The sequence below is a fragment of the Salmo salar genome, chromosome 24, assembly GCF_965601325.2.
Source record: "Salmo salar chromosome 24, fSalSal1, whole genome shotgun sequence".
In the NCBI taxonomy this organism is placed as follows: domain Eukaryota; kingdom Metazoa; phylum Chordata; class Actinopteri; order Salmoniformes; family Salmonidae; genus Salmo; species Salmo salar.
Genome location: NC_138314.1, coordinates 6745703 through 6814259, shown reverse-complemented (window position 1 = coordinate 6814259; position 68557 = coordinate 6745703). Strand labels below are relative to the sequence as shown.

The window sequence follows — 68557 nt, the reverse complement described above, 5'->3', positions numbered from 1 at the left end:
TTGATCACCTTGACGGCCCAGCAGGGCAATGCAAACCATGGGAGAAACTCGCCAAAGACAAATGTATCTGCAAAATGCCTTATGAGTGCACGTATGTTTTACCAACCTTTGTCTATATGCAACTTTAACTACTCAAACTACTTGCAGATATACAGGAAGTAAGCTCCCTTTAACCTCTATGGGCTAGGTGGGACGCAAGCGTCCCACCCGTGGTGCACTCCATCAACAGCAGGTGCATTTCAAGAGCGGCAAATTTGAATCCAAATAAATGTCAAAATTCAAATTTTTCAAACATACAACTATTTTACACCCTTTGAAAGATAAACATCTCCTTAATCTAACCACGTTTTACGATTTCAAAAAGGTTTTACAGCGAAAGCATAAATTTAGAGTATGTTAGGACAGTACATTTACAAGAGTTGTGTGTAATGTTTTGTCAATTCAAAGACAGGGTCACCAAAACCATAAAACCAACTAAAATGATGCACTGACCTTTTACAATCTCCATCAGATGACACTCCTAGGACATTATGTTAGACAATGCATGCATTTTTAGTTCTATCAAGTTCATATTTATATCCAAAAACAGCGTTTTACTATGGCGTTGATGTTGAGGAAATCGTTTCCCTCCAATAACCGGCAGTCAAGTCAGTACCACAAATTAAATAATTAAAATTAGAAAACATTGGTAAAATATTATATTGTCATTTAAAGAATTATAGATTTACATCTCTTGAACGCAATCAACTTGCCAGATTTAAAAATAACCTTACTGGGAAATCACACTTTGCAATAATCTGAGCACTGCGCCCAGAAAAATACGCGTTGCGATACAGACTAGACGTCATGTTGGGGAGATCTAAAATCGAAAATACTATGTAAATAATCCATTACCTTTGATTCTCTTCATCAGATGTCACTTCCAGGTATCACAGGTCCATAACGAATGTAGTTTTGTTCAAAAAAGCTCATCATTTATGTCCAAAAATCTCCGTCTTGTTAGCACATGATCTAAGCCAGCCGGACTTCTCGTCATGAACGAGGGGAAAAAATATATTTACGTTCGTTCAAACATGTCAAACGTTGTATAGCATAAATCATTAGGGCCTTTTTTAACCAGAACATGAATAATATTCAAGGTGGACGAATGCATTCTCTTTTATACCGTATTGGAACGAGGGTACCCAACATGAACTCGCGCGCCAGGTGTCTAATGGGCCATCATCGTTCCATGGCTCTTGTTCGGTCAGATCTCCCTCCAGAAGACTCAAAACACTTTGTAAAGGCTGGTGACATCTAGTGGAAGCAATAGGAAGTGCCAAAATATTCCTCAGCCCCTGTGTTTTTCAATGGCATAGGTTTAAAGGTAATACAACACATCAGGTATCCACTTCCTGTCAGAAAATGTCTCAGGGTTTTGCCTGCCAAATGAGTTCTGTTATACTCACAGACACCATTCAAACAGTTTTAGAAACTTTAGAGTGTTTTCTATCCATATATAATAAGTATATGCATATTCTAGTTACTGGGTAGGATTAGTAACCAGATTAAATCGGGTAAAAAAAAAATATCCAGCCGTGCAAATACTGCCCCCTAGCCCTAACAGGTTAATAAATGTGAGAAGTGGCTCCTTTTGGCTGCATATTCTGCATACTCTAAATATGCTCTATGCTTTCTCAAATTTCACCATAGGCACAGATCTAAAATCTTGACCATTAGGAGAGGAAACACAAAACTGGCCCCACATCAGCAGTTTCAGAGTTTCACCCCAAGCTAACTATGTTGCTCTTTTGTTCAGGTCTTCTCTACAGGTGTGTGCCAACAATCTTGAGAATGGTCGGACAAATAGACTGAGCGTGTGCAAGATGCACACCTTAAATTGTCTGGGAAGGAGCTACAACCTGACAGAGGACAGCGCCTGCGAGTGGCCAACCAACACAACTTCACCCTGCACCGACTGCCAGTTCTGGGAGACTTGTGACGGTACGACTCTGGTTTAGCTCGAATTTAAATTGTATTCAACATTTTTGTTACACAGACAAGTAAAGGCTGTAATATGAATGTCTATGCTCTTGCGCTGTGTGTGTGTGTGCGTGTGTGTGTGTGTGAGCATGTGTGTGTGTGTGTGTGTGTGTGTGTGTGTGTGTGTGTGTGTGTGTGTGTGTGTGTGTGTGTGTGTGTGTGTGTGTGTGTGTGTGTGTGTGTGTGTGTGTGTGTGTGCATGCGTGTTCCCATGAGTGTGTGCACACTGCACCAGTTCTCAAGGCCATTCTCCTTGTCTCCTTCTAACAGGACAAACAAACCAGTGTCGCTGTAAGGACGGGGCTGAGTGCTCAGATCCAGGGTTGAGTGTCTGTGTCCGTATGGGGGATGATGCTAACAGTGTCACCCAGACACTGAGCGAGTGTGAGACAGGACTGAGGAGGTGTAAAGGAGAAAAGGTGTCAGTCGTCAGCATACTACCATGTAGCGCTTAAGAATCGTGTCCTCTCCTCCGACTCGCCATGTCTGTGATAATGACAGAAAATACCCTCCTTCAGTTGTTTTATCTTATCTCTGTTTTTTTATATCACTCTTCAAAAGCATTGCTTTGAAGAAATTAAAGCCATTGAAGTATATTAACCACCCATTAGACTTGTTCTTTTTGTATGCTTTTTTAATCGATTGATAATGCTTATTTTTGTGCCAATACACAAAAACAAGTCACAACAGTATAGTAAGAGCTAATTATACTCGACCCATGTGTCACATTTTTTATATATGCATTTCTTGCCTTATCCAATGTAGAGTTCCATACAATACATAAATAGTTTGCCTGAACCATTCAAAAGATTGACAAGTTACAGCAGGCAGAAATGTATCTTAGGTAAACATAGCATTACATCATAGAAGAGCACCACATTCTGCCCACATCTCTCTACATGCTGTTGGTTTAGTAGGGGATGTTCTGTACATGTTGTTCTGTTCCAAATTACCCAGACACCTCTTAATCTGCCAAGAATACCACTGTGACTGACACTCCATCCCTGTTCTTGACTCGCTGCCTGTTAGCTCTGTGAAAGGCAGGCCAGGCGTGTGTGTGTGTGTGTGTGTGTGTGTGTGTGTGTGTGTGTGTGTGTGTGTGTGGTGTGTGTGTGTGTGTGTGTGTGTGTGTGTGTGTGTGTGTGTGTGTGTGTGTGTGTGTGTGGGTGTGTGTGTGGTGTGTGTGTGTGTGTGTGTGTGTGTGTGTGTGTGTGTGTGTGTGTGTGTGTGCGAATGCTTGTGTGCACACAAGCTGCAGTACACACTACCATTACACTCAAACCTCCATTACTGTCTGCAAAACAACTTCTCCTTAAATTCAGCAGCACACAGATGTATCAGAGATTGACTGCAGCCACACACACACTTGGGATGATTTACAAAGTAAATATCCAACTATTAGGTTATTATCAAAGAGATTAAAGCTAGAATTACAATCAAACCCACAATTTTTAAACAGTGTGTTATCAAAACACTGTCTGTACACACGCACACACGCCTGCATGCATGCACACACAAAATTCTTATTGGGCCCGATTCCGAATTAGGAAATTACGCATTTGTTATAAATGCCTTTCCTATGCACTTCTCAGTAGTGGGTATTCAGATTTACCTTATGAAGGTGCGTAGCGGGCTCTGCAGGTGTGGTCCCCTTGCGCGCGCTGAATAAATGTAATTCAACCGCTGAAAACTCTTCCAATTGTTGGCCAACAGATTCTCTCTTGGAGTTTTCATTCCATAGGCTTTTCAGTACATTTATCTTAAGCCATGCCTTTAAATACGGTGTACTGTACCTTTTAGTTTGAATTTTGTCTACAGACTCACTAGGATATATCGAGTGAACGGATTCAGAATATTAGGGATCAATGAAAGAAAACCATCTAAATATGTGCACATTGTTCCAGGGAATTATATTCCGTTTATGCGTGCTTAACTCGGGTTGGAATCAGGCCCAACCTAAATACTGGGACCATCTACTTGTGAGGGGAGTGGACCTTGTAGCACACAGAGTGGTGCAGGTGACCGTGGGGGTGGTGGGGGGCTGACTGATTCTTACTAATACACAGACACACAGTGACCTCCAGTGGTATGTTCAGTTCTGTGCACTGTGCAGAAAGCAGCTGGAGACTCATATACAGTACACCCATTTCCCGGCTGCGTCATGAAAAGTTGCACGTACAATTCCAAATCAGAAAGCGGTCACTTGACAATAGTATTTTTACTTATGTTGTAGCTAAATGAGGGTATCCCCAATAGGCTAGCCAATGTATTAATTGGGAACAATGGATGTCTCATATTTCTTCCAAAATACTGTATATTTTTGTCCTGTAATTCACCAAGCCAGCTGGACCTTCTCAGTGGGCTTGGCTGTGCTGACCTCAGGCAGACTTGTGTCTGTGTGTAGGGGAGTGGAGGGGGTGTGTGTGTGTGTGTGTGTGTGTGTGTGTGTGTGTGTGTGTGTGTGTGTGTGTGGTGTGTGTGTGTGTGTGTGTGTGTGTGTGTGTGTGTGTGTGTGTGTGTGTGTGTGTGTGTGTGTGTGTGTGTGTGTGTGTGTGGTGTGCGTGTGTGCGCGTGCGTGTGTACGTATGTGTGTGTGCGGCTTGCATCATCTGTCCAACCCATGTGGGAGAGTGATACCAAACATTTTTGTTTCAAGCGAGCAATGACCCAGAGCACAAACCCTTGTCCTGAGACGCCCTTGTGGGATTTTTCCCAGACAAATTGTCTTCTCATTACTTCTTGTATCGTTGAGGGAAGGCAATACATTGGTTCTGATCATTTGGATTAGCCCAGTATCAATCTAAACTTGACACATGATTCTGAGGTTTTCTCATAACATCCATTGAATTTGTATTCAAATTGATAATCGCTAGATGTTAACATGACATTACATTGTATCTTCACATCTGTTGGCTAAATCTAAACTGAGCTAAATCTAAACTATGACTTTTGAATATGGATGAGCTGTCTCCACCCAGCGGATAGAACACTCCTTTACAGGAATCTGGGCTTCTGGACCATTTGGGAATTGGTGCATGGGACAGTGCACACTGTCATTGGGACAATGATGTAGGCAACAGGGAAACAACACAAAGATCTTAAAGCATGCCACTGAGACATGGAACTAGACCGCAACTTGGCTCAAACGTGCCCGACATCTTCTAGAAAATAAGTAGTACGTTCAATTGATTGAGCCAGTTGATCATTGTAATATCATTTGAAAATACTACTAATACTTCCCGAGGAACGCTGTCTATGAAAATATAGTTTCAGAAATGTGTGGTGCTTCATTGTTTCTTCTTATAAGGCCCGATTCAGACTTAGGATAAGTAAATTAGCATGTGCCACTTAACATGTGCTACTTTAAAAGAAATGTCACTTAACATGGACACTTAAAGACCCTTTAGAACCCATAGCGGCCTTCAACGGCCATCCTTTAAATTACTATAGCGAGCGGCCTTGTTTTTCTAACAATAATATCTTTGTCAATATTTAAAAATTCACAACCTGTTGTCTTATTCGCGTGGCTGTTGTCATCAATCAGAAACAGAAAACAGGGTATGCTGTCATATGGCTCTTTTTTTTTTAAATCACTTCATTACTCAAAATGACAGCACTGAAGCGGCAACGACTTTTCACTGTGCAAGAAGCTGTATCTATGTTGGTTGGTGATGAAAGCGATGATGATGTCGAGGTGAGTGAAGTAAGTAAACAGCAGATATATGTTTGGTGTTGTTGATGTTTGATGCTGTGAAATTTGGGGAATAGCTCACAGATTATTAAATCCTGCCATCATCAACAGGTTGATACACGTGGGCACATCAGCGGTGGAGCAGTGTTTAGCTGTAGGCCCTATATAGTCAGTTAACTAGTTGGTCTTGTTTCTACCGAAGTAATTAAAATGGAAATGACCCAAGCTTCTTGCTATAGCTGGCTAGCTAGCTAGCTAACTGTCAGGTTTGTCTGTCAGGCTACGCTAGCTAGAAAAGTTGTGGCTGTAAATGTGTGCTTTGCTCGTGAAGCGTCAAGCTGTCACTTCCACTACCTAACGTTAGCCATACAGACAACCAGCTAATTAGAAACAAAATAGAGATTAGAGTAATTGGTGTTTATCTGTTGGACTTAGGTTTCGTTTGTCATGTTTGCTAGTTACAGATATTCATATTTCTCATTATTTGACAGCTTGCTTAACTGTCGTGTTATGGAAGAAGCCCGCACAGTGGAACTTATTTGTGTGTACTCTACCCTGTCTGATTATCCATCCGTCTGAAAAAACATATACGCACACAATGAACAGAGAAACAATCTTCACCACTAAGGGCTTTATAAAATTATTTTGATTGAATGCAAGTGCTGTATAGCTTCATGATGCCTCTGTATGTACAGTGGATATAAAAAGTCTACACACCCCTGTTAAAATGCCAGGTTTTTGTGATGTAAAAGAATGAGACAAGGATAAATCATGTCAGAACTTTCCCCACCTTTAATGTGACCTACAACGTGAAGAATTAAATTGAAAAACAAACTGAAATCTTTGAGGGGGAAAAATAAAAAAACTCACAATAACCTGGTTGCATAAGTGTGCACACCCTTAAACTAATACTTTGTTGAAGCACCTTTTGATTTTATTACAGCACTCAGTCTTTTTGGGTAGGAGTCTATTAGCATGGCACATCTTGATGTGGCAATATTTGCCCACTCTTCTTTGCAAAAGCGCTCCAAATCTGTCAGATTGCGAGGACATCTCCTGTGCACAGCCCTCTTCAGATCACCCCAGAGATGTTCAATTGGATTCAGGTCTGGGCTCTGGCTGGGCCATTCCAAAACATTCATCTTCTTCTGGTGAAGCCATGCTTTTGTGGATTTGGATGTGTGCTTTGGGTTGTTGTCGTGCTGAAAGGTGAACTTCCTCTTCAGCTCTCTAACGGACGCCTGAAGGTTTTGTGCCAAAATTGCCTGGTATTTGAAACTGTTCATAATTCCCTCCACCCTGACTAAGGCCCCAGTTCCAGCTGAAGAAAAACAGCCCCAAAGCATGATGCTGCCACCACCATGCTTCACTGTGGGTATGGTGTTCTTTGGGTGATGTGCAGTGTTGTTTTTGCGCCAAACATACCTTTTGGAATTATGGCCAAAAAGTTCAACCTTGGTTTCATCAGACCATAACACATTTTCCCACGTGCTTTTGGGGGACTTGTTTGTTTTTGCAAACTTCAGTCGGGCTTGGATGTTTTTCATTGTAAGAAAAGGCTTCCGTCTTGCCACCCTACCCCATAGCCCATTCATATGAAGAATACGGGAGATTGTTGTCACATGTAGCACACAGCCAGTACTTGCCAGAAATTCCTGCAGTTCCTTTAATGTTGCTGTAGGCCTCTTGGAAGCCTCCCTGACCAGTTTTCTTCTCGTCTTTTCATTCATTTTGGAGGGACGTCCAGTTCTTGGTAATGTCTCTGTGGTGCCATATTTTCTCCACTTGATGATGACTGTCTTCACTGTGTTCCATGGTATATGTAATGCTTTGGAAATTCTTTTGTACCCTTCTCCTGACTGATATCTTTCAACAATGAGATCCCTCTGATGCTTTGGAAGCTCTCTGCGGACCATGGCTTTTGCTCTGAGATGCAACTAAGAAAATGTCAGGAAAATCCTACTAGAACAGCTGAAATTTATTTGTGATTAATCAGAGTCACTTTAAATGATGGCAGGTGTGTAATGACTTCTATTTAACATGAGTTTGAATGTGATTGGTTAATTCTGAACACAGCCACATCCCCAGTTATAAGAGGATGTGCACACTTATGCAACCAGGTTATTGTAAGGTTTTTATTTTTCATTTTTCCCCCTCGAAGATTTCAGTTTGTTTTTCAATTGAATTGTTCACATTATAGGTCACATTAACAGTAGAAAAAGTTCTGACATGATTTATCTTTGTCTCATTCTTTTCCATCACAAAAACCTGACATTTTAACAGGGGTGTGTAGACTTTTTATATCCACGGTATGTGTGTGTGTGTTTGTGTGTTGTGGGATTTCATTGGTTGAATGAAAGTGCTGTATAGCATTATGATTTAGTTTAGTATGACACTTGCAGTATATATGGATATATAGGATCACCATTAGCTATTGCACATGCAGCGTATGTGTATGGCTGAAAGAAAGAACGAGTGGAAGGGAGAGAGAGAGATTGTGTGTGAGTGAAAGAGAGACAGAGAGAGAGAAATAAAGAGAGAGATTATGATCCTGACCACAATTGTATAATATTTGTTCCTCTCTCCCTCTCCCAATGTTCCTCTTCCTGCTAGGTTAGTGAAAGCAAGGGAAGTGATGTGGAGAGTCAGGGCTCAGCAGCAGAAGGCAAGGAGGAAGAGAAGTTAGAGATGATTGGAGGGACAGAGATGTGGAGCAAGGAGGAAGAGGAGGAGGGAGTGGCGCTAGAGGAAAGTGGAGGGAGAGAGGAAGAGGAGAGTGAAGAGGAGAATCAATCAATCAATCAAATGTTTTTATAAAGCCCTTCTTCCATCAGCTGATGTCACAAAGTGCTGTACAGAAACCCAGCCTAAAAACCCAAACAGCAAGCAATGCAAATGTAGAAGCACGTTGGCTAGGAAAAACTCCCTAGAAAGGCCGGAACCTAGGAAGAAACCTAGAGAAGAACCAGGCTATGAGGGGTGGCCAGTCCTCTTCTGGCTGTGCCAGGTGGAGATTATAACAGAACATGGCCAAGATGTTCAAATGTTCATAGATGACCAGCAGGGTCAAATGGAGGGAGAGACGAAGAGGAGAGTGAAGAGGAGAGTGTAGAGTGAGAGGAAGAGGAGAGTGAGGAGGAGAATGGAGGGAGAGAGGAAGAGGAGAGTAAAGAGGGTAATGGAGGGAGAGAGGAAGAGGAGAGTGAAGAAGACAGTGAAGAGGAGGGAGAGGAGAGTGAAGAGGAGAGGAACATGGAGAGGAAGAGGAACATGGAGAGGGAGAAGAGGAGGAGGAGGAGGAAGAGGAGAAGGAAGAGGGAGAGCACACCAGAGATGGGAGCCTACATGTCAATGGAGTGCATCTTCCCGAAGTCCAACCATTCACCCTTGTACCACACAGCTTACTTCATGCAATGTGTCCGTCTCATTTGTTGAATTTGGATCCGAAAAGTGCATGTACCTACATAGCTGCTTAAAGCGGTTGTGTGGCATTTTGCTAGTTATGTATGGTACCCCCACGACGGTGTCAGACGATCAGTGTGGGGACCATGCAAATGCCCCTTCCCAGAAATGCACAAAGTCAATGCAGCTTGTGCATTCACTTTGTGATGGATACAGTGGTCGGAAGTCGGGAGCCAAGAGTGTGTCACCAGGGAGTGTGGACTGAGTTGTACTCATAATTTGAAAGCAGGCCACTCCCTGGTGAAGTTTGAAGGGCTCAAGAGAGAGTGTGTGGTGTGCATCTGGAGTGGACGCAGGGTAAAGAGTGGGAGATGTGTATAAACGTCCTTTGGGTACTCTAGGTGTTCTGTGCCACTTTGCAGGATGGGGCCGTGCTTCCAGAAGTTTCATGACATGATGTAGGCAAAATGCAAACACTAATGTGACAGTGTGAAATACTGTATGAATTTGTCCTCCAAATGTTATAGGGAAATTGTGTTTTGTATATTTTCTTTGTATCTGTGTCTATCTTTGTATATTTTGAGTTTTTCTCTGAATATTTCTCTATTTAATACTTAATACTGAATTGTATGTGTACTAAATGTTATTTTGAGAGGTTATCTACATTTTTAAATAGTCTCTGAATAGTTGTTTGCATTTTTACATTGTCACAGAAGTTTGAAGCTTTGTCAAATAGCCTACTTTGTGCGGGTGCGTTTCAATTTTTTTGTCTGAATCTTTATCTATCCAATACTTGTTGTATTTAATGAATTGTTGTCAAAGTACTATTTTGACATTTTGTGCCACTTTGTAGGATGAGTCCGTTCTTCAATAAGTTTCATGGCATGTTGGAGGCTGAATGCAAACACTCAAGTGGCAGTGTGACATGATCTGTCCTACAAATCGTATAGGTAATGGTCTAGAAACAGTTGTGTATGGTATTTTCTCTCCTCATCTGTCTCTATCTAATATTTGTTGCATTCATTGAATTGTTGTCAAAGTAGGCTACTATTTCAACATTTTGTGTCAGGCCTGGTCTGTACCAAATCTTATTGAGAAAATAGTCTCTGAATAGTTGTTAGCATTTTTACATTGTTACAGAAGTAAGAATCATTGTCAATCAAGTAGCCTACTTTGTGTGGGTTTTGAAATACTTTCTGAATATTGCTGTCTGGTCACATTTTTGATTAAAAAAAAATATTTATAAGTATAATATATTACAATTTGTATACTTTACTATATTTTTTGTTGTTGTGGTGAGTGTTAATAGTTTTTGATAGTGTGTCTTTACATAGATGACAAAGTCAATGTTATTCCGATTGTTGTCATATTAAAACCGCTTGAGGATTTTTTTTGTTACTTACAACCTCATGCTAATCACATTAGCCTACGTTAGCTCAACTGACGCGCGGGGGTTACACCGATCCTGTAGAGGTTAAAGAAGAGGTTGGGTTCTTTAAAACTAAGTTAACTTGTAATTGTAATTTGTTCTTTGTTTTTGAGCTATGTCTGTTTGTTTGAAATGTGTGACAAAATTAACTTTATCTTGAAAATTCTCAGTAATCGACAGCAGCATTCTAGAATTCTATTGGGGTCTAAAACGGTTAAAGTGATGCTCCAGAGCGTTTGTATAATTTCAGCCAGTAGTTTTGAATGTAGTGCTCAAGAGCCAAATAAGGTCTCAGAAAATTGTGCTCAATTGTGTACTACTTTATCCATTTTGTATGATATGTTACGAATTCCAATCTGTACAATATGTTACGAAGTGCTTAAGGTCTTAAGATCCTGGACTGCATCTTTAAGTAAAGGTCAACTTATCTCAAGTCTGAATAGGGCCTATAGAGAATTAAAAGAGACTAAAAAACAGATCAGTCAGTTTAAATAAAAAAGTTTATTAACAATGTAAAATAACATATAGCTTTTTATTTCAGCTTTGACTACAGTACTGTACCTTTTCCATGCCCTACACATTTAGCACTATTATTAATAAGCAAGACCCATGCTGAGTCCCCACTGCCCGCACTGACTGTGCCTTTCAGAGGGAGACGCCACCTGCTTATGCCAACCAAGACTTCACCACACTATCCCAACTTGGAAAATAATTCAGAGCGCATCGCTTAGAGAGTATGTATATACACAATTCTAAGGTCTCAATTTAAAGATAGATATTGCATGTGCAAAGAAGTTGATCTTTTTTGGAGTATTGTATAGTGTATTCCTCCTTGAAGATGGAAAGTAAAAGTTGGGTACAGGTTTTTTGTTCAAGGAAGACTTAATAAAGGTCAGGACAGGAAGTACAGGGATGGCAAGAAATGGAAAACAGAGAGCGAAACACAACAGACTTTCTGTGCTCTGGTCTGCTCAATACCTTCTACCTAGCAGTGTGTCCATATATACTGCAAGTGTCGTACTTGGTAACATTGTTTTTGACACAAATTTGCAGATCATATTGTGTCCCACACACCATTCACTCATCAATTCAGCTTTATGGAAGAAAATAATGTTGACAGTAGCTATGTTTCCATTAACTTGTCAATTCGTTTCCATTTAACTATCTTGTGTCGATAAAAACAGCTGGGCGTAATGACATCACACCTAAAAAATATATATTTTTAGTTAAAACCTAAAGTGTCGAATAAAATGTAGTGGTTGAAGTGTTTCCATTACCCATTTAGGCAAATTACACATTAATAAATTGGCGACAGCCTGTATGCCAGCTATTTGTTTCATGTCTCAGGTAGCCCGCAAAAGACAGCATGAAAAGAATGCAATCATTTACTAATATTTGCCATATTTGAATAATTTGCATGGTGAAACTTTCACTCCTGGAGATCTGAAATAATTGGATGGTGAAACTTTCCTGCCAACCAGAAAAGCAAGGCGAAGCAATTCAGGTATTCTTGAAAGTCAGGACAATATCTGCCATTTCCATTACACATGTCGCAATATTTTCTTTTGCGACTTTGCCTTTGTCGAATAAACCTGGGTCAATGGAAACCTGCCTGCTGTTTCAAATGGTCTCGCTCTCCCGAAAACCTCTGACAAACAAAAAAAACTCTGACAAAAGGAAAATCAGTTGTAATACATTTAAAATATATGTTTATGACTATTCGTTTCATTACATTGCAATTACAATTCATCTTTGTATTACAAAATTAAATTATAAAATGGGGTAGGTAGCCTTTTTAACAAAAGAGAGAAATGTATTGTATATTGGAAATGGCAGTAATAGATCAGTGGGAGACACAAGTGGTGAAGGATTGTGGTAAATGGTGTCTTTGTTGCCATAGTAATGCTTTACTTGATGTGTTGTTCATGACATACATAACAGTGTCATAATTGCATCGTAAAGTGTCATAACACATTCCAAAACATGACATACTATGCTATTTCCGTTATGGGGCACTGTTATGACAACTGTCAATATCTTATGACACTATGTCAAAAGCAAATAAATATATTCGTCATGACAGGCAAATATAAGTAATTCTAGTTAACATAAGCTTTTATAAAAATGTTGTCACATATTGGCATGTCTCATGACACTACGATTTTCTTTGGACACTGTTATGGTTGTGCCATGAACAACACTGCAAGTAAAGTGTCACCGTTGCGCCTTCAACCCAGGAAGGCCGGGCCCTTAGCTGGTTACCAGGCAACAGAGCCCAAAGAACCGCCTCTTCCTCTGTCCGACCAGTGGGTAAGGAGTCAGGTTCAGCAAGCTGCTGTCATCTGGGTACAAACACAGACAAGACAATTACAAGTTCAAACTTATGTCAAAGTCATTTCAACGGTGTATTTAACGCACATAAGACCCAAGCATATAGGAGGCTCCAGTTGAGGCCCTACCTTGGTTCTTCAGTGGTAAAGGCATCGTCTCCCTGAGTTTACTGAGAAGGTTCTTCATTTCTCTCATGTCCCTGTGAAATCATATTTACATAGTGCTCATATGTGTCTTGCTAATGTATTCAGAATTATGGTAATAACACGCACGCACGCACACACACACACACAATAGGCCCACCTCTCAGTATTGTCTATGTCTGTGGCGACTAGCCGGCAGAGCTGATGACAATCCATTGGGGAGGAGGAGGTGTCTTCTAGAATGGGTATGTCTGAGCTCTCATCTACCTTACTGTCAATCCTGGAAGGCCCACAGGAATCTTTCCCTTTCCCTGGAATACACACACACACACACACACACACACACACACACACACACACACACACACACACACACACACACACACACACACACACACACACACACACACACACACACACACACACACAATTAGTAATAATAGTAATTACATGTTTTACACAGTAAACAGTAGGGGTGTAGGTATAATAGTTCACCAAACCCAAGGTTCGGTACATATTGCGGTTTTGGGGTCACGGTTTGGTTACGGTTGCGATACAGGGAAAAAATGAAATTCAACAGTTACTGTAGTTCATTTTTGTTTCTTTGGCAAAATACATTAAATTAAAAAGCACCCTAGGTGTGGCCCAAGTCCAGTCTATGTGACATCATTCACAATGTTCCTGGCATTGTCTATTGTGACAGGGACTGTTATTTTGGGCCTCAAGTAGAGGTCTAAAAAGTTGGACCCGTTCTGAAATGGAAATGTGGCTTTCCCACCCGGACAAATATGCATAAATACATTTTTCAATATAGACGTTGTCGGATACGAGTGAGGGAAGCAGCAGAAAAGGCCATTTGTAAGCTATTTTATTAACTAGACCTGATACAGCGCAAGGAAGAGCAGGCTAATTGAGTCTGCATGGGCCTTCTTCCTGTCCTACAGTTACAAATAACTACACCTCCATTCAGATTAAATAGCAGCCTACCTGTTGGCTCTTGTTCGTTATAGCATATACTTCTCATTTAACTTTTAATTCCTTTTTATTATGTGCACATAGACTGTAGTTGTTTTAACGGATTCAGCTCAGATTTACTTACGTGGTAATGGCATACAACACAGCGTAGGCAAAGCCTATAGGCGTAGTGTTTTTATTTTTTGTAAACAAAATAAATGATGTATTGATTCAGGTTCACAGTGTGGACCGAACGTATCGGTACAAATATGTATAGCATTACAGCCCTAGTAAACAGTGAATTGTAGCTGAAATTGGATTGGATTTGAATCTGTGTAAAGATATCAAGTGTTCTATAGCTGTCCTGTGCAGCTTCAAGGATCCCATCAGACAAGCAGACCTACGTAGGCTTCACGTCTCTGGCTATGATAGTGCTACATAGGCTCTACGTCAGGTTATAATTTCATGTTGTTTTATGTGAGGCATTCCCTACCTTTCCTGTGGAGCTGCAGGGACCCCAGCAGACAGACAGACTTGAGCATCTCCGTGATGTACATCTCCAGACAGCACTGCAGCTGGATGAAGAGCCTGCAGATCTCTGGGTGGATCTCTCCGTCCTCAGGCCTGTGGCGCCAACACACAAATGCCAATCAATATCGAGATTACCCATGAGATGAGATAATACTTTACTGTCTGCTTGCACATAACTTCGCCTTGCATCTACAATGTTCCTTTACCACAAGGATGTACAGAAAAGGTCAATAAAGTAAAAAATGATACACATAAAATGATACACAATAAACCACACCAATACAACAATAAATTAGACATTACACATCAACACTGCACATATGCCCTATCAATGTTGAGCGGCAAGATTCAGATAAGGTAACAGCACAACAACAACGTCTGGGAAGATATGAGTTACTAAGGTTCAACCAAAACGACAGAGCTGATGGAACAGACAACGAGAAAGAGTATTTCCACATGAAGATTTAAAATCACTTGGATTAAGCTTGGGCAATGTGGGGACATGGTTATTTATTGTGGAAGCCTTATGTTCCACATAGGAATTAAGAAATACATGTCCTCAAAGATGGAAGGCATGCGGAAAGAGGCGAGATCAGGTGGGACCATTCTAGCCAGTGTGGCAGGCCAGGAGGTTTGATCTAGACATTTACACAGATCAGTGTCAAGGGTGTTAATTTAAAACAATAAATCGCCTTCTGGGCTCCGGGGAATGCTGTCTCCTCTGGGGTAAAACACCGAACCCCTCGGTTCAGTTTTACTTGAATTAATTTACAGACATTTAAGTACTATTTTTATGCACTATCAAAGATCGTCTATTATATTGACAAGAAATTCAAGAATGGAAATTCATGTCCTCAAAGATGGAAGGCTGGTGGGAGGAGAATGGTCACCCCCCCCCCCCCCCCTTTTGGGGAGGGGGCAGTCGTCAGTGTGATGTACGTCTCACTTCTCGATAGGGCATCCGCATTCTAATGCTTCGCCCCTGACCTGTGCACAACAGAAAAAGAAAAGTGTTGAAAGGACAAGAACCACCTGGTGACACGATTGTTTGTGTCCAGACCAGGGGAGCATGGTCTGTGACTAGGTGAAGAGGGTACCCAAAAGGTAATACTTAAGAGTGTCTAGCACCCACTTCACCGCTAGACACTCTTTCTCGACAATCGAGTACTCGAGTACTTTTCTCCGGGTATCAACTTCCCGCTTATGTACATGATGGGGTGTTCCTCCCCATCCTGTACCTGGGACAGGACAGCCCCTAGTCCCGTGTCGCAGGCATCCGTCTGCACCAGCATCGGTACCTGGACATTTTCTTTGTCACATACACATGGTTAGCAGATGCTATTGTGAGTGTAGCGAAATGCTTGTGCTTCAGGTGCCTGAACGCCGCTTCGGCCTCATCCGACCACTTCACTGTTTTTGGGAGGCGGGTCCTGGTCAGATCTGTAAAGGGGAGTCTATAGCCGCAAAGTTGGGGATAAACCGGCAATAGTATCCCGCCAGCCCCAGGAAGGACTTGACCAGTGTCTTGGTGCGGGGAACAGGTAAGTCATGAACCGCCTGGACCTTCCTCTTCTGGGGCTTGATGTTCCCCCGTCTGATCAGATACCCCAGGTAGTCCACCTCCTCGAACACCAGCTTGCATTTCTTGGGGTTCGTTGTCAACCCAGGTTGCCTGAGCGTGTCCTGTGCTCTTCCCAACCTTGGCTGTGGATGATGATGTCCTCCAAATAGGCCGCTGTGTACTGTTGGTGGGGTCGGAGGACTCGGTCCATCAGGCACTGGAACGTGGGTGGGGCTCCATGGAGACCCTGTGTATTTATACCTGTGTTTTCTGTCTGTCTGTGCCAGTTTGCCTTGTTTGTCAAGCTTATCAGCGGTTGTCCTGTCAGCTCCTGTCTTTTCCCTGCCTCGCTTTTTCTCGTCCTCCTGGTTTTTGACCCGACCCTGTCCTGACCCGACCCTGTACCCGCCCACCTGACCACTCTGCCTGTCCCTGACCCTGAGCCTGCCTGCCTGCCTGTACCTTTGCTATACTTTTCGATTACTGAACTCTACCTGAGCCTGCCTGCCGTCCTGTAACTTTGCTCCTACTCTAGATTATCGACCCCTGCCTGCCTTGACCTGTCGTTTGCCTGCCCCTGTTGTTACAATAAACATTGTTACTCCACACAGTCTGCACTTGGGTCTTACCTTGATACCTGATAAATTCAACACTCATTGACCTCCATACATAAAGTTATTTTCGTGGACAGATTGTGAGCAGAGTAAAACCTCACCCCTTCGGTACTATGGTTTTTGATTTCTCTTACTTTGTAAACAACTTCAAGTTTGGGAAAATAAATCCCCTAATATTTGCACCCTATTCAGTTGTTTTTCATTACCTACTTGGTCATCCCTTACAACTTTGCACATTCTTAGAACACAAGTTTAGTATGTGCTTTTAGCTTTAGCACTTGGCACATACAAATAGGACCAGGCTATCAAAATAGCATATTAAGTATTTTACGTAGGAAAGGTACCCTTTGGATTTAAAAGGACCAGTGCAGTCAAAAATGTGATTTGCCTGTGCTTTATACATATTTCCACACTATGAAGTTGGAATAATACCGTGAAATTGTGAAAATGTTGATAATGACCTTTTAGTGTTTGAAAATGTAAGAATGTTTTGGAGGGATCTGAAAAGCTGGTCAATTACCTGTATGTAACAGATGTAGGATCTTCATTTGAGCCAGTTTTCTACAGCAGGAAAATAATCCTGCAGCAACAGGCCAGTTGAATTATTGTGTAGATTATAATTAACATTTTTTTGTAGGGGTTGATATATTTTCATTAGAGCAAATCAAGCCTGACATTTTAAATGGAAATTACAAACTTTAGAAGTGTCACAAAATCCTTCGTTGTGTTGCAGGGAAGACCAAAATGCAGCGGAGTTGTGGATACTCATATTTTAATTAACAAAAAAAGAGTAAAGCATCCACTTGACAAAACAATAAACGATAACCACAACACTAAACAGTTTTGCAGGCTCACCAACGCAGTGCAAAAACAACTACCCACAAAACCAAGTGACAAACATACTCCTACATATATGACTCCCAATCAGGAACAACGATCCCCAGCTGTTCCTGATCAGGAGTCACAAGACCAACACAGAACAATCACACACACACACAAGACTGCCACGTCCTGACCCCAAAACTACTACAACAGCTCCTTCTGCTGGTCAGGACGTGACAGTAAGCCTTTTTAAACCATGAATACACTTCAAGTTTGCATTTCCTTCTCTACAGAAAAATTATTCGTAACAAAAGAGTGATCAAACTAAGATCCTACATCTGTAACGAGTAATTCTGTAAGCAGCAGGGGCACAACGTAACAAAAAACAAAGTTACAGCTACAGTGCCTTCAGAAAGTATTCACACCCCTTGACTTTTCCCACATTTTGTTGTGCTTCAGCCTGCATTTAAAAGTGATTAAACTCAGATGTTAAGTCACTGGCCTACCCACAGTACCCCATAATGTCAAAGAGGAATTATTTTTTTTACAAATGTTTACAAATTAAGAAAAAATGAAATGTCTTACGTCAATAATTATTCAACCCTTTTGTTATGGCAAGCCTACATAGGAGTAAACATTTGCTTAACAAGTCACATAACAAGTTGCATGGACTCACTCTGTGTGCAATAATAGTGTTTACCATGATTTTCTAATGACTACCTCATCTCTGTACCCCACACATACAATTATCTGTAAGGTCCCTTAATCGAGCAGTGAATTTCAACTACAAAGAGCAGGGAGGGCACCAACACAACACATCACTGAGTACTACTCTTCATATTTTTCAGCATGGTGTTGGCTGCATCATGTTAGGCATCATGTTATGTGTACGACTCCAACACCATCATTAAGTTTGCAGACGACACAACAGTGGTAGGCCTGATCACCGAAAACGATGAGACAGCCTATAGGGAGGAGGTCAGAGACCTGGCCGGGTGGAGCCAGAATAACAACCTCTCTCTCAACGTAACCAAGACTAAGGAGATGATTGTGGACTACAGGAAAAGGAGGACCGAGCACACCCCCACTCTCATCGACGGGGCTGTAGTGGAGCAGGTTGAGAGCTTCAAGTTCCTTGGTGTCCACATCAACAACAAACTAGAATGGTCCAAACACACCAAGACAGTCGTGTAGAGGGCACAACAAATCCTACTCAGGAAACTAAAAAAATTTGGCATGGGTCCTCAGATCCTCAAAAGGTTCTACAGCTGCAACATCGAGAGCATCCTGACTGGTTGCATCACTGCCTGGTACGGCATTTGCTCGGCCTCTGACCGCAAGGCACTACAGAGGGTAGTGCATCCGGCCCAGTACATCACTGGGGCTAAGCGGCCTGCCATCCAGGACCTCTACACCAGGCTGTGTCAGAGGAAGGCCCTAAAAATTGTCAAAGACCCCAGCCACCCCAGTCATAGACTGTTCTCTCTACATGGCAAGTGATACCGGAATGCCAAGTCTAGGACAAAAAGGCTTCTCAACAATTTTTACCCCCAAGCCATAAGACTCCTGAACAGGTAATCAAATGGCTACCCGGACTATTTGCATTGTGTGCCCCCCCAACCCCCTCAACCCCTCTTTTTACACTGCTGCTACTCTCTGTTTATCATATATGCATAGTCACTTTAACTAACCATTCATGTACAAACTACCTCAATTGGGCCAACCAACCAGTGCTCCCGCACATTGGCTAACCGGGCTATCTTTTAAATAATCATTTGCAAATACTGTACAATCCAGGTGTGCAAAGCTCTTAGAGACTTACCCCAAAAGACTCACAGCTGTAATCACTGCCAAAGGTGATTCTAACATGTATTGACTCAGGGGGTTGAATACTCATGTAATTAAGATAAACTAGTCTTCATATTTTTTTATAATGTGGTTTAGAATTTTACTTCCACTTTGATGTTACAGATTATTTGGTGTAGATTGTTGACATAAAATGACAATTACATCCATTTTAATCCCTCCTTGTAAAACATCAAAATGTATAACAAGTCAAGGAGCGTGAATACTTTCTGAAGGCGCTGTATATCCGCCAAAAGAGGTAATACTGCTACTGCTTTCTCTCAAAAGGGTCCACAGACGAATCAACTGCAAAGTCAGTGGAACTCTTCTGCAATACTGTAGCAAACTCTCCACCAACTCCTTAGCAGCAGTATGGCAGGTCAATATCACACTCAGCAAAAAGGATAGCCCACTAAACTGTGGAAGCATAGCCACAGGAAGTAGGGGTGCTGAGGGTGCTGCAGCACTCCATGATGAATCACAATTGAAAAATAGTGAATATAAAAATGTATAAATCACTCCTGTATGAGCTGAGCCAAAAATGGTCCCGTATTCTGGCTACGGCGTCTCAAATTGGACAAACAGTACTATTGCCGCTTTATTCTCATTTTTCAAGCGAAAGTCTTTTAAGGGAGTACGCAAGCACACTCATTAATTTCGCCTAGCCGAACTTGGCAAGGTGCCAGCTGAACTAAAGCATGCTGACACCTTAAAGGAGACTTCAAGACTGCATGCTGTTTTTGATACAACAATTCTAAATTACCGAGAGGAAAAGCCAGGGTGCTCTATGACAGTGGTTCATAAACTTTTTATAGCCCCGAGGTTGTTTTCTGTTTAGTGTCTGTGCCTGACGGAACTGTGCGTTTCGCTTTTGTTATTTTGTTTGAGTGTGTTTATGAATAAAGTAATCATGAACGCTTACCACGCTGCGACTTGGTCCACTTCAACTACCACTTACGACAAGCGTTACAACCACAGGTTAATGAGAAGGGTGTGCTTGAAAGGATGCACATAACTCTGCAATGTTGGGTTGTATTGAAGAGAGTCCCAGTCTTAAATAATTATCCACACACAGTCTGTGCCTGTATTTAGTTTTCATGCTAGTGAGGGCTGAGAAACCACTCTCACATAGGTACATGGTTGCAATGGGCATCAGTGTCAGCGCGATTTACTAAGGCAAGAAACTCCAGAAATCTGGCAGTGGCTTCTGATTAAATTCAATTTTCACAGATCCGCTAGTTGCAATTTCGATGAGGCTCTCTTGTTCAGATATCGGTAAGTGGACTGGAGGCAGGGCATGAAAGGGATAACGAATCCAGTTGTTTGTGTAGTCCGTTTTGGGAAAGTACCTGCGTAATTGCGCATGTAGCTCACTCAGGTGCTTCGCTATATCACATTTGACATTGTACGTAAGCTTGAGTTCACTTGCGCACCAAAAATCAAACAACGATGAAAAGACCTGTGTTGTTCTTGTTAAATTCAGACAGAAAAGAGCTCCAACTTCTTAATCATAGCCTCAATTTTGTCCCGCACATTGAATATAGTTGCGGAGAGTCTCTGTAATCCTAGATTCAGATCATTCAGGCGAGAAGAAACATCACCCAGATAGGCCAGTCGTGTGATTAACACGTCATCATGCAAGCGGTCAGACAAGTGAAAATTATGGTCAGTAAAGAAAACGTTAAGCTCGTCTCTCAATTTAAAAAAAGTATCAATACTTTGCCCCTTGATAACCAGCGCACGCGTATTTTGTAAAAACGTTACATGGTTGCTGCCCATATCATTGCATAGTGCATAAAATACACAAGAGTTTAGGGGCCTTGCTTTAACAAAGTTAACCATTTTCACTGTAGTGTCCAAAACGTCTTACAAGCTCTCAGGCAATCCCTTGGCGGCAAGAGCCTCTCGGTGGATGCTGTGTTGCTTTTGCGCCATTAGTACAGATACCAACACATCTTGACCACCAAAGTCCATTTGATGTCACAAAGCTGTCCAGTACTTAAAAAATATTCTCTCCTGTTGTCCTGGTTTCCAGTGGTTTGCAGAAGAGGATGTCTTCCTTAATTGACCCCCATAAACGTAACGGACATATACCAGGAGCTGTGCCAGGCCCGCCATGTCTGATGACTCATCCATCTGTAATGCATATAATTCACTGGCTTGTATGCGAAACAGTAATTGTTTCAAAACCTCTCATGCTATGTCACTGATGCGTCGTGAAACAGTGTTGTTTGATGAAGTCATTGTCTGTATAGTTTTTGGGCCTTTTCCCCCAGCATTGTCCCAGCCATATCCGCTGCAGGAGGAAGAATTAAGTCCTCCACAATAGTATGGGGCTTGCCTGTCCTAGCCACTCAGTAGCTCACAATATAAAACGCTTCTAGCCCCTTCTTATTAATGGTATCTGTTGCTTTTATACGTCTTACTACTCGAAAGTCGTCTTTACTCTCGCTGTTTTGTTTCGAAATGTCTGCGCAAGAGTGAACATTTCCCGCGAGACAGTTAAGGTTAATGTGATTGTATGCTAATTATTTGACTAGGCTACCTGTATTTGACATTGTGTTGTTATTTCGCTGAACACAAGATGGTTTCATTTTATTTTTAGCAGTGAAACGAGGCTACTCAGGCAACAATAAAAACTCACCCAAATGTGTAGCCCCATTCAAAAATATGAATGTACTATTTGAAAATATATATTTTTTTAATCAATCACATTTTTATTTGGAGTACCTCCGACCGCCTTGCGCGTACCCCTGGGAATACCTGCTCTACGAGATTGGGCTCTTCTGCAATAGCTACTGAGGATACTACCTTGGGCCACTTTCCTGTATCAACACATCCCACCAACGAGAACCGGAGAACTACACCATCTAGAAGTAGGAGAAGAGGATCCCTCCAATGCATTCTCCATCTCCCCTCTCGTCCAGATCTGCGGCTCGCTAACCATTTTTCATCACTGAGCCCCCTGACTTCACCAGGGGCCTCCAACGAGTAACCTACTCCGTCCCCCAAGTCCTTCCCACTCAAATTCTGGTCCTGGGTTACTGAGCCAGCCATCCCCTGGAGCAACCCACAGACAACGTCCCCACAGGCTCGTTTATCCTGGCTATTTTCGCTGGACTCTTGGATGAAGTCGAAACTCTTCTCTCAAAAGATTGTTGGATATTATTGACAATTTCTACTTATTTTGGGAATGTCCTCAGTTCTTAAAAAGGGAGGGCTTTCACCCAAACAGGAGAGGAGCTAGGATGCTTAGTGCTAGTATCGAATAGGTACTACAAATTTGATGGGATATCAGTCCTTGCCCGCAACAAGTAAATCTTATTGACTCTTGTTTGAATCCACGTCCTTGTTCGAGGCACAGGCCTAATGGTTCAGTTCTAGGAAATCTTGTATCTATTCCAATTAAAGCCAACACCATGGTATTTTCTAATAGGGAGTTACCTGCTGAACCTGCTGAATGTGGCATGTTCGTATTAGAAACTCCTGCTGATCTGAAATCCTGCAGTTGCGGCCTTGGACTGATTCATGTAATTGCAAGAAGTTTGATTTCAAAAATGGATTTGATTGTAACTCCGGATTCTCAAACCAACGTGGACATTCTGGTTATAGCTGCATCTTGGCTAAAGAAGTCTATGCCGGACTCTGATGTGTCTCTGACTGGTTATAATGTTTTTAGATCTGACAGAGATGGCTGAGGGGGTGGTGTCGCTATATAGATAAAGAGCAATTTAAATGTTTCTGTATCCATTACCATCCCTGTACCTAAGCAATTTGAATATCTAGTCTTAAATGTGGGCATTGGTAATAATGCTCATCTGATGGTAGTGGGAATATATCGCCCTCCCTCGGCCTCCTTATGTGCTCTTTGCAAATTGTCTAATTATGCTAAATCCAAATTATTAATAGTGGGTGATCTTAATCTGGATTGGTTGTTGCTAGTATTTGATAGGCTGAAAGATATTTGTACTGAACTAAATCTAACTCAGTTGATAACTAAACCAACTCGCCTCAACTTTAAACACTCTGAAAAATCTACTCTCTTAGATATTATTCTAACAAATGCCCCTCATAAGTTTACAGCCAATGGGATATTTGCCAATGAGTTCAGTGACCATTGTAACATTACCTGCATAAGAGATGTTAAACTTGTCATGCCTGCTCCTGCTTCCCTCTCTGGCGCTCGATGGCACCAGGCTGCCCTTCATTACGCACAACTGTCACCATCATTACGCGCATCAGCGCTCACTGGACTCCTTTACTTTGTTGTTACGTTTTCCCCAGTCCAGACGCTATCCTTGTTTCTTTCTTGTCTACTATCCATTAAATGTTTACTCCCTGTACTTGCTTCTCGTCTCCCAGCGTCAGTCCTTACAGAATTCTGACACCACTATTTGAAGCTTCAGGGAGTTCTTGTTTATGGTTTTGGTGGTGATGTTGGGTCCGGGTGCTGCCGCCGATGGAACCGGGGGTGCCTCAGCTGGCTCGTCGCGCTTCCACGCCTTAGCTGGCTCGAGACGCTTCATTGCCTCGGTTGGTTCGGCAGGCTTCCATCCCACGTCATGCCTCAGCTGGCTCGTCAGGCTCCTACGCCTTAGCCAGCTCGTAAGGCTCCCACGCCTCAGCGGGATCGTCGGGCTTTCATGCCTCAGCCAGATCGTCGGGCTCCCACCCCTCAGCTGGCTAGTCAGGCTCCCACGCCTCAGCCGGCTCGTCGGGCTTCTACGCCTCAGCCTGCTAGTCTAGCGCCATGCCTCAGTACTGTCACACCTGCTCCCACTTCCCTTCTCTGGCGCTCAAGGGTGCCAGGCTGCCCTTCATTATGCACACCTGTCACTATCATTACACGCATAAGCACTCATTGGACTCACCTGGACTCTTTTACTTTGTTGATTGCCCCTTTATATCTGTCTGCTCCTCAGTTTGTTCCCTGTGTCAGCATTGATGTCGTTAGGTTTTCCCCTGTCCAGACGCTGTCCTTGTTTGTTTCTTGTCTAATATCCATTAAATGTTCACTCCCTGTACTTGCTTCTCGTCTCCCAGCGTCGGTCCTTACAAAACTACCTAAAATTGGCTCACGCATTATTAAAAAGAGAAATTATAGGAATTTTAACGAGCAAAATGTTTTTGTCTGACCTGAAGGTGAGTGACTGGTGTGTTGTGTCAACTATCACTGATTTGGACAGGCCCTTAATTGTTTTATTTCCCTGTTTAACTCTGTTGCAGATAAATATGCGCCGTAAAAAAAAAAACTTAGGATAAAAGACAAATCTGATCATTGATTCGTGCATGAATTGCCTGAGAAATTGCAGTAAAGAAATATAGCTTGGGCTAAGGCTAGACTGATGATTCTATGTCTGATTGGCAGTCCTTCAGACATTTGAGAAATAGATGTCTATCTCTGGTTAGAAAAGCTAAATCAACATATTTATTGAATTGTGTATTGGAGAGTGGTGGTAATCCAGTCAACTTCTGAAAAGTGGTCAAATCTTTTAAACAAAACCCCACCCTCTCGTTGCCACCGCAGGTTTTGACATACTAGTCCCATACTAGACAAGATGTTTATGTGTAGTGTATAACCATTTTGATTCAGCTGGCCACCTGTTTGAAAGGATAGTCTATAAAAATGTATGTCATTCCAAAACAGGCAGTCCTTTTGTCACCTCAGAACAGACTGTAAAGAATGATGCTCTAACAGACTCACATCATTTATTTTCATTTCAACCATTTGATGTCTATGATGTATTAAGTGCCTTGCTAAAGATCGATGTAAAACATCCACAGGGTTGATTCACCTGACCCCTTCTTACTACCGCTCTCTGCCACACTCATTGTTGAATCTTTAACCTGTATTTTTTTACTTAACAATTGCTACTGGTGTTATCCCTAAGATTTGGAAAGAGACACATGCCCTCCCCCTACATACAGTAAGGGCAAAAATCCTTCTGACTTAGATAATTACTGCCCAATCTCTAAGTTATCTTGACTAGACAAGGTATTAGAATCTGTGATCAACTCCCAGCTAAGAACTTTTTAACTTCTCACTTTATTTTAAATATGTACTAGATCTGTTTTTAGATCTGGACATATCACTGTTTCAGCCACTATGCTTGTTTAAGATGATATGTTAAATTACCTAGATCATATAAAACACTGTGCTGCCTTATTTATAGACCTTTCCAAGGCATTTGACACCGTTGACCCTTCCCTACTCATTCAAAAACTGGATAAGGAGTCTTGCAAATGGTTTAAGAACTATTTGACTAACAAGACACAATGTGTGCCTTCTGATGGTGTCAAGTCTAGACTCCTTGATATTATGAAAAGTGTTGATTTTGTTACCTGTTCTCGCTACTATTTACACAAATGACATTGGCCTATGTATTAAATCCTGTAATATTCATCTGTATGCAGACGATACGGTTATGTAGCCACCCGAATGTTGACCAAGCTTTGTTAGAGCTGCAATCTGATTTTGGCGGTCCTATTCTGTGAGCTTGTGTGGCCTATCACATTGCGGCTGAGCCATTGCTGCTCCTAGACGTTTCCACTTCACAATAACAGCACCGACAATTGAGCGGGGCAGCTCTAAGCAGGGCAGAAATTTGACGTACTGACTTGTTGGAAAGGTGGCATCTTATGATGAGGCCACGTCGAAAGTCACTGAGCTCTTCAGTAAGGACATTGTACTGCCAATGTTTGTCTACGGAGATTGCATGGCTGTGTGCACGATTTTATACACCTGTCAGCAACGGGTGTGGCTGAAATAGCAGAATCCACAGATTTAAAGGGGTGACCACATACTTTTGTATACATTTGAAAGTGGAAGTTTACATACACCTTAGCCAAATACATTTAAACTCAGTTTTTCACAATTCCTGACATTTAATCCTAGTAAAAATTCTCTGTTTTAGGTCAGTTAGGATCACCACTTTATTTTAAGAATGTGAAATGTCAGAATAATAGTAGAGAGAATTATTTATTTCAGCTTTTATTTCTTTCATCACATTCCCGGTGGGTAAGAAGTTTACATACACTCAACTAGTAATTGGTAGAATTGCCTTTAAATTGTTTAACTTGGGTCAAACGTTTCAGGTAGCCTTCCACAAGCTTCCCACAATAAGTTGGGTGAATTTTGGCCCATTCCTCCTGACAGAGCTGGTGTAACTGAATCAGGTTTGTAGGCCTCCTGGCTCGCACACGCTTTTTCAGTTCTGCCCACAAATGTTCTATAGGATTGAGGTCAGGGCTTTGTGATGGCAATTCCAATACCTTAACTTTGTTGTCCTTAAGCCATTTTGCCACATCTTTGGAAGTATACTTGGGGTCATTGTCCATTTGGAAGACCCATTTGCGACCAAGCTTTAACTTCCTGACTGATGTCTTGAGATGTTGCTTCAATATATCCACATCATTTTTCTTCATCATGATGCCATCTATTTTGTGAAGTGCACCAGTCCCTCCTGCAGCAAAGCACCCCCACAACAGGATGCTGCCACCCCCGTGCTTCATGTTTAGGATGGTGTTCTTCAGCTTGCAAGTCTCCCCCTTTTTCCTCCAAACATAACAATGGTCATTATGGCCAAACAGTTCTATTTTTGTTTCATCAGACCAGAGGACATTTCTCCAAAAAGTACAATCTTTGTCCCCATGTGCAGTTGCAAACCGTAGTCTGGCTTTTTTATGGGGGTTTTGGAGCAGTAGCTTCTTCCTTGCTGAGCGGCCTCTCAGGTTATGTCGATATAGGACTCGTTTTACTGTGGATAAAGATACTTTTGTACCTGTTTCCTCCAGAATCTTCACAAGATCCTTTGCTGTTGTTCTGGGATTGATTTGCACTTTTCACACCAAAGTACGTTCATCTCTAGGAGACAGAACGCGTCTTCCTGAGCGGTATGATGGCTGCGAGGTCCCATGGTGTTTATACTTGCGTACTATTGTTTGTACAGATGAACGTGGTACTTTCAGGCGTTTGGAATTTGCTCCCAAGGATGAACCAAACTTGTGGAGGTCTACAATTTTTTTTCTGAGGTCTTGGCTGATTTCTTTTGATTTTCCCATGATGTCAATCAAAGAGGCACTGAGTTTGAAGGTAGGCCTTGACATACATCCACAGGTACACCTCCAATTGACTCAAATTATGTCAATTAGCCTATCAGAGGCTTCTAAAGCCATGACATCATTTTGTGGAATTGTCCAAGCTGTTTAAATGCACATTCAACTTAGTACATGTAAACTTCTGACCCACTGGAATTGTGATACAGTGAATTGTAAGTGAAATAATCTGTCTGTAAACAATTGTTGAAAAAAATTACTTGTGTCATGCACAAAGTAGATGTCCTAACCGACTTGCCAAAAACTATAGTTTGTTAACAAGAAATTTGTGGTGTGGTTGAAAAACGAGTTTTAATTATTCCAACCTAAGTGTATGTAAACTTCCAACTTCAACTGTGTATAGTGTACCTCACTTCCCTGCTGAAATATAAAAATCTGAGATACCAAATCCATTGGGCAGGGTTGGTTAACTCTTGAGGTCCTGCTTGTCTCCACAAAGTTTGGTAAATCCTACCTTTTGTTTTAATGGACCATAGTTATGGAATACCTTACAAAACAAATTACAACTGGATTCCTGTGGTAGATAGGGTCATTTAAAACTCTGTTGGTAAATAAAGTTAATAAATAATAAAAACATGCATATCCATAGTGTGTTCTACGGTGCAATTACAAAAATGTACAGATCAGTCAGAACAAAAATCAAAGCTCACACAGGCCACTCTAAACACAAAGCAGAGTCTGAAACCGAAGTAACATTTCCAAGCTGAGGTTTTAATAGAAGGCTGTGACCCATGTCTGTGAGAGAGAACAATAGTTGTCTTTCAACAACAGGGACAGCGACAGCTACTTACCCCGAAATGACTGACAGGCTCTGGTGTGCAGCTCTTGCCATCTCACAGCCTTTAGTTCGCGTCTTGTGCATCTCGACCCGTATTGAGGGGCAGTCGCCGGAGATCTCGCCAATGGAGATGACCAGTTCACGATACAGGGCCACAAGTGTGTTAAACTCCTGGACGATCTGGGGGAAAAATTAAATAAACATGATTTAAGAATATTTGGACCTCGGATATAGGTTCCTCTGTCACGAGCCACAGCCAGACCTTGCAAAGTTCTTCCATGTGAAGTGCATTCGGAAAGTATTTAGACCTCTTGACTTTTTCAAACAAATTTTACGTTACAGCCTTATTCTAAAATGGATTAGCGCGATCAATCTACACACAATACCCCATAATGACAAAGCAAAAACTGTTTTTAGATTTTTGGGCCAATTTATAAAAAATAACAAACTGAAATATCACATTTACATAAGAATTCAGACCATTTACTTAGTACTTTGTTGAAGCGCCTTTGGCAGCGATTACAGCCTTAAGTCTTCTTGGGTATGATGCTACAAGCTTGGCACACCTGTATATGGGGAGTTTCTCCCATTTCTCCCATTTTTCTCAGATCCTCTCAAGCTCTGTCAGGTTGGATGGGGAGCGATGCTGCACAGCTATTTTCAGATCTCTCCAGAGATGTTCGATCAGGTTCATGTCCGGGCTCTTACTGGGCCACTTAAGGACACTCAGAGATTTGTCCCGAAGCCACTCCTGCGTTGTCTTGGCTGTGTGCTTAGGGTCGTTGTCCTGTTGGAAGGTTAACCTTCGCCCAGTCTAAGGTACTGAGCGCTCTGGAGCAGGTTTTCATCAAGGATCTCTCTGTACTTTGCTCCTTTCATCTTTCCTTCGATCCTGATTAGTCTCCCAGTCCCTGCCGCTGAAAAACCTCCCCACAGCATGATGCTGCCACCACCATACTTCACCTTAGGGATGGTGCCAGGTTTCCTCCAGATGTGACACTTGGCATTCAGGCCAAAGAGTTCAATCTTGGTTTCATCAGAACAGAGAATCTTGTTTCTCATGGTCTGAGAGTCCTTTATGTGCCTTATGGCAAACTCCAAGCGGGCTGTCATGTGCCTTTTACTGAGGAGTGGCTTCCGTCTGGCTACTCTACCATAAAGGCCTGATTGGTGGAGTGCTGCAGAGATGGTTGTCCTTCTGGAAGGTTCTACCATCTCCACAGAGGAATTCTGGAGTTCTGTCAGAGTGACCATTGGGTTCTTGGTCTCCTCCCTGACCAAGGCCCTTCTCCCCCATTTGTTCAGTTTGGCCGGACGGCCAGCTCTAGGAAGAGTCTTGGTGGTTCCAAACTTCTTCCATTTAAGAATGATGGAGGCCACTGTATTCTTGGGGACCTCCACTGCTGCAAAAAATGTTGGTACCCTTCCCCAGATCTGTTCCTCCACACAATCCTGTCTCGGAGCTCTATGGACAATTCCTTCGACCTGGTTTTTGCTCTGACATGCACTGTCAACTTTGGGACCTTATATAGACAGCTGCCTTTCCAAATCATGTCCAATCAATTGAATTTACCACAGGTGGACTCCAATCAAGTTGTAGAAACATCTCAAGGATGATCAATGGAAACAGGATGAACCTGTGCTCAATTTGGAGTCTCATAGCAAAGGGTCTGAATACTTATGTTAGTAAGGTATTTCTGTTATTTATTGGTAAAAACATTTTTTAACACATTTCTAAAAAACAGTTTTCGCTTCATCATTATGGGGTATTGTGTGTAGATTGATGAGGGAAACATTTTTTTAATCCATTTTAGAATAAGGCTGTAACATAACAAAATGTGGCAAAAGTTAAGGGATCTAAATACTTTACAAATGCACTTTAGGTTAGATAATGCAGGCTACTGTAAACATATCTGGCTTTCTCATGGGGAATTGTAAACATTTCACCAGCAGACACAGTTGCAATAGGCCTACTTGCTACATCAGTTGCCAGGACAACATATAAGTCAATATGCTGTCCTGTGAATATAGGATGACTATTGCTCTGATCTAACCTACAAGTCAGTAGGTTAGATCAGAGCAATAGTCATCCTATATTCACAGGTGGGCTGTCAATTGAGCAGCTTTAGGTTTTTACAGTTGGGACACAATGAAGACGTCCGCACTGCAGGTTCAATAACTACCTTAGCTATTCAGCACCATCCTATGGACAGCAACTCCACGCCTTTCAGTCCATTGTTCCTCTCTAAACCAGAGCATATCTTTGAATAAATTGACAGCTATTTCCAAAACAGCACTGATCCCTGGACAGGGGTATTATTCTAACCTCCACAATACAAAAGATAGGCTAATCGACATTGATGCCTAACAACATTAGGTTTATAGGACATGAAATTACAAAGTGAATGTACCTATGTAAAATTAATTAATTATTCATTGACGACAACACATTATGCTAAGTTCGGCTATGTGCATCGAACGAAGTAGAGCATTGAATCCTTTGAACGGGACAACGCTTTTCATTTCTACCAGCGCTCGAGACTCAGGAGCATTCTGCTGTTCTCTGGGCACTGAGACTCAATGACGTTCACTGATGCACAGTATGAGCGGGGAGAGAATACATATGGACGGTTCTGCCAGCACCTGTCAAATCAGTGGCCATCTGCGTCCATCAAACAGAGCCCGTTAGACAACTCTGTAATGCAGGCGATATTGAAGATCACCCCAAGTCATCGTCATCCGGGCATTCAACACTTGATGCTCCAAAATGCAAATCCCACCATCGCAATCAATGACAAAAAACGGGTAAAAAAAACATGAGCAGGTCAATTTGTCTTCTCTGCAACAACAGCAACGCAAATGGATTTCATTTTCACCAGACAATAGGCCTACACACAATGGAGGAGGTGGGTGCATTTGCAGTTTGTTGCAGTTTCAACAGCCAATATCAGTGCAAACGGATGAAATTACTTGAAGAAAGAAATAAAGAAAGGGTGGATGAATACACGACTTTAGCTGCAACATGCTAGAGGAAATAAGCATTGTGAGGTGAATGTCGCAAGCTCGATACCTACCATTCTACAGTCTGTCACCGCGCGCTGGGCTTTGCGTGTGCTCTCCGTGCTCTCCCTCCTCTCCGGGTCTCGGTAGGAAGCCTTGCCGATCTGGAAGATGTTCCCGGCGGATCTGGGGCGGTTCTTGCGCCCATTCGGTGCAGAACTCATGCATACACATCCAGTGATAAAACAGCTCTAATACAGAACGTTAAACCCCACCACCACCTATATTCGCCGATATCCTGTTCTCTCTTTCGTTTGTGGGCTAGGCTATTTTGGTGACGAGACAGTTATCTGTGGTTTATTATTGCTCTCTCTATCTCTCTCTCTCTCTCTCTCTCTACCTCTCTCTACTGTTTAAGAAAAAGCCGATATTTTTCTCTCTACCCCTCTCTAAGAAAAAGTCTAAGAAAGTCTAAGAAAAAGCAAAAATGTTTGCAGGCATTCCTCTGAGCGCAAGAAGTACCGGATGAGCGCTCGCGACTCCTCTCCGCATTGCCTCGACTGCAAAAGGGGCGCGAGTCACCTTCACTACAGCTGATAGTATACGGTAACCGAAGCCTATGTACACACCCGACCCGGGATCCAGCTAGCTGAAGTGTCCTTCCTAGCGCACCGCCGCCGTGTTGGTCGGTGGAAATCAATCGCCTTCACTGGCATTCACCAAATGCAACCATTTCTTATAATTGCGCGTTTCCATTAAACACTAATAAGACGGATTGCGTAGGGTCTTCAGCAATGTATGCAAATCATCTCTTTTGGAAACGCAAAAACGTCGCCAAACGTCTAAATAAAAAAGCAATGTCACTTAATGCAATTCTAACACCTGCTTCATCACTAACCCACTGGAAACCGACAGGAAATCTATTCCTGGTTGCCAATATGCCGATTTTGTTCCCAAGGTCTTTTTCTTCGAGTTTCTCCAGAGTGTATCTAACCTTGCCTTGGTGAGACAAGAGACGAGCGGAGCAGTTGCTACAGGCCTGACGTGGCTGGCAACACTGCACACCCATAGGGCAGGAATACTAACTAATAGGACCCAGCAAACCAGACTCACTGATATAGGCTAGCCTATAGGCTCGGGTGAAATGTGTATTCTCATTAGGCTCGAGTGAAATGTGTATTCTCTTTAAATAGCCTCGTCTAGGCCGAACATAGACATTGGTTATAATATGAAACAACTAACTGTAGGCCAATTTGAAAAAAGTAATTAAAGGTATGACTATTAGGCTAAGTCTGGTTCATCCCAGTTTATAGACTTAACCGAAATTCAAAGAAATGTACGTTTTGTGAGCTTAATTAATGAACGTTAGTTTGTGACATGGTCAAATATCAGTTAAAACAGGATATCGAGATGACGTCTGGACCTTTATGTGTCTACCTACAATAGATTAAATTCAGTGTCCAAAGTGCATTGCTACAACACCGCTTGCACCTGAAAGCTTACACGGAGCTGTCCAGGTGCTGAAATCCCACGCACAGTGTTTTGCGTAGGCTAATTAGTCTGTTTCTAATTTCTTATGTAACATAATTAAACTAATTAAAACAAGAGTTACAATAGACTAGATGTTTGTTATTTTGTGATATTTAATTACCTAGGCCTGCCGGTCTAAATTGTAGAAATGCGTTGGTTGTTCATTTACTCTCATGCGCTCCTCTTCAGGTCGCGTGACCATTTATCTCTAAGGAGACAAATTCAAGTTAACAACATACAGTTGGCTCTAGTCCGTCCTCTGCGCAAAAAGGATAAAGACAGGACAGCAAGTTCTGCAACAATCACCAGCAGAAGCCTAATACAAATGGATGACAATCTCTCAAGTTTGGAAACAGAGGTACCATGTAACAAACCGGAAGTACTTCTCACTATTTTACGCTTTAATGATGTGTACGAAATATAGAAGCAAGACCAGAATAACTGGTTGGCGGAGCCGCATGATAAAGGTTAGCTAGCTAACGTTTTGAAAATACACTTAGGCCTAACTAACTTTAACTTCCGTTGGCTGGATCAAGTCTGGTTGAAATTTCACTCTGTCTAGCGTTGGGCAATCTAGCTAGCCTTTGTAAACATTAGAATTTCACATAACTAAATGTTAGCTATGGTTTTCTCCCCAGGTTTGCCACTGCTCTAAAATTATTACAGTCGCTAAATCCGTTGATAGTTTTCAGTGGTGACTGACTGAGCCCTTCCTTGCTAAGCACAGTCACCAAGGGAAAGCATATGGTAGATGTTCTAAATAAATTAGGAGTCCACTGTGCCGTGTATGGTAAGTGCTTCTCTCCAACCATGCATTACTACTTAATTGTACACAAAAATAATCCTCAGAGGATCCCTTTCTCCAAATTCATTACACAGAGAGCTCTCTGTCTGTCTGTCTGTCTGTCTGTCTGTCTGTCTGTCTGTCTGTCTGTCTGTCTGTCTGTCTGTCTGTCTCTCTCACACACACACACACACACACACACACACACACACACACACACACACACACACACACACACACACACACACACGAGAGAGAGATCCCTCAAAACTAATAAGGAATCAATTCAATCCACATCGCGGGTAGTTCAGTTTTACAGGGTGATTGAATTTTAAAGGCAATGTTCCCGTTTTAGCGGAGACTGCATTCACAGTAAATTATGCATAATGTTGCCTCAATTGGAAATTACGTTTACATTTCTTTTACGGAATCTGTAACACTTCAGCTTTACAGATTGAAAAGAGCCCTTAATGTGGTTTCATTGTCTTCGTCTAAGGCAATCATGAATTTGACTTCGGCGTGGACCTCTTGGAAGAACATACTAAAATGATGCCCTTCCCATGGTTCCTTAGCAATGTGTATGACAGGTCAGTTTCACTGAGCAATACTAGGCTATATATGCCGGTGGGTTAATACACTTATGGGCACAATACTTCGCAAGTGTCAATAAATCTTCAGTTGTACCTAAAGGGCTATTGGTTGTTTTACATCCAGTGTTTCATTTGAATGTAAACAAACAACAATTGTTCACTCAAAGGTTCACTAGTGAAACGCTGGTCCATGGCGTGGTCAGCAGCATCCTGGAGTGGAACGGCCTGAAGATCGCTTTCATGGGCCTGGTAGAGGAGGACTGGCTGGATACCCTGGGCACTGTGGACAAGAACAACATCAAGTATATAGACTACGTGGAGACAGCAGATCGGCTGTCTGCTGAGCTGAGGGACAAAGGGGTAGACCTGGGCATCGCACTCACACACACGAGGTGGCATAATGACGTCAGGCTAGCATCCGAGTCTAACGGTGTGGATCTCATTCTGGGAGGACATGGCCATGAGTACGGGGTTCTGGAGGTCAATGGGATTCTGATTGTGAAGAGTGGCTCAGAGTTCAGGTACCTTTCCAAGAGTGATGGTGTGAAGGACCAGGATGGGACTTTCAAGTACAGCTGTGAAAAGATAGCCACAATGAAAGACCTTGAGGAAGATGCAGAAATCCAGCAGAGTGTGAAAGGATACACTGATAATATGCAGGTGAGTTTCAGTTGTTGCAGCTTAATTAGCTTACCGTAGTGTGTGTCTGTGTTACTAGCCTGCCCAGATGCCACTAAGCTGACGTTTTCTGAATTTATGTCACTCTGTCTCAGCACATGTTTGGAGAGGTCCTGTGCCACATAGAAGTGGCCATGGATGGACACTACGCTGCCGTGAGACGAGCAGAGTGCAGCCTGGGTAATCTGATCATCTATGCCATGCTGGAGGCCACTCGTGCTGAGGTTGCTTTTTTAAACTCGGGTTATTACAACTTCCATTTTCTTTATGTTTCAGTCACAGGCTTATATGAAATATTACCTCCATATTCTATTTTCCTTTTTTTTCTTCTTTTTTTTACAGAGCAGACTTGTTGAATGCAGAAAGAGTTTGTCACCCTGGTTAGAAACAAGCTATCAATCTACAGATGTAGGATCTTCATTTGATCACTCTTTTGTTACTGCACGGCAGGAAATCAGATCCTGTCAACTGTCGTTATCAACCACTTTGAGTCTGGCCAGATAGTCAGATGCACGAAGAGGCACAAGTCTGGTCACATGATGGGCCTTATCAAGGTGTCCAGCAGCCCCTCTGTGTCTGGTGAGCACAGCTGCTTCTTTCATTGATAACACTCATTTCCAAGGGCTGACTAATGTCCTATCTGTCCTGTTTTTCATTATTGTGCTGATCACATCTGGGATTGAGAGCTAACCTGGAGTGTGTATTGATGGTGTTTCTGCAGTCATTGAGAGATCCAAGAGGGAGAATCTGGAGGGAGAGGTGGGAGTGGCTGTGGTGCCCGGAGTGGAGGGCAGGATATTCCATGTCCACCCTGAGGGCCGTTCAGAAACAGAAAGCTAACGGTTGGCAGGGCTGTTCCTCGTCTGAGAATTCCACAGAGCAACTAAGCCAGGACTCCATAGTCACCGTGGGAGCCAGGGGACATTACATTACAAGTCTTTTGCATCTCTCATCCACTGCTTGCTTTTTTTATCAGCCTCATAAACAAGGCGGATTGTCAATAAACACTTGGACAGAAACATGAGATTAAAGTAATTAATTGTATTACCTCCAGGAACATTGTGCAATTCATTGACATTGCACTCAAAATTACTCAATAAATGTGAATATCGAAAACTAGTATATTACCAAAAATGTATTTATTTTGAATGATAAGCAGAGGGGTCTACATTTGTGACATAGACGGTGTTGGTGTATCAGTATTTGAATGGAGGAGATAAGCAGAAGGGTCTACATGTGTCCATGATAACATTACAGTAATAAAGTCAGTATACTGAACTCCATGTTTTTTTTTGCTGGGTTTTATTTGATTCAAAAGAGTGAAAAGACCCAAGTCACAGAGTCCCTAAATATAAAGAGTATGACCAAAACGTCACCAACCAGAATAGGCCATATAATAGTCCGAATGAACATCCATTTCAGCAGTGTTCTTTCAACAGTAGAAGCAGGCAATCACTGATTTTGCACCCAACACTATGTGTGATGTCGTCAAGATAATCTGCCATAAAGAACATTGGCCTTGCACATTGACTGAGACTCTCATTAAAAAGGAAAACATCCAGTCGGGTTGTTTCAACACAAAAACAAAGTGGTGCATTTCTTCAAGTCATTTCCTTTTCACTGTAAGGAATTGTACAAATCAATTGTACAATACTCGTGTTACCCAATACTCTAATAGCACAACTGCTGATTTCAAGAAATGGTATTGTGAATACTTTGAATTGCAAAGACTACATACACAAGGAGTGCTCTGATGCCAGAATGAAACAGAAATTACACAATGACCACGAGAGGCACTTAAAGCTGAAGAAAATGAATTGGATCTACAATTCACTTCAAAGACGCACTGCTGAGAAACCCATATTTTTAAATGAGCAGTAGAGGAAAAGCCAAAAAATGAAATGAAAATAAAATAATATTACCTGTATGTAACTGTTTTCTGTGTATATCAGTCAAATAAACCATTCAAAATGCTTGAGAAGAGTTATACTTCTGGCAAGAGTGAAGGTGGCTTACAAATTGCTATAAGACCTTGGGACCTTTGGACTAAGGTTCTATCTATCTGTGCAAAGCATAGTTCTGAGATATCACATTCGAGATCTCAGCAATGTTTTGTAGTGAATTTTTCTTTCAAATCCCATTAAGGTCCTCACTGTAAAGGTATCTAAAGTGCAGACTATCAAAATCCTAAGACATTTGTAAAAAAAAAAAAAAGTAGGGGGTTTGCAGATAGAACCTTATGGCTCTGAAATGTCAATCTGGGTTCAGCCAAAAGATTCTATATGGCACAGAATCCTAAAATGATTTAAATTTCAATAGAAAAGTACAGACATTTAAGGATTAAGGAAAGAAAATACCCTTCCTTCTTTCTAATGATATCATAAAAAATATAAATTCATGTTCACCACACATTTGTTAAAGCGATCGTTTCCTAAAATGGCAAATACACTATAGCCTATGGATAACCAGCAACATTGTTAAGATTAGCTCTGGATGAGTAAACTGATATAGTTTTCTGGTCTCTGACACCCAAAGTCATTAAAATACTTTTTAGTTACTAATAAAATGTTGTAAGTTTGTGATATTTGTGAAATACCCCTTCCATGGAGGTTTTCATATTGATATAGAACAAGACAAAAACAGCAATGCCTCTCCTAAGGGCCTTAAACATGCTCTAAGGCACCTGTATTTATTTGTTTTTGCCATAAAGAGCTTACGTTCTTCTGAAAAAGTGGTGAAACAAAATCTAAGTAATTTAAAAAGAGGACCAGAACCTATTATATGAATAATCAAGGACTTGGGACTATAAGGGTCTATCTACAAAATGTATCGTTTTGAGATCATTAGTACTTCTCAAGTCCCAGATCTCAGAACTGTTTTTTGATTTCTTCCTCTTTCATTACTCGATAAGTACATAATCTTAAATATAATTATTTTTGATTGACAACCCAGCATTGTGTGAGTGGATTGCAGATATAACCTTATAGTACCAAGTTAAAAGGTGTTTGCACAGACAGAACTTTCAGATTTTTTATTTCTTTCAACGTAAATTAACTTAAAACATTTCTTTATCGGACATACCTCAAATGTAAAGGACCCCCTAAAGAGTAACTCTACGTGGATAACAATTTTTTTTACCAAAATGTCTGATAGGTCCCAAGGTCACAAAATTGCCAAACATACTGAAGACTTAGAATCAATCCACCTTTTTGTGTTTTTGTGTTTCCATTAGACCTGAAACAGTGTCTTAGTGATATTATAGGTTGACTGTTTAGAGATCATGTACTTCTCCAATGCCTACCATATGGTACCCTGTTTCCTCAATTCAATAGGGATCAACTGGAACATTGTTGGCTGTATTCTACCAAGCATATCTCCAATTTGTCTGTAGCTTACTCTGCCTCCTCTCCTACATCCATCCATCCATCCATCCATCCATCCATCTACCCATCTATCTATCCATCCATCCATCCATTCATCCATCCATCCATCCATTCATCCATCCATCCATCCATCCATCCATCCATCCATCCATCCATCCATCCATCCATCCATTCATCCATCCATCCATCCATCCATCTACCCATCTATCTATCCATCCATCTACCCATCTATCTATCTATCCATCCATCCATCCATCCATCCATCCATCCATCCATCCATCCATCCATCCATCCATCCATCCATCCATCCATCCATCCATCCATCCATCCATCCATCCATCCGACTTTAGAAAGAAGGGAAAAAGAAGTAGCAGAGAAAGCAGAAGATGATGAAGCCGATGACCCAGTTGACAGAATAGATATAGATAATGACCATGTCGATGTCAAAGCGCCAGCCGCGAGAATTGTCCTCAAAGTCCATGGCGTCTAGACGGTACCCCCCGTGGGGAAACTGACGCCTGGCTATTGGACTAGCTTGCCTCTGGAAACCTGGAGAAGGGTTGGAATGACAGGGAAAAATCGGGTTATACCGACTTTCCTTCTACATCTACATTAATCTTGGACTAGAAAGTGTGCAGTAAGTAATAAATAATAATTCTGTAATCATAAAATAATGATAAAAAACGAATAAATACATGACCATTTAGTCAACTTATCTCTATACCAAGTTTAATTTCCGACTGCAAAAAAATATAACCAATAAGCCTGCTTAATCAAGTCTATACAGTAGAGTCAATAACCCTCACCTCCAAAAATACGGAAAAGTTTCCTGCAGCTTGGGAGCGGCCATTTTGCACAGGTTGCCTTCTGGAAAGTCTGTTTCCGGGAGAGGTATTCCTTTGGGAAGAACGTCCGTGCTGTGTGGTTCAACTCTACAACACAGACAAAGAAAAATGAAAGACCCTTCCTTGGTTTACTATCTCATTCTCTTAGTATCAAACACCATCACTGTTAATCTCTAACTCTTTTGGTAGATTCTGGTCGATTTTGTTATATTTTCTAATCGTTAAATGCTTTGTATTCATGTGTGAATCATACAGGAATCATCATTTTTGGAGATAAAATAAGTGTTTGATTTGAAGTCGTTCAAGGCACAACTACTGCTGTTCCAAGTTTGACCTTGGCTTGGATAATCATCAGAATAATCCCATTTAAAAACCACGCTGTCCAATCATCATCAAGCACCCTTAATGGGTATGAGGTTCTCACAAGTTACCCTTTGCACACAAATCAACCTGCATTCAATCACCTTGCACAATCTATCTGCAATTAGTGTGCAACAAGTTAATAGTGACCCATGTGAACGTAGCTAGGCTACCTAAGCTTTGCTGTGGCAGGTTTGATCCATTTTGAAACCTGTCCTTATTCAGTTTACAGCCCTCCATCGTATTCATGTGTTGAAATAGAAGGCTGATTCTGTTGTATTTTCTGGCCAGTGCTGAGCCCAAGGTATGTAACATTCCCTTGAGGAACTACAGGATCAAAAACACAGACAGTGACGCCTCAGTAATGCACCATGTCCAGATAAGTACGTTTGTCTTGATCTGTTCACGATCTATACAACATGAATCGTCATAAATGCAGTACAGCTGTTCAAATTTGAATTTCATGACAACCAGTCATTTCATTTTGTGGACGATGACAACTGTGGCTTGTGCTCAAGTAAAGTAGTATGTTCTAATTCTCTACAATGATTTCCTATCCTTATCTGTGTCCCTTTGTGACCATTGATACGTGGAAGTACTGGATGGTTCCTAGCCTTGGGACCAGTCTGTTTAGCTATTCCACTCCTTGTCCTCCCTGTCATATGGCTAAACAGACTAGTACCCAGGCTAGATGGTTCCACCATGGCTCTTCCTACTGCAGTCTTCTATAGAGCAGTGGTCATGAGAGAGACAAGGAGAAAATGATTTGGATACTGTGCTCACCCGTCTGGAAGAAGACGTGAGTGATGGTGGTCCTGCAGAGTGGGCAAGGGGTGTTGGTTGGGCTGTTCTTAGCCAGGGTACGGAGGCAGGGCTCACAGAAGATGTGGTTACAGGGGTGGCACATGTAGGGGCTGAAGTAAACATCCAGACACACAGCGCAGATGAAGCCCTCTCTGTCCCTGGCACTCACATCCTCCTCCTCACTGCTGCTCGATGGGTTCCCTGTCGAACTCTGCAGAGACACAGAACACGACAATGGAGTTGCTTAGTTATTTCAAAAGAACAGGACAAAAACAGACGGATCATTTGGGTTTCCTGTGGAACTCTAGGACAGCAAATGGCACAATGACACAACCCAGTCAACCCATTCAAGGCTGTACTATAACCCATATAACCTTTGAACTCTTTATGAATCTCAGATGAGGCTGGCAGTAGCCATTTGTGAGAATGTGTTATTTTCCCCCTGAGATTGCATTCCATAATGTGTTCTATTCCCCTAATATTCTATTCCATTAATCTATATTTGATGTGTGGGCAGGTGTACCGGTGAAGGCCTGATGAAGTGGGGTGAGTTGAGGGTTTGGTAGATATGAAATAAAATGTTGAAATCAGGTGACGTAAGCCACTGTTTGTAATGATGCTAGGCCTATAAAATCTTCCAATATATTATTCTGACAAATGTCAGTTAGTCAAGAATTTTGCCCCTACTGCATATCACAAGCGTACAGTATACAGTAGAATAGTGATGAATCAAAGCTTTTATAGAGAGCTGCTTTGCTCCAGTAACTAAAAGCGAAGACAGTCTGAGTCCAATAAGCGTGTTCCATTACTAACTTGGAGATGGGTTTGCATTAGCAGGTACTCTAAATCTGGGAAAAGTCTGACATCCCACTAAGCCATTTATAGGCCTGGCACCTAATTTAGGTTAGAACTGGGGCAGTAGAGACAACTATTTTGCTGGGGGGGAATGGCTACAGTGGTGCAACTGAGATGTTAGATATTTGGTTAAAAAAATAGGAAGCAGACAGCCCAGTTCTTCAGACACTCTAGGGCAGGGGTTCCAAAACCTTTTCACTCAGGCCCCCGTATTGTGGAACACCCCCCCCACCACCCCCCCTCCGCGCGCTCACACCACGTCTATTTCTGTGGGCAAAAGCACTGTTCATGACAAACTGTTCACACCTCTCTTGTTGGCGGAGAGAAAATGTTGCAGGTTAAAAGCTTATTTACTGAAATTCTACATTTGAAAAAAAACAAGCTAAAAAGGGCTAGTTGAGTTGATCTGGACATTTCTGACAAGTTATACATAGCCCTCTAAGGTATGCAATGACTGACATAACTAGAGGAAAATGAATGACTACACCTTGTGTATTCTACTATTACACCTTTCAAAAGAAAGTTGAAAAGTTGAAAGCAGGGCTGAGTCCCCCCCCCCCCAAAAAAAAAAATGCTCAAGGGGACCATCACAAGACACTGAAAAAAACGGATGAATACACACCTCATGCACATTGTATTTGTTTTTAAATGTATCTATTCTACCTTATTGTTATCAGAAAGTCGCTTTCTTTTTGAAAGACAGCGAGAGAGAGAGAGAGAGAGAGAGAGAGAGAGAGAAAGAAAGAAAGAAAGAAAGAAAGAAAGAAAGAAAGAAAGAAAGAAAGAAAGAAAGAAAGAAAGAAAGAAAGAAAGAAAGAAAGAAAGAAAGAAAGAAAGAAAGAGAAATAGAAAGAAAGATCCACAGTTGACTCACTCCCCTCTCATATCAGGGACTCTTCCATTCCTAACATTCATAGTTTGTTGGGGAAATGCAAAATACGGACTCTTGATCAGCGCCTGGGGGTATCTTCATCCTACTCCCCACCAGGGCTCCCATCCCTCCCTACTATTTGGTATCTGCATGTAGCCTACAGGAGCCTGGAACCCCCCCCCCCCCCCATTATTACCTCTTTCACGCCGTCAACTCCCAAGGTGTGTCATTACCACGGAACACAACACAGACCATGGAATAGTCGTGTAATCACGGCCACAGCTCTCCCCTGGCTGCAGACACACACACACACACACACACACACACACACACACACACACACACACACACACACACACACACACACACACACACACACACAGGGTGGAAAGTAGCTCTCCCAGAACTGAGTAAAAATATACAGTACAGCCAGCATTCCCAAAGACACAACTAGAATAATAACACATAGACATACAATGCTGAACTGGCAGTGTTAAAAGCTTAATCTTGTCACAGAACACAGCATAACACATACAAAATAACAAACAAAATGACTTCATGTGTACTGGGTCGTTCCATGAAATTGGTGCCTTTTGCGTATCTTTGATACACTATATGACCAAGAGTATGTGGACACCTGCTTGTCGAACATCTCATGCTGGGCGATTAGGCCTGGCTCGCAGTCGGCCTTCCAATTCATCCCAAAGGTATTCGATGGGGTTGAGGTCAGGGCTCTGTGCAGGCCAGTCAAGTTTTTCCACACCGATCTAGACAAACCATTTCTGTATGGACGCATCGGTCTAAGGCACTGCATCTCAGTGCAAGAGGCATCATTACAGTCCCTGGTTTGAATTCAGGGCGGGACACAATTGGCCCCCCGTCATCCGGGTTTGGCCGGAGTAGGCCGTCATTGTAAATAGGAATTTGTTCTTAACTGACTTGCCTAGTTAAATAAAGGTAAAACTAAAAATGTATTGTGCACGGGAGCATTGTCATGCTGAGACAGGAAAGGGCCTTCCCCAAACTGTTGCCACAAAGTTGGAAGCACAGAATCACCTAGAATGTCATAGTATGCTGTAGCGTATAGATTTCCCTTCACTGGAACGAGGGGTCATAGCCCGAACCATGAACAACAGCCCCAGACCATTATTCCTCCTCCACCAAACATTTTCACCTGGCACTATGCATTCAGGCAGGTAGTGTTTTCCTGGCATCCGCCAAAACCAGAATCGTCTGTCAGACTGCCAGATGGTGAAGCGTGATTCGCATTTCCACAGCTCCAGAGTCCAATGGCGGTGAGCTTTACACCACTCCAGCTGACGCTTGGCAATGCGCATGGTGATCTTAGGCTTGAGTGCGGCTGCTCAGCCATGGAAACCAATTTCATGAAGCTCCAGACTAACAGTTCTTGTGCTGACATGGCTTCCAGAGGCAGTTTGGAACACGTTAGTGAGTGTTGCAACCGAGGACAGACAATTTTTAACACGCTACGTGCTTCAGCACTCTGGCGGTCCCGTTCTGTGAGCTTGTGTGGCCTACCACTTTGTGGCTGAGCCGTTGTTGCTCCTAGTCATTTCCACTTCACAATAACAGCACTGACAGTTGACCGGGGCAGCTCTAGCAGGGCAGAAATTTGATGAACTGACTTGTTGGAAAGGTAGCACCCTATGACGGTGCCACGTTGAACGATGTTGCTGAAATAGCCGAATCCACTCATTTGAAGGGGTGTCCACATACTTTTGTATATATAGTGTATAACGATAGTAGCCACAACTACTGTGTGTTTTTAATTCAGTGTTCATAAATCCTGACCCTGTGAACCCACGGTGTATACAGGCTTTTGTTTTATCTCAGTACTCTATTTGCCTTGAAGTAATGTCCAACTCCTCAGTACAACAGTTTAAGTTCCACTCACAGCATTCAAACTGGCATCTTCAAGTAATGTAGTCATCTAGCCAACTCCATAACTCCATCCATAGCAAGTCACTCATAACAATGCACAAAACCAATCTCATAATCATATGGCCACAATTATATCAGCTAGGACAACATTGTATGTGTAATGTGTATGGCAGCTTCTACGTATGCTAATTGCCATCATGCCCACAGAGAATGATGTCAGAAACAAAACAACAGCCAGTCACAATCATTCCAGTCCAGCAACGTGACTGTGGATCTGCACCGGCCAATCCAACTGGAATCTGTTCTTTTGTTTGGGTGGTTTTGAAGGGCTCTCTGCCCAAGCGTCATCATGCAGCCAATTCAGATATAACCCCACTTTAACTGCACAGACAATGGCTATTGAGTCAAGCTGGCCGCTGATGGGGCTTGTTTAGAGTCAGCGGGACACCCACACTCACATACACGGGCGCACACACACACAGGCCACATGCACACGTACATGCACAGTGGAGGCTCCTGAGGGGAGGACGGCTCATAATAATGTCTGGAACGGAGCAAACGGAATGGCATCAAACACATTGAAACCATGTGTTTGATACCATTCCACCTATTCCACTCCAGCCGTTACCACGAGCCACCCCCCCCCCCCCCCAATTAAGGTGCCACCAACTTCCTGTGATGCACACACATGCACGCAGGCACACGCACACACATACACTGACATTGATGGGCCTCTCGAGAGTCAGTAATCAGCCCACACAGTTACTCAACATGTAATGCAGAGAGAGAGAGAGAGAGAGAGAGAGCGAGAGAGGTGAGGGAACAATTAACTTTGTTCCACAGCATAGTACACGGTTGCCTTGTTTTTGTCAATAAATGCCTCATACACTTTGGCTAAAATGAACTTCATGTGCCTACACCACCCGCTTTGTCTGCATACAACAAAGCTCCGTCCTTGCCGTGACTTGTTTGGCACAGGGACACGTTGGCTAAAGAAACAAAACCGGAACCTCGTCTATTGAGACACATTGGCCGTCTGCTACAGAGCTGAACCATTTACATATGATATACTCCAGTATGCAAACGCTACAGTGTGCAGAAACACACACGGGCACGCAAGTCGTCACACACACTGCACACAGCGCACTGCTTGGTATTTGTGTTAATGACACACTGTTGTAGTAGTGCTAAAAGCATGCATACAACAACCCAATGTCCTGAATTGTTCATGGGGTTCGTAGCTCTTTCTTTCAGTCAAATGACCTAGTGGTCCTCATGGGTGGAATATTACTAATATTTTCCATGGTTTCACAATTGATAAACGTTATTTCTCAAAACAATGCCGAAAATCTGGTGTTTCTGTGTCAAACAGTTTTGTTGTATTTCAGTCTTCTGTGATGTATATAAAGCGTAATATTGGGATGCGAACTGAAAATGTAATGCATTTCAACTCTATATCTGACATGGTACAGGTGTCTTCTGTTTTTATCACATAACCATCTGTGTGAGGTGTATACTTTTGTGTCAGAGTAGATTTGTTTAAGACTACCAAGAAACACTCTGTGTGAATCTGATTTAGACCACTGCAGTAAAAGGTTAACCGGATCAATAAAGTCATCTAAGCTTGTGTGAGAAGCGTTAATGGCCTTTTGTATTTAAATGAATCCGAAGTTTCACTTCCATACAGCTGGTCCTTTATCAGGAAGCAAGAAGTGATGGCTTCAAACTGTGGTCAGTCAAAGGAAAAAGACACACTGTCCATACCACGTCATGTCAACATGGAGAATTGGAAAATATTTGGTACATACGTTGATCACTGAGATTCCAACCTATTTTCCCCTTCTCAAAAAGTTTGCTGAATTCCCAATGCATCATCACTATGCTTTCAACCATCTAAAAGCACAAGCAAATTCCAATGGGAAATCCTGTCTGATTGTTGGTTGAGTTGTCACCTACAGTGAACCACTGCACTTTCAACCATTTCAAATCACAGCAAAGTTGAAATGGGAATACAACGTTAGCTATTTTGTTTATTTATACAGCAACGTAATGCGTTATCACTGCGCTCCGTCTAATAGCGTAACCAAATGACCTGGATTGCATTAAAGTACATGGTGCAAGGGATCGACGTCGTTTGAGATTCTGTGCAGATTCTCATAGCAAATTGTGAAGATTTCCACAGACCTGCGACCCCGAACATGCACCCTTTCTATGATTACATTAAGACGATTTATTGTTACAGTAACCTCAAAACGTGGCCATGGATGTGTTACTCGTTTTAAGGTTGAATAAATACTGTTACATTAGTTTGTAAGATAGCCTTAACATTAAGCAATTTACCGTCTTACAGAAGTAATATTCAATTGTATTTGGTTGACAACGCAACCAAATATCAACATTTAATGGAGATGTATCTACTGCTTGGATTGTTAGAGCTGAGCAGCTGGCTTAATCTTATTCTTTTATTTCTTTAACCTTTATTTTAGGTTGAGATGGAGACGTGAAACCAACATATCATTTGTTAACTTGTTGCAAGTTAATAGGCTATTTACCGTATTGCAAAAGTGATATTGAATTGCGTTATGGTTGTCATGCAACCAAATATCAACATTTGAAGGAGAAGTTTCTTCTGCTTGGACATCTGTGCTTTAATTCCAGTTTGCCTAAAAATGAATCATTTATATTTTGGATTCACGTCTACATTTCAAACACAAATCAAAGTTAAAGAATATCACTAAATCAAGTCAAATCAAACTTTAACTGCACTTTTAAATACAGTTTGACTTGATTGAATCATATTCTTTAACTTTGGTTTATGGTTGAGATGGAGACGTGAATCCAACATATGTATTATTAACTTGTAGATTACATTGGAAATCAACCAAAGCTTGAAACCCTAGGACTATATGTATTGTCTATTTACAGTTGAATCCTGGGCTGAATTACTTCTCAAATGCAATACAGGCCTAAATCACATCATTGATGATATATGAGTGATAAAGTATGGTTATGTTTCATTTGCTCTGTTGAACCTACCCTTTGGAATGACTTCGATAGCAACAGTGAATCTATTAAGTCGACATTTCTCAACAATCATTCTCATCATAGCACATTGGCAGTAGTCAGTGACAAATATCAAAGCTGAGCAGGGCTGGGCTATGTTAACACTCTGGATGAGAAACCAAAGGGAAAGCTGTAGATAGATCAACTCTCCAGTATGAGGTGCTGTAACGACTATAGTTTGTTTTCTTATAGTGGATATTGCGTTGAAGATCTGACATTGTTTCAAAGGTAGAGCTTCAACATATTTTATACAGGGTGTGTCTATGTTGAAAATGAGTTACTGTGATGACATAATCCTGTGGTTGAAATTGTACCCTCAAAACAACAGTCAATCCTTTTTTCAAATCCAATGTATTTGCCACCTTGATTCCACATCATAATACGTTGACAAATTAAGTTGAAACAACATTGGTAATAACCAGTTTGTGCCCAGTGGGAGTATACTGTTGAGCAGCAATAATCTTGTATTAAAGGTGAAGTTCAGTATTTTACAACTTAATGTTAGATGGTACTTCACCCTGAAAGTAGTCTATAGGTCAGGAGAAACTGTAATACATTGTTCAGTTTTATTTAAACAGCCACTACTAACTTTAGCCAACTCTAGTTAAAAAACAATTGCGGTCTCTCTCACCTGTCTATTCTCCAGCAGCTGGCTCTGTCTCCATCTCTCTCTCCTCCTCTGCCTCTTCCTCAGACTCTTCATCCTGTTCCTCTCTCTTTTAGTCATCCTCCTATCCATCGCTGCTGGAGCAGGGGACAAGGGCACAGCCGGAGTCAGCGTCTGAGTCACCACCCCCATCACACCACTACCCCCTGCCTCTCCTCCCTCCTCCTCTTCCTCTTCCTCTTCTTCTCCCTCTTCTTCCTCCTCCTCTTCCTCTTCCAGCTCTAAGCTGCTGTGGGAGAAGAGGCGTGTCCGAGTCCTTCTTCTCGGGGACAATCGGCCAATCCCAATCCCTGGCTCTACCCAGAATGCACCTGGCTCTCTAACCGTGTACATGCCACATCGCGTTTCTGTGATGTCCATCCTTTGCGACAGACTCCTTGGTGACAGAGTGGAGGTTCTGATTCGGATGGATGGGCGGAGTAGGGTGGGAGAGATGGAGCCGGAGGCTTGGCGTGGAGACCTGAGGGTGGTGCTAGATCGTTGGTAACTGGCATGGGGTTGTCCAGGTGAGGGTAGTCCTCTCTGCAGTCTCCCCTGACCCTCTGGAGCCTCCATGGTGTTAGTCTGAAGAGGGTTAGCGTTACTGTTTGTAAAGCTTTGTGTCCTGCCCCTCCGGTCCTCTCTGTCCCATGTTCTCTCCCTGTCCCTGTCCCTGTTTCTATCCCAGTCACTCGCTCTGTCTCTCTCTTGGTCTCTGGTCTCTCTTTCTCTGTTTCTCTGGCTGTCTCTTTCTCTGTCCCTATCCCTCTCGTGGTCTCTATTTCTCTCACCTGCACTCTCTTTATCTCTGTCCCTCTCTCTCTCTCTGGTTCTCTCTTCTGCAGTCCCTCGTTCTCTCTCCCTCTCCCTATCACAGTCTCTATTCCTCTCTCCTGCTCTCTCTCTGTCCATCTCTCTGTATTCCTCACTACGAGCAGTTCGATGTGCCTTTCTCCCAGACAGCATCAGCCTTGCTATCTGCTCCACCCCAGCTGAGCGAGCGTCGCTCTCTGGTCCACCTGGATCAACGTACCTTAACCGAGGCCTGACCTCTAGACACAGGGCTTCAGCCACACACCCCAGCTCACAATCACTGTCTTCTCCACTACCACCACCACCTACGTCACCATCAGCAGCAGCACCATAAAGACTGGTGGCTCCCACACGCGAGCACATGACCCAGCTCTCTCAGCCCTCACCAGTACACCTGGTATATGCCCACCCAACCTACCCTCTCTTCTAATCCAATCACTCCAGATGGCCACCTGTCTCTCTGGTCCTCTCTCCCTCTCTCTCTCTCCCTGTTCTGGTCGCTGGTGGTTCTGGATGCCCGGGCCTATAGCTCTCTCAGGGCTCAGAGGAGCGTTCGAGCACACCGTCGACCCCCAGATGTTCACAGATTTGAGCAGAGCAGAGTGGCCACCTGCCCTACCCTGGTGTCCCCCTGGGACATACTGCACTGTTGACAAAGCTATAGCCCCCCTGGTGAGCCCCAGCACAAAATGGGTGCATTCAGTCTCCCAATTGTCCTGCGGGGCCTATAGAAAACATGCAGCCACACAGCATAACAATGCAGTCATTGAACACAAAAACAGAAGGCAAAATAACCAGAGTTTTTGTTTTCAACAAACTTGGTCAGCTCTTTCACTTTCTGGTTAATCAGCAGGGTGAGTGTGTGTGTGTGTGTGTGTGTGTGTGTGTGTGTGTGTGTGTGTGTGTGTGTGTGCGTGTTGGCGTGCGTGCGTAAGTACATTTCAGTGGAATTTCAACAAGGCAGAAACGATAAATAGATGAGTACATTAACTTGTGTATTTTAATCGTAATGATTCATGTTGCATTACCATAAATACTTTAATTAATGAGTAACTGCTGATTTAATAACTTTTGAGGGGGGAATAATCTATTGATTTAAGAGACAACATTTCTTATAAAATAGCATTTAGTGGGTGATGTTAGTGGGTGGTGGGCAGTCAAGGTCTTTGTTTGGGAAACCGAAAATGGTCAATATTTTTATCATGAATTAGAAGGTGCGATTTGAAATGGTTAGATTTTTGTAGTACATGTAAAAGCAATGAGTGAGAGGCCCATTCAATCCGTGAGAGAATAGCCCAGCCAGTTTCTGTGCAGCAAATCCTCGACGATGTGAAATGCAAAGGCTACCAGCGTAGCCACATGCCACTACTAGTCCGTTGGTGGGAAACAGAATCAGAAATCGTTCATAGTGTAGCATACACAAAATCCGCGTGTTGGGCAGGACTTCATTTTACGGTATAGACATTATGTAGGCCTACTTAACTACACGGTGAAATGGTAATTACGTAATAATAATTCATGTAGGCCTATTATTACTTGTTTCTATGGGATTTACCACTTGACACTCAATACGATCCCATCTATGAGCAGCATGTAGGCATTTAGCCTATCGGCAACAGACAGTGAAGAGTACTCCCACAACAGAGAAATTACAGGATAGAGAACATTCAAAAGAAAAGCTTGCGTGTTCAGGTGTGAAATGTTCATCTAACCTCAGTATTTATGTTTAACCAGAAGACGGGTATGGAAATCATAAGTAATATAATAGGCTAATATAAAACAGTTGAAAAAAAAACAATGATGTTTGGAAACATGAAAACTCATAGGCGGGTGTTGGTTTGTTAAACGACCTTGGCTATAGAAAGCATGGGATTTTAAGAAAAGCGCGTGAGCGAGTTCTCTCTCACGTTCACTCTTTCCTCAATAGTGCTTTAGAAACCACAATGAGCTCTGGCGTAGTTCTCCTTCCTTGCAGCAGATGGCAGCAGATTTCTGCTCTGGACTCGTGCATGGAGCTGTCCATGGTCTTTGAAACACAACGCGGTCCACTCATTTTGAGGATGGGCCTTTTTTTTCAATCACATTAAGAATTACATATATTATGAATTAAGTACCATTTATACTTCAATTATTCTATATCACATTGTGAAATGTTCATGTTTTTTTCCCCAGATAAATCAGTCGTATTTTTCTTTTGTTGTCATCTGTTGAAGAGAATCACTCTCCCTCTATCCAATGTCCGATGAGATTAAACGCATTTTCAGTTTTGGATTCAATTTTTTTAAAAAAATATCAATGACACAAACCAAGTTACTTGTAATGCAGAAGTAGTTACTCGAAATGCAGAAAACGGCTTTAGTTATTGCATAATTTGATTAGGCTACAGAGGTAGATAAGAATCGATAGGCTATGAGAAAAGGTTAAAAAAGAAGATACAAAAGTCGAAAATGAAACAGAAGAGGAAGGAAACCAGGGGAGAAGCTCTGCTTTTTATCTGTCGTCTGCTACCACCGAAACGACACACTGCCAGGGAGAGCAGGGCAACAAAACTCCGCCGCGACCTCATGGCAGTCTGACGTACACCTACCGCCGCTGGTATAAATGAATTCACGGCGTCACCAGGCGCAGATGATTTGAAGGACCAGTGAGCGCCCCGGCCGTCAACACACACATGCAGACACACACACACACACACACACACTCACTCACTCACACACACACACACACAGCAATCTGCGTCATGCGTCGCCGGAACGAAGGAACAGGCACGGGAACTCCGATGGACCCCGTTAGTACCCACACCGGCTCCAGCACGAGGGACTGACCGAGCCTCCAGATTCCCCCCTTTGGCTCCCCTGTCCTATCCTTACAGGGTGCACCGTGTGTGTGTCTCGGACCCTGAAGAACTATGGATTTTATCAATAACGGCAGTGAAAGTAACAATACGAACACAGCCTTCCCCGACGTTGTGGATGTCATTCCAGAGTGGGGTGACAATGACAACGAAAAGGGGTCTAGAAGTGCTCCCGAGGTGGAGCTGAGTTACCAGGTGATCACCTCTCTGCTGCTCGGCGCGCTCATCCTCTGTTCCATATTCGGCAACGCGTGCGTTGTCGCGGCCATCGCGCTGGAGAGGTCGCTCCAGAACGTGGCCAACTATCTGATTGGCTCGTTAGCCGTCACGGACCTCATGGTATCCGTTCTGGTACTACCCATGGCGGCCCTCTACCAAGTCCTGAACAAATGGACCCTGGGACAGGAGATATGTGATATTTTCATCTCTCTGGACGTGTTGTGCTGCACGTCGTCCATTTTGCATCTGTGCGCAATTGCCCTGGACAGGTACTGGGCTATCACAGACCCCATAGACTATGTGAACAAACGGACACCCAGGCGAGCGGTGCTGCTGATCAGCGTGACTTGGCTGATTGGGTTCTCAATCTCCATCCCGCCCATGTTAGGCTGGAGGAAAGCCGAGGACAGGGCGAACCCGGACGCCTGCACCATCAGCCAGGACCCGGGCTACACCATCTACTCCACGTTCGGAGCTTTTTACATCCCGCTTATCCTCATGCTGGTCCTCTACGGGCGGATATTCAAGGCAGCCAGGTTCCAGGTTTGGAAAACTGTGAAGAAATCGGAAAAGGCAAAAGTGTCGGACAAATGCTTGGCCGTGTCGCCGGCTATTTTCCACAAGAAGATCAACGTAGAGGCGGGGGGCAAGAACTGGAAACACAGTGTGGAACCTACATCCAAGTCCTCGTGCGTAAACGGCGCGGTGAACCACGGGGAGAACTGCGAGTCGTTGGAGATCATAGAGGTTACCAACCAATCTAAAAACCACCTGCCTCTCCCCAACACTCCACAGTCTTCACACGAGGTTGAGAACAGGAACGAAAGGAACGCTGAAGCTAAGAGGAAAATAGCTCTGTCCAGGGAGCGGAAAACGGTCAAGACTCTCGGTATCATCATGGGGACTTTTATTTTCTGCTGGCTACCGTTTTTCATCGTGGCGCTGGTCTTGCCTTTCTGTGCGGATAGCTGTTACATGCCAGAGTGGCTGGGTGCCGTCATCAACTGGCTGGGCTATTCGAACTCTCTCTTAAACCCGATCATTTATGCCTACTTTAACAAAGACATCCAAAGTGCTTTCAAAAAAATTATCAAATGCAAATTCCATAGACAGTGAGCCGTTCATTAGTAAAGTGTTTACGTTTACTTCATTCCAATGATGGAGTGTATGAAACGCACAAAAGTAACGTGTTATTTTCAGGGATTGTCTCTAGCCTACGGTGTGAATTAGAAACAGAATAGCCTATGGGTCATATACAGTGAGACGTGGAGAGAGACGTGCAGTATATTCGTAGGCCTATTATGCTGTGTACGCTGCTCCTGTGTAGCATATTCGATGTTGTAGATATCTGCAAGGCATCGTTGTATTCCCATGCAAGACGTGTTATTCAAATACAATTCACAGAATTCATGCATTCCATTCACGTGACCTGGTCTCAGAGCATTTCGTATTATTCTGTACGTAAATCCGAGACACTATATTTAGTATGATATGTTACGTTTCGTATGGTATGTATCCACGAGACACGAAGGTTTCCGTCCTACATCATACCAGCTTTGTAGCACTGAAACAATAAAAAACTATCGAAATACTACAACTTCTGCGTGTAATGTCCACTCTTTAAGCACAAACATAGAGGGAAGCTTTCAATGGCAGTTGAAAAAGAAATCAAAGAAAGACAATTCATATTTGAGATTAAATTATTTGAATATAATCTGTTATTCTGGAATTCAGGTGATTTATTTTCAAGCACGGCCAATTACGCACAGACAGCCAATTAGGCAATAGGCAATTTTTTTTAGGCAATGTTGAATGAAGCTTAGCTCTAATAGGACACGGACAGTTAACGCATAAGTATATATGAGACAAATTTAAAAATATAGTTGACTGAATATGAAATTATTTTCAGAGGTGTGAGATATTGATGTTATTGGGTGAGAGACCTATGTATGGGTGTTGCATTGATCTGCAAAGTAAATGGGTATTGAGCTAAACAGTTGCAACAGTTACATCTTCCATCAACTCCATCTAATGCAAAAGGAGATGTACAATTTTCAAAAGTGGAAACAGCCATTACAGTTCAGATAAGGTTAAAAGGGTGGGATCTTTCTGTCGCACACACACACACACACACACACACACACACACACACACACACACACACACACACACACACACACACACACACACACACACACACACACACACACACACACACACACACACACACACACTTATTACAGAGGCAGGCAGGGGCATTGGAACGGGTTCAGAGCTAGCTATAAAGGCAACATTAACTTGAGACACCTTGAATTGCATTACAATAACGATTCTAACCACATACATAATGCAGTACATTGATTCTAACCATACATTCAATTGCATTATGTAGATCAGAACGTTTCATGTAAATATGTAACAGATCCTGAAATGACTCAGAAATGCATTGCTTTCGAATCACAAACTCTCTATGGCACCTAAAATGAATACATCAGAAAAAGACAAACCGTGGAATAGGTTACACATTATTTTACAGAACCATCACTGACTCCCAGGCAGCACAGCTGTTTGGCCTATCCTCATAGCAATAAAGCTAGCAGCTGTAGTCATAATGTGGGTGGAGGTGGTAGACTGGAGAAGCATGGAGCAGGTCTATTCTCCCCCTTACCTTAACCATAAGGAAAATATACACCTGACTTCAAGGCAGTGAAGTAACTTAAAGGTCCAATCCAGCCATTTTTATCTCAATATCAAATCATTTCTGGGTAACAATCAAATGCGTTACTGTGATTGTTTTTAGTAAAAATGGTCAAAAAGAAACAAAGCTTCTTTCTCAAGTGATAATTTAGCTAGGACTGTCTGGGAGTGGTCTGAGTAGGGAGCGGAAAACTAGCTGCTATTGAAACTGGAACTCTCTTTCTTATTGGTCTATTAACTTACTTACCGGCTGGTAATGTCACCAGGCAGGCAAAACTCCATCCCACCAAAACAGGCTGACATTTCAGCCAGTCTTTTCAAACAGCTCTTACACTAAAATGGCATTAATCATTATTTTCACAATTTCACAGTATTATTCAATCTTCATAGTGTATAAATATATATATATATATATATATATATATATATATAAACACAGGAAAATGAAGTTGTTGACTGCACTGGGCATTTAACCTAACTTTGGGGCTATATGTGTTCATCCTGTTGTTGCCACCAGGGTTTAAACTACTCTGAGGGGGTTCCCTGTAAAAGTGTAGTCTGAGTACCAGTCTTTTCAGCTAACATTCCACTCCTTGCCACTCCTGTCATTAGCTTCTTAAAAAAAATAGCTGTGTCATTTTTATTCTAGCCTTGAAAATACAGTATTTCAACATCATGTCTAGATGATGAAAGGCTACTCTGATCACTTGTGCTTGGCTGCCAAATGTATAGTAGGCCTAATATTTAAACGGAGGAAATGTTATCACAAGCATTATTTTAGCGACGTCCCTCCTAATGAAAATAACCCCTATCCTGCTGATGAACAGCTCACATCACTTGATATGTTTTTATGGATGAGAAAGTGAACATGCAATTTCCAAATAGAAGCTCAGTGGGGAATCAGGGATTCCTCGCTTTGCGATCTATTGCTTACCTCAACAGCCAGGATTTTATTAAATAGGCCTACCCACTGGGCACACCACGTCATTTCAACATGGAAATATGGGTAATATTTGGTTGAGATGTTGATCAAAGAGATTTCAACCTTTATTCACCCACTCAAAAAGAAAGCCAGGAGTTTATTGAATTCCCATTGTGTTATCACTATGTGTTCGACCATAGTCCGAGTCGATAGTCATGTAATAATAAGGAATTCCCCTCGACCACGCCAACAAAATCAACTTAAGTTCTTGTGAACATTACAAGTTTTGAACTTCTATTTGCTATCAATGGCCTGTAGGCCTCATTGACCTGAGCTCTTACAACTTGTTTTTGAGTTAAAAAAAACATAATGTATGGATTATTTTGACTATAACAAATACTCAGATGAAACATATTGTGCTATTTATCATAGACTACTTTGTGTCAAAGTTGAACAAGGACTCTCTCCTCCTCACCAGTGTCATGATCAGAGATATGATCAAGAGCCTCATTCAGTTTGGTCATTGTGCTTCTACAGAATGAATTGTGAGCAAGGCCTCAAAAAAGCTTTATATACCAGAGCTGCGAGAGAAGTTCTATATATTACTGAAACAATGTTGCGATTGTTTGTGAGAATGCCAACAGGTGTGGTTCCCGTGGGGGAAAGATTCTATTGGGGAAAGGTTCCCGTGGGGGTTGCCATGGAAGCCGAGTGAGGTGTGTGTGTGTGTGTGTGTGTGCGCTCAAACACACATACACGTGGGGGTCTGGGAGAGGAAGTGTGTCCATATGATGAATGGACATGTGCCTGAACTCAATTTTATACACTAATTGCAGTCTCACCAATTCATTTCTAATGACCGGTCAAAATGACCGGGAACACCACGTGTACAAAAGTTAAATAAAACACCCAAAATGTTATGAAAATCATCAAAATGTATTTTGTATGTTCAGATGCCCTGTGTGAACAAAGTCATGGGACCTTATGACAATCAGATTAAATTAACTACATTTTTCAGAGAGAAAACTTGTAAATCGGTCCAATCGCCCGGAACACAGCAGGAGGGTTAATGTTCAGGTTGGTAGGTAGCTAGCACTCACTTACGTGGCTGCTAACACTGTCATGAAAAGGGGTATGAGGGAAGAGGGAAGGAATACAATATTACGTTTGTAGTGAGAACGCTCGGGAGGAGGCAATATTAAAAGGTAATCTTTAGACCTTGTACTTCTCTTAAATGTAGTTTTGTAATTTACTAAAACAACCAGACAACAAGAAAATGTCACTTAATAAAGGTAAAGTTTTTGCTGTGAACCAATGTGGTAACCTAGGTAACCACAGGTTGTTTTCCCCACAGGCGGGCAGGGACGTGAAGTTATGTGCTTTTGGAGTATCCAAAAGTCCAACCAAATTCCAATGGAAAAACTATATCTGTTTTTTTTCTTTTAGTTGTCATGTAAATATCACTGCACTTTCAACCATTTAAAAGCACAACAAAGTTAAAATGTGGATACAATGTCAGATATTTTGTATTTATACAACCCCTTAATGTGTTATCACTGTGCTTCATCTAATAGCAAAACCAAAATACCTGGATTGTATCTGAAATTACATTAAAAGTGCATAGTGCAAGGGATCGGTGCTGCTCGAGATTCTGCGCAGATTATTATGTCAATTGTGAAGATCTCCACCTGTGACCTGTGACCTTTGCATGCTATCTTAAACATGCACACTTTCTATGATTACATAAGAAGACTTTTATGGTTACAGCAGGCTAATCTCCAAATGTGGCCATGGATGTGTTATATAGTTTATGGTTTAATAAATACTGTTACATTAGTTTGTAAAATAGCCTTAACTTTAGGCTATTTACTGTATTATAAAATTAGCAAAAGTATTATTGAATTGTGTGTGGTTGACAGTGCAACCAAATATCAACATTTAAAGGAGATGTATATTTTGTGTCAATTACTTAGTCTGGATTTAATTCCAGTTTGTCTACAAATTAATAATTTATATGTTGAATTCACATCTCCATCTCAACCAAAAATCAAAGTTAAAGAATATGACTAAAGCAAATCAAATTTTATTTAAAGTTCATTTAAAGGTTGATTTGATTTAGTCTTATTTGTTAACTTAGATTTTTGGTTGAGATGGAGACATGAATCCAACATATCAATTATTAATTAGTTGTCAAATATGTCCTTCAAATGTTGATATTTGATTGTGTTCACAACCAAACACAATTCAATATCCAGTTTGTCTACAAATGAATAATTGATATGTGGTATTCATGTCTCCATCTCAACCAAAAATCTAAGTTAAGGAAAGAAAATCTGTGCATTTTCCCACTAGTGGTGTGTTTCCACCAAATTGACTTGTTGTGGATAAAACCAGTGCGTGATGACCTACTGCACATTAAGTCTTAATGTAACGAATAAAAATCTAAAGTTCAATGTGTTTATATCACATTTTCAACTCTACCGATGGTTTTATCACAAAAACTGTTGAGTTAAATAACAAATGTGCCTACTCTGGTCTTGGCACGTGCGCTCTAGCCAACAGCTCGCAGATACAGTGTGGGTAGGCTGTGCGGGTAGGCTAGTACACATGTTGAGATTGATTATGAATAAGAGCGAGAATATTTGTATTTGTCAAACAGCAGTCAAGCTTCGATCCTCATGTCATCAGAATAAGACCCGTGATATTTTTCAGAAAGGAGTATCAAGATCTCTGTGCGCTTTCACCACCCTGTGAAGTTCATCATAAATTATTTAATCTGTAGCCTAATAAACTGCATTATTTCCTGAGTTGTAGTGGGAGGACCACCCACCATATCATCATGTAACTAAGTTTACTTTGATATGATGGTTATTATACTGAACAAAAATATAAATGCAACCTAAAAATTCTGAATATTTTACTGAGTTACAGTTCCTTTAAGGAAATCAGTCAATTTAAATGAATTCATTAGGCCCTAATCTATGGATTTCACATGACTGGGAATACAGATATGCACCATGGGACACTCTGTTCACAACGTTGACATCAGCAAACCGCTCACCCACACAATGCCATACACGTGGTCTGCGGTTGTGAGGCCGGTTGGACATACTGCCAAATTCTCTAAAATGACGTTGGAGGCGGCTTATGGTAGAGAAACGAACATTAGATTCTCTGGAAACAGCTCTGGTGTGCATTCCTGCAGTCAGCATGCCAATTGCACGCTCCCTCAAAACTTGAGACATCTTTGGAATTCTGTTGTGTGACAAAACTGCACATTTTAGAGTGGCCTTTTATCGTCCCCCAACACAAGGTCCACCTGTGTAATGATCAAGCTGTTTAATCAGCTTCTTGATATGCCACACCTGTCAGGTGGATGGATTATCTTGGCAAAGGAGAAATGCTCAATAACAGGGATGTTAACAAATTTGTGCACAAAATGTGAGAGAAATAAGCTTTTTGTATGTATGGAACATTTCTAGGACCTTTTTTATTCAGCTCATGAAACATGGGACCAACACTTTTACATGTTGCGTTTATATTTTTGTTCAGTGTATTTCAATATTTGCGCATAAAGGAGATTCCACTGCCATTTCTCGCATAATACATTTTATAGACACAAAAAGATGCCACCATCTCAGCATTTATACAATTCTACTGAAACTACCTGTTTCCAACACAGCAGTCGTTAATTATTTTGGGCCAGTATGACATTACTTGCATACAAACTGTGGATGTCAACATGGTTTATGCTGAAAATTTGTTAAAATGATGACATAATGTCATGAGAATTTTCAATCCCAATGATTATAACTAACAATTATTTAAGCTTTGACCAATCCCCGAGGTTTGTAAGACCCTGGGTTTAATAATAATTAGGCAAAGACTCAGCTTCTGCAAAAGGTTGGTTCTTTATTCACGAGAACGTTCTAAAAATCATATAATGGGCACAGCCTTTTATATAACTCCTACAAGCGCCTACAAGTCTACAAGCGCATCTGTTCCTCCCTGGGTGGAGGAACTTTATCTCCTGTCCTTGGTCTCACAGTACCAAAACATGTCTGTTGTCAGTTCCTCTTTATCACACACAAACACAATGTTCCCACTGTCTCACAATATTCTAGTATTATGTCTAAACACATTGTCTAAGCTTCTGTAACTATTAGGGTGAAATACTTTAGTCATTACTCTTAATGTCATTCAGATTCTCTTATCATTACTTTAAACATATAAATTCCCTTATCACATAATCCTGTGGTTGAAATTTCACCCTCAAAACAGTTGCACATTGATTACTTTTTTCAAATCCAATGTATTTTCCACGTAGATTCCCTCGTCACAATATGTTGACAAATTACATTTGAACAACGGTTGATTCAACCAGTTTGTGCCCAGTGGGTAGGCACTACGCTTTTTTATGGTACTTTAATTAAAATGACTCATTTACTGATGTTTACTCATTTATCGATGTTCTTAAACTCAAATTAATTGGCACAAAACGTGCATCAGACAAAAATATGTATTTGTCTCTGGCTTGCATAGCACAGATGGTGGTTGCCTAAATTCACTGTAGTACGCTAGGCCAAATACACAGTCTAGGCTAGCATATGAATTTGTATTTGTATTTATTATGGAGCACCATTAGCTGCTGCCAAAGCAGCTGCTACTCTTCCTGGGGTCCAGCAAAAAATTAAGGCAGTTTATTACAATTTTAAAAACATTACAATACATCCACAGATTTCACAACACACTCCTGTGCCCTCAGACCCCTACTCCACCACTACCACATATCTACAGTACTAAATCCATGTGTATTGTTAGGTTCTAATTTTCAGAGTAAAAAGCTCACGGACACTAGAGCAGCTTACCCGAGTTTAATTCTTCCCAAATGGTCGATACAGCTGGATTCAAACAAACAGCAATTCACACAAGCACTGATATTTAACCCTTTCTCCTAGGCTGAGTCTCCTCCTCCACAACTGAACAGCCAATGCATCTCCGTTGCTAGACAGAACCTTAGTATTATCTGTTCTTCCTCGCTTCATCTAGCCTGACCTCTACCCCAAAGTGCTCACTCCTCCCCAACTCAAGGCCGTCATGGTTATTGATACCAGACTGTGTCTCTTCTCCTCGCAGAGGATCCCTGATGGCTAACAATAACATATCCTGACATAATGTAAACGTTATACATTACCCTCTCTCCCTCAGTGACATTATTAGGTTCTATGATCTCCACCCGTCTCCCCTACACATTCCAAAGCCATCTAACTCCTACAGATGACCATTAACTTCTGATGTAAAAACCAGTCTCGTTCACGGTTGGACACTATCCTTATGAGCATAACAATGTTCTAAGTTTCACCCAGAATCTAACAGTATGTATAGTGCGTATGTTATTGTGTGTGTGTGCATGTGTCTGTGCCAATGTTTGTGTTGCTTCACAGTCACCGCTGTTCCATAAGGTGTTTTTTTAATCTGTTTTTTAAATCTAATTTTCCTGCTTGCTTCAGTTACTTGATGTGGAATAGAGTTCCATGTAGTCATGGCTCTATGTAGTATTGTGTGCCTCCCATAGTCTGTTCTGGACTTGGGGACTGTGAAGAGACCTCTTGGGGCATGTCTTGTGGGGTATGCATGGGTGTCCGAGCTGTGTGCCAGTAGTTTAGACAGACAGCTCGGTGCATTCAACATGTCAAAACCTCATAAATAAAAGTAGTGATGAAGTCAATCTCTCCTCCACTTTCAGCCAGGAGAGATTGACATGCATATTATTAATATTAGCCCTCTGTGCACATCCAAGGGCCAGCCGTGCTGCCCTGTTCTGAGCCAATTCCAATTTTCCTAAGTCCTTTTTTTGGCACCTGACCACACGACTGAACAGTAGTCAAGGTGCAACAAAAGTAGGGCCTGTAGGACCTGCCTTGTTGATAGTGTTGTTAAGAAGGCAGAACATTGCTTTACTATAGACAGACTTCTCCCCTTCTTAGCTACTACTGCATCAATATGTTTTGACCATGACAGTTTACAATTTACTCCAAGCAGTTTAGTCATCTCAACTTGCTCAATTTCCACATTATTTATTACAAGATTTAGTTGATGGTTTAGGGTTTAGTGAGTGTTTTGTTCCAAATACAATGCTTTTAGTTTTACAAATATTTAGGGCTAACTTATTCCTTGCCACCCACTCTGAAATTAACTGCAGCTCTTTGTTGAGTGTTGCAGTGGATTACAAGCCCAGCCTATGAATTAACTTCTAACTTACACGTTGTCGTGTCTTTGGGGTACCATTACACTGAAGATATGTTTATCAATTAGCTCCCTGTAATTATTATCACGCGATTAAACTGATTAATCGTTTAATTGTAATTAACTAGGAGATCGGGGCACCAAGGAGAATATTCAGATTACAAAGCTATAATTTTCCTAATATAACTTTCCTGTACTACAATATTATATTCTATTATAGTATAGGCCGATTATCTTCTGGTTTAAATGGTGTATTTTACCTCTAGTCCAGTCTCATTCCAAACGTCGTAAATTGTTGTATCTGCACGAACCCAGTCTTTACTAAAATCATCCATACATCAATTGTCTTAAAATCATTTATTTACTACACTAAGTAATTAACAGAAAAACATACAAACAGTAATTATCGTCACAAAGGATTGGTAGAGGAATGTGCCCTTGTGGGCTAAACAGTTTTTACGACCCTTTACACACAGGGTGGATTGGGGGGAAGGTGGGGGGGGGGTGCAATTGGGAGGGGGTCAACTGTCCTCCCTGTACCAAAAGAGGCCAACGTCATGACAACGTCTTTGTTTTCACTGTTCCTTTCTTGCACAATTCATGCATGTCCCCTGGCCTCTCTTCCATCCGCTCTCTATTCTTCTTATAGCACTTGAACCAGTAGCCTAGCTCAATGTGTGTCCCAGAAGTAGCAATATAGTTTGGTCACTTATTTTGAGCAATTAAATATCTACAGTGCCATTGGAAAGTATTCAGACCCTTGACCTTTTCCACATTTTGTTAGGTTACAGCCTTATTCTAAAATTGATTAAATAGATTTTCTCCCCTCACCAATCTACACACAATACCCCATAATGACAAAGCAAAAACAGGTTTTTACTAAGAACTTTGAAGCACCTTGAAGCATTTTTGGCAGCGATTACAGCCTCAAGTCTTCTTGGGTATGACGCTACAAGCTTGGCACACTTGTATTTGGGGAGTTTCTCCCAATCTTCTCTACAGATCCTATCAAACTCTGTCAGGTTGGATGGGGAGCGTTGCTGCACAGCTATTTTCAGGTCTCTCCAAAGATGTTCGATCAGGTTTAAGTCTGGGCTCTGGCTGTGCCACTCAAGGACATTCCACAGAGGAACTCTATAGCTTTGTCAAAGTGACCATCGGGTACTTTTTCACCTCCCTGATCAAGGCCCTTCTCCCCCAATTTCTCAGTTTGGCCGGGCGGCCAGCTCTAGGAAGGAACTTGATGGTTCCAAACTTCTTCCATTTAAGAATGATGGAGGCCATTGTGTTCTTGGGGACCTTCAATGCTGCAGAAATGTTTTGGTACCCTTCCCCAGACCTGTGTCTTGACACAATCCCGTCTTGGAGCTCTACAGACAATTCCTTCGACCTCATGGCTTGGTTTTTGCCATGACATGCACAGTCAACTGAAACAGCAGAGTGAGCACCCCTCTATCCACATTGAAGGGACAGTAGTGAAGAAGACAAACTGAAACTGACATCACAGACAAACTGAAATGGTCCACCCACACAGACTGCGCCTCTTCAACCTCAGGAGGCTGACTATATTTGGCTTGTTACCTAAAACCCTGACAAACTTTTACAGATGCACAATTGAGAGCATCCTGTTGGGCTGTATCACAGCCTGGTACAGCAACTGCACCGATCTCAACTGCAAGGCTCGCCAGCGGGTGGTGCGGTCTGCACAACGTGAGGACAGTACAGGTGCATCAAAGCTGGGACCGAGAGACTGAAAAACAGTTTATATCTCAAGGCCATCAGACTGCTAAACAGCAGTCACTAACTCAGAGAGGCTGCTGCCTATATTGAGACTCATATCACTGGACACCTTAATAAATTGATCACTAGTCACCTTAAACAATGCCACTTTAATAATGTTTTAACATAGCTTACATTACCCATCTCATATGTATATATTGTACCTTATATCATCTATTGCACCTTGTCTATGCAGCTCGCATATTCTTATTCCATCCCTTGTTAGATATTACTGCACTGTCGGAACTACAAGCACAAGCATTTCGCTACACTCGCATTAACATCTGATAATCATGTGTATGTGATCAATAAAATATGATTTGATTTGACCTTATATAGACAGGTGAGTGACTTTCCAAATCATGTCAAATCAATTGAATTTACAACAGGTGGACTCCAATCAAGTTGTAGAAACATCTCAAGGATGATCAATGGAAACAGGATGCACCTGAGCTGTACATTGCTTTCAGAAACTATTCACACCCCTTGACTTTTTCCATATTTTGTGTTATAGCCTGAATTTAAAATGGGTTAAATTGTGATTTTGTGTCACTGGCCTACATACAATACCCCATAATGTCAAAGTGGAATTACGTTTTTTTTTTTTACAAATTAATAAAAAATGGAAAGCTGAAATGTCTTGAATACATACACCAGTCTCAAAGTCAACAGTGAAGAGGCGATTGGCCTTCTAGGCAGAGTTGCAAAGAAAAATCCATGTCTCAGACTGGACAATAAAAATAAAAGATTAAGATGGGCAAAACACAGACACTGGAAAGAGGAACTCTGCCTAGAAGGCAGCATCCCAGAGTCGCCTCTTCACTGTTGACGTTGAGACTGGTGTTTTGCGGATACTATTTAATGAAGCTGCCAGTTGAGGACTTGTGAGGCGTCTGTTTCTCAAACTAGACACTCTAATGTACTTGTCGTCTATTGTGGTTAGAGACCGTTTGCGCTGTTCTGTGAAGGGAGTTGTACACAGCATTGTACGAGATCTTCAGTTTCTTGGCAATTTCTCGCATGGAATAGCCTTCATTTCTGAGAACAAGAAAAGACTGACGAGTTTCAGATGAAAGGTCTTTGTTTCTGGCTATTTTGAGCCTGTAATTGAACCCACAAATGCTGATGCTCCAGATACTCAACTAGTCTAAAGAAGGCCAGTTGTATTGCTTCTTTAATGAGCACAACAGTTTTCATCAGTGCTAATATATTTGCAAAACAGTTTTCTAATGATCAATTAGCCTTTTAGAATTATAAACTTGGATTAGCTAACACAAAGTGCCAATGGAACACAGGAGTGATGGTAGCTGATAATGGGCCTCAGTACACCTATGAACAGTTGAAGTCGGAAGTTTACATGCACTTAGGTTGGAGTCATTAAAAACTAGTTTTTCAACCACTCCACAAACTCCTTGTTCATAAACTATAGTTTTGGCAAGTCGGTTAGGACATCTACTTTGTGCATGACACAAGTCATTTTTCCAACAATTGTTTACAGACAGATTATTTCACTTATAATTCACTGTATCACAATTCCAGTGGGCCAGAAGTTTGCATACACTAAGTTGACTCTGCCTTTAAACAGCTTGGAAAATTCCAGAAAATGATGTCATGGCTTTAGAAGCTTCGCATAGGCTAATTGGCATCATTTGAGTCAATTGGAGGTGTAACTGTGGATGTATTTCAAGACCTACCTTCCAACTCAGTGCCTATTTGCTTGACACCATGGGAAAATCAAAAGAAATCAGCCAAAACCTCAGAAAAAAAATTATAGACCTCCACAAGTCTGGTTCATCCTTGGGAGCAATTTCCAAATGCCTGAAGGTACCACGTTCATCTGTACAAACAATAGTAAGCAAGTATAAACACCATGGGACCACGCAGCCGTCATACCGCTCAGGAAGGAGAGGCGTTCTGTCTCCGAGAGATGAAAGTACTTTGGTGCGAAAAGTTCAAATCAATCCCAGAACAACAGCAAAGGACCTTGTGAAGATGCTGGAGGAAACAGGTACAAAAGTATCTTTATCCACAGTAAAACGAGTCATATATCAACATAACCTGAAAGGCCGCTCAGCAAGGAAGAAGCCACTACTCCAAAACCGCCATAAAAAAGCCAGACTACGGTTTGCAACTGCACATGGGGACAAAGATCATAGTTTTTGGAGAAATGTCCTCTGGTCTGATGAAACAAAATAGAACTGTTTGGCCATAATGACCATCGTTATGTTAGGAGGGAAAAGGGGGAGGCTTGCAAGCCGAAGAACACCATCCCAACCATGAAGCACGGGGGTGGCAGCATCATGTTGTGGGGGTGCTTTGCTGCAGGAGGGACTGGTGCACTTCGCAAAATAGATGACTTCATGGGGAAAGAAAATGATGTGGATATATTGAAGCATCATCAGTCAGGAAGGTAAAGCTTGGTCGCAAATGGGTCTTCCAAATGGACAATGACCCCAAGTATACTTCCAAAGTTGTGGCAAAATGGCTTAAGAAAAACAAAATAAAGGTATTGGAGTGGCCATCACAAAGCCCTGACCTCAATCCCATAGAAAATTTGTGGGCAGAACTGAAAAGGCATGTGCGAGCAAGGAGGCCCACAAACCTGACTCCATTACACCAGCTCTGTCAGGAGGAATGGGTCAAAATTCACCCAACTTATTGTGGGAAGCTTGTGGAAGACTACCTGAAATTTTTGACCCAAGTTAAACAATTTAAAGGCAATGCTACCAAATACTAATTGAGTGTATGTAAACTTCTAACCCACTGGGAATGTGATGAAAGAAATAAAAGCTGAAATAAATAATTTCACATTCTTAAAATAAAGTGGTGATCCTAACTGACCTAAAACAGGGACTTTTTAGTAGGATTAAATGTCAGGAATTGTGAAAAACTGAGTTTAAAAGTATTTGGCTAAGGTGTATGTAAACTTCCGACTTCAACTGTAGATATTCCATAAAAAATCTGCCGTTTCCAGCTACAACAGTCATTCACAACATTAACAATGTCTACCCTGTATTTCTGATCAATTTGATGTTATTTTAATGTATACAAAATGAGCATTTCTTTCAAAAACAAGGACATTTCTAAGTGACCGCAAATTTTTTAACGGTAGTGTAATTATTCAACACCTTTGTTATGGCAAGCCTAAATAAGTTCAGGAGCAAAAATCCTGTCTCGTAGCTCTACGGACAATTCCCTCAACCTCATAGCTTGGTTTTTGCTCTGACATACACTGTCAACTGTGGGACCTTATATAGGCAGGTGTGTGACTTTCCAAATCATGTCCAATCAATTAAACTTACAACAGGTGGACTCCAATAAAGTTGTAGAAACATCAAGGATGATCAATGGAAACCGGAATCCCCTGAGCTGTACAGTGCTTTCAGAAACTATTCACACCCCTTGACTTTCAGAAACTATTCACACCCTTTGACTTTTTCCATATTTTGTGTTACAGCCTGAATTTAAAATTGATTAAATGCTGATTTTGTGTCATTGGCCTACACACTGTGAGAGAATAATTACAAATATCTGATAAAGGAATTTATATGTTTAAAGTAATGACTAAAGAATTCCACCCTGAAACGTATAAGACTATGTGAAGTGTATTAGAAGTATAAGACTATGTGAAATGTATTAGAATTATAAGACTATGTGAAATGTATTAGAATTATAAGACAATAATCCAATAATGTATGTGTGAGACAAGTTAAGGGTAAGAAATGTATGGTTGAGAAAACAAAGGACAATTAAACTACACATGACCTGGTTGTAACTCTGAAAACTGACAACAGGAAAGAGGGCCTTTCCAAGGCCACTCTAATCTAGGGAGGCTTAGGCTGGTGGAAAAGTGATAAACTGTGTGTGTGTGTGTGTGTGTGTGTGTGTGTGTGTGTGTGTGTGTGTGTGTGTGTGTGTGTGTGTGTGTGTGTGTGTGTGTGTGTGTGTGTGTGTGTGTGTGTGTGTGTGTGTGTGTGTGTGTGTGGTGTGTGTGTGTGTGTAGGTGGGAGTTATAAAATGACTGTGTATGCATTTTTGACTTCAGAGCTCTCGTGAATAAAGAACAACAAACCTTTTGCAGATTCTGAGACTTTTCCTAATTATTATTAAACCCAGGGTCTTACAAACCTCGGGAATTGGTCAAAGCTTAAAACCTCTAGCGTCCCAACTCGACAACAGCCAGTGAAATTGCAGGGTGCCAAATTCAAAACAGAAATCTCATAATTAAAATTCCTCAAACATACAAGTATTATACACCATTTTAAAGATAAACGTCTTGTTAATCCAGCCACAATATCTGATTTCAAAAAAGCTTTATGGCGAAAGCATACCATACGATTATGTTAGGTCAGCGCCTAGTCACAAAAAAACATACAGCCATTTTCTAGCCAAAGAGAGGAGTCACAAAAAGCAGAAATAGAGATAAAATTAATCACTAACCTTTGATGATCTTCATCAGATGGCACTCATAGGACTTCATGTTACACAATACATGTATGTTTTGTTTTGTTCGTTATGTTCAGTAATGTTTTGCCTACAAAACATCCAGTGATTTTGCAGAAAGTCACATCAATTTACAGAAATACTCATCATACACTTTGATAAAAGATACAAGTGTTATGCATAGGATTATAGATAAACTTCTCCTTAATGTAACCGCTGTGTCAGATTTTTAAAAAAGCTTTACGGTGAAAGCACACCATGTGATAATCTGAGTACAACGCTCAGCCACTAAAACAAGCCATACAGATACCCTCCATGTTGTGGAGTCAACAAAAGTCAGAAATAGTAAATAAATATTCACTTACCTTTGATGATCTTCATCGGAATGCACTCCCTGGAATCCCAGTTCCACAATAAACGTTTGTTTTGTTCGATAAAGTTCATCTTTATGTCCAAATATCTCCTTTTTGTTCGCGCGTTTAGTTCACTATTCCAAATGCACAAGGCGCGGGCACTAAGTCCAGACGAAAAGTAAAAGAAGTTCCATTACAGGTCGTAGAAACATGTCAAACGATGTATATAATCAATCTTTAGGATGTTTTTATCATAAATCTTCAATAATATTCCAACCGGACAATTCGTTTGTCTTTAGAAAGGAAAGGGAATGGAGCTCGCACTCACGGCCGCGTGAGATCAACAACTAAAGGCTTTCAGCTGAGGCAGTTACTGTGACTGGTCTTATTCGCTCCCCTTTCCCAATAGAAGCCTGAAACAATGTTCTAAAGACTGTTGACATCTAGTGGAAGCCTTAGGAAGTGCAATCTGACCAAATTTACACGGTATATTGGATAGGCAATCACTTAAAAAACTACAAACCTCAGATTTCCCACTTCCTGGTTGGATGTTTCTCAGGTTTTCGCCTGCCATATGAGTTCTGTTATACTCACAGATATCATTCAAACAGTTTTAGAAACTTCAGAGTGTTTTCTATCCAAATCTACTAATAATATGCATATCCTAGCTTCTGGGCCTGAG

General features: G+C 41.7%; 5 protein-coding genes across 5 annotated transcripts in view; 3 read left to right on the top strand and 2 right to left on the bottom strand.

The window, feature by feature from the left end:
• c7a (complement C7a) overlaps nucleotides 1-2618 on the top strand; it is a 13766-nt gene extending 11148 nt beyond the window's left edge. The window contains 3 exon segments of the mRNA NM_001139773.1: nucleotides 1-91; nucleotides 1799-1983; nucleotides 2293-2618. The exon segment at nucleotides 1-91 is cut by the window's left edge and continues 12 nt beyond it. Of these exon segments, the coding sequence (NP_001133245.1) occupies nucleotides 1-91; nucleotides 1799-1983; nucleotides 2293-2477 (461 nt within the window). The 3' untranslated portion in view covers nucleotides 2478-2618.
• Nucleotides 2619-11026: 8408 nt separating this feature from the next.
• On the bottom strand, nucleotides 11027-33750 carry rgs7bpa (regulator of G protein signaling 7 binding protein a). Its single transcript, XM_014171155.3, has 6 exons — nucleotides 31313-33750; nucleotides 28252-28418; nucleotides 14466-14596; nucleotides 13179-13329; nucleotides 13004-13074; nucleotides 11027-12886 (listed from the first exon to the last, which is right to left on the bottom strand). Exons 1-6 carry the CDS (start codon nucleotides 31460-31462, stop codon nucleotides 12795-12797), a joined length of 762 nt encoding a protein of 253 aa, XP_014026630.1. The 5' UTR covers nucleotides 31463-33750; the 3' UTR covers nucleotides 11027-12794.
• A 153-nt stretch (nucleotides 33751-33903) lies between these two features.
• LOC106585206 (mannosylglucosyl-3-phosphoglycerate phosphatase) lies at nucleotides 33904-35791 on the top strand. The gene is made up of 3 exons (XM_082968452.1): nucleotides 33904-34802; nucleotides 34916-35399; nucleotides 35542-35791. Exons 1-2 carry the CDS (start codon nucleotides 34383-34385, stop codon nucleotides 35174-35176), a joined length of 681 nt encoding a protein of 226 aa, XP_082824578.1. The 5' UTR covers nucleotides 33904-34382; the 3' UTR covers nucleotides 35177-35399; nucleotides 35542-35791.
• Nucleotides 35792-35940: 149 nt separating this feature from the next.
• Nucleotides 35941-49030, bottom strand: rnf180a (ring finger protein 180a). The gene is made up of 4 exons (XM_014170648.3): nucleotides 47535-49030; nucleotides 40192-40423; nucleotides 39010-39135; nucleotides 35941-38752 (listed from the first exon to the last, which is right to left on the bottom strand). Exons 1-4 carry the CDS (start codon nucleotides 48723-48725, stop codon nucleotides 38550-38552), a joined length of 1752 nt encoding a protein of 583 aa, XP_014026123.3. The 5' UTR covers nucleotides 48726-49030; the 3' UTR covers nucleotides 35941-38549.
• Nucleotides 49031-50835: 1805 nt separating this feature from the next.
• htr1aa (5-hydroxytryptamine (serotonin) receptor 1A a) lies at nucleotides 50836-53032 on the top strand. The gene has a single exon (XM_014171157.3). It carries the CDS (start codon nucleotides 51271-51273, stop codon nucleotides 52549-52551), a length of 1281 nt encoding a protein of 426 aa, XP_014026632.1. The 5' UTR covers nucleotides 50836-51270; the 3' UTR covers nucleotides 52552-53032.
• The last annotated feature ends 15525 nt before the right edge of the window (nucleotides 53033-68557 follow it).

Coding starts and splice junctions, on each gene's coding strand:
- rgs7bpa (XM_014171155.3), bottom strand. CDS start 31,462: ATGAGTTCTGCACCGAATGGGCGCAAGAACCGCCCCAGATCCGCCGGG. Junction 28,419..31,312: donor CGGTGACAGACTGTAGAATG/GTAGGTATCGAG, acceptor TTTTTCCCCCAG/ATCGTCCAGGAGTTTAACAC. Junction 14,597..28,251: donor AGCCTGTCAGTCATTTCGGG/GTAAGTAGCTGT, acceptor TTGGCGCCACAG/GCCTGAGGACGGAGAGATCC.
- LOC106585206 (XM_082968452.1), top strand. CDS start 34,383: ATGGGCCTGGTAGAGGAGGACTGGCTGGATACCCTGGGCACTGTGGAC. Junction 34,803..34,915: donor GATACACTGATAATATGCAG/GTGAGTTTCAGT, acceptor ACTCTGTCTCAG/CACATGTTTGGAGAGGTCCT.
- rnf180a (XM_014170648.3), bottom strand. CDS start 48,725: ATGTGCTCGCGTGTGGGAGCCACCAGTCTTTATGGTGCTGCTGCTGAT. Junction 40,424..47,534: donor AGCTGCTGGAGAATAGACAG/GTGAGAGAGACC, acceptor GTGTCTCTGCAG/AGTTCGACAGGGAACCCATC. Junction 39,136..40,191: donor TCACGTCTTCTTCCAGACGG/GTGAGCACAGTA, acceptor TCTGTGTTGTAG/AGTTGAACCACACAGCACGG.
- htr1aa (XM_014171157.3), top strand. CDS start 51,271: ATGGATTTTATCAATAACGGCAGTGAAAGTAACAATACGAACACAGCC.